This window comes from Hordeum vulgare, chromosome 5H (assembly GCF_904849725.1).
Source record: "Hordeum vulgare subsp. vulgare chromosome 5H, MorexV3_pseudomolecules_assembly, whole genome shotgun sequence".
In the NCBI taxonomy this organism is placed as follows: domain Eukaryota; kingdom Viridiplantae; phylum Streptophyta; class Magnoliopsida; order Poales; family Poaceae; genus Hordeum; species Hordeum vulgare.
In genome coordinates this window covers 437,645,295-437,717,383 of record NC_058522.1, presented here as the reverse complement: position 1 = coordinate 437,717,383, position 72,089 = coordinate 437,645,295, and the positions used below count along the sequence as shown (strand labels likewise).

Below are 72,089 nucleotides of genomic sequence, written 5' to 3'. Positions count from 1 at the left end.
ATCCCCTCTTTGTGATGTACCTTGTATATTTAGAGAGTAAAGGCATAATAATTGTATCATAATATGGAATGATGACCAAGAGTAGCATAAATATCAATAGTACATCATGATGCAAAATGAACGTATCAACTCCCCCAATCTTAGACCTCGCTTGTCCTCAAGTGAAAGTTGAACTCGATAATAATGATTACATAATTTGAGAGACACATGTCGATAAAAACATAATATGTACATGACACCATCATGAATATTGACATAGCAATAAGTTCTTCATCATATGTCTTCTCATAAGTAAGTAACAATAATCTATCCTAAATTATTTAAGTACGAAGCATAAACTTTATTGGGAATTAACAAACTATGTTTTTAGTCACTGAGACAATCTAAATTCAGCATATTTCAAAAAAGTGTGTATGTAAGAGCTTTGATTTTAGGAAGATGACATACTCAACTATCATTAAGTATTCTATGATTGTTGACACTCATTGCATATTTTTGGAGCTAATGCTTCCATCAGACACATAGGAAGATATGGGCTTTAATGTTTCCGCGTCCCAACTTATTTATCTCAAGGATAATGTCAACAATAAAGACTCATGATCACCTACATCCAATTGGATATATATATATATATATATATATATATATATATATATATATATATATATATATATATTCCCAACACATGATGCTTGCCAACTAGAGAATTAATATGATGGAATAGAGATAAACATTATTGACTCTTGCATGAAAGTAAATACATGAAAGTAAAAGGTAGGCCCTTCACAGAGGGAAGTAGAGGTTGTCATGCGCTTTTTAGTTTGGGATATGCAAACTCTTAATGTAAAGGAACGTCATTTTATATTGCCCTTTATGATAGCAACCTTTATTATGCAATATGTCCCTTTATTCCTTTGCCACCACAAGATCGTATGAAGCTTATTTTCCCTGGCAATAAAAGAGCATACATGTTTAGGAGAAATTTTTATTGCTTTCTGTACCGATGATAACTTAGTTAAAGGATCTTATTCAATACATAGGTTGGTATGGTGGACTCTCATGGAAAGAAACTGGGTTTAAGGGTTATGGATGCACAAGTAGTATCTCTACATAGTGTGAATTTTGGGGGTAGCAAAGGATTCTTAACAAGCACCACATATTAGAGGATCCATGACAATATAACTTCTTTGTGATTGTAAACAAGCATAACTCATTACGTTCTCTTCCTTGTCCAACATTAACACTTTTATCATTATAAAATATTTGGTGGGGCCTCACAATCATAAAAATGTCCAAGATACTATATGTGTATGTGAATCTCCTCTCCTCTTTCATATTTTTTCATGGGTTTTATCAATGACTAATGCTATGTTTGTTAAATCCCAACAACTTTCGTCAATCATTCTTTTTCTATTTGAAGTCATTACTTCCCATGGGATTAGTATATGATTTTCCAATTTTTTTCATTGCTATTGTTAACGCATGAGAGTAAAACAAGCAAACTCAAACTAATCTTTATTATATAACTCTCACAATCAATTACAAGGATAGATATATCTCAAAGCAAACACTCTAAGTAAGGAAATACTAAAATTGTATTTCTCTAAATCACGAAATAACTAAGGATCGAACTAAGGTAGATGATATTGGTGAAAGTGATGGTGATACAAGGAAACTTACCCCAAGCTTGCACTAGTAGGAAAAACCTTATTGGTAGGAGCCTAATAGTAGCGTTGGAATATGGACGTGTTGCTGCTACTTAGCAGTAGCACTGGATCTACCAAACGCTACTGGTCATGGCCTTAGCATTAGCGCTTGATATGTAAAAAGCGCTACTGTTAAACGTGGCCCAACGTGCCCACCAACGATAGCAGCAGTAGCAGCGCGCGCTTGGGAAAAGCACTGCTCCTAAGTAGAATAGCAGTAGTGCTCTTGGGGAATCAGCGTTACTGCTACGCGTGGTCCTGAGTCGGCTCCAAAATCCCCTTACTCTCCCTACACTACTTCCCTCTCCCCCTCTCTCCCGTGCACTCTTGTGTCACCGCTGCCGCCCGTCAGAGCCCTCCCTGCACGTCCCTACGCGCCTTCGACCCCCCCTCCCGTGCCGCTCCGGTATCTCACCCCCTCCTCGGCCCGCAACAGTGTGCCTCGTTCGCCCTAGCCACCGGTGTTTCACCTCCTGCCACCGGCCACACCGGCCCTATCTGTCGGCGCCGTGTGCCCAGCGTGCCCTGTCCGTGGCAGCCCCTGGCCCCTGGACACCCCCGAACCGAGCTGGTTAGTGGGTTGATTAACCTCCCCTACTAACCCTTTTTTGTATGTATGAGAATGACACAAGGGGCCCAGGAACCCCCTTCTATATATATATATATATATATATATATATATATATATATATATATATATTATATATTATATATATATATATATGTGTGTGTGTGTGTGTCTTAATCATAATAATAATATAGAAATAATTTTTTTAATAAATATTTTAATTAAATAATTAAATAATTAATTAGGTAATTATAATGATTATGAGTAATTATATTAATTAAGTAAATCTGTTAATATAAATAAGCATTTATCCTTTTAGAGTAGGACACGTGGGTCCCCCACTAAATTAGTCTGATTAATTAATAATTAACTTTAATTAAAATTTGTGTCAATGACACGTAGGACCCACTGGTCAGTTGACATGTCAACTGCTGATGTGAGCATGACATCATGTTGATGTCATAATAGCATTTAAATAAATGAATTAAATCTTTTTTAATTCCTAATTATTAAATAAAACTTTAGAAATTAATATAAAATAATCCGTAACTCAGATGAAAATATTTTCAGCATGAAAGTTGATCAGCACAGCGAGACGAACCCGGATACGTGGTCCATTCGTGTGTCACGCGTCCCTAGCATAGCAAACATGGAAGTTTTCCACCGTTTCGGTCTAACCGGTAGTAGCCACACACCCGGAAAATAGTGTTAGATATTCTTCCGACCCGTCTATGACGGATGTTACAGCGTTAGCTCATGCCTAGCCTGCATATTGCCATGTCATGCTTAGTATTGCAACTATTGTTATTATTTATTGTTTCTCCCCCCTCTTCTTGCCGGTAGACCCTAGACTAACGTTGCTGCCGGGTACATCTACGACCCTGCCGACCAGCCGTGGAGCAACAAGGAAACCAAACCCCCTTGATCATCCCTATATCGCCCATTCTTTCTTCCCCATGCTTGCATTAGAATTTTCCTACTGTTGTAGTTAGATCATATATCTGATGCATAGCCTAACTTTGATGAACTGCTACTTTTAGTACCGCACTCTTAAACTGTTTAGTATAGGTGGAGCAGTCATCCCCTCTGACCCCTTAGTCCAGTTGCCCCGCTTAATTGTCTAGTCTCGATCCCTGATCGACGAGCCAGAACCGACACAACACTTACACCTCCCTTAGTTGTGCGACGCTACAGAGATACTATTGGGTACCAAGGATGACACCTCGCGAAGTACTCCTGATGATATCGCTGTATTACAGCTAGTCGGTCGTGGTTATCGAGGGCGATTCCTCTTTCACCATTCCCGACGATGCCTCTGTCATGAAACCCCTCAAGTGTGGGACTCTCGAGGGTGATTCCTCTAGGTCCACCTTGATGGATACATCGTTCGGAATCCAACGAGGGTGATACCTTGGATTCCCCTTGATGTTTCTACCACACAGTTACTTGACCATGTTTCTGGGATCTTTGATGAGTAGATGTTAGGCGGGTGGATTCCCGTGTATTTGTGTCGATGACATAATTAAAATGATAATGGATTTGGGTATTTGATGTGGGTTGGTCGGAGACCTTTTCGCACTAACCGGCAATGCGGGAAGAATTATGGGTACTCAACGTCGCGGTATCAGCCGAAGCTCTTTAGACGTTAGCGATGGAGCGGCGCGTGCCCGAGTGGTCCCGAGATACATCGCTCTTATATTAAGGGGTGCTTGGACTGACATCGGCCGCCCACGCATCATGCAGGAGCGCGGAGGGCAAGTGGGCCGATGAACCCTTTGTGCTTAGTAGTTAGATCGGCGAGCTGGCCTCTCTGCTGAGCTTAGGTGGGGCTGTGATGTGTCGATATTCTGAGCCCGGGCATGACCCAGAAAAGTGTGTCTGGCCAGAGTGTTATCGAGCATGACGGGAAATTTGGTGCACCCCTGCAGTGATGAAAATTAACTATTCGAATAGACGTGTCCACGCTTACAGGACGACTTGGAGTTGGGCCCCGATCTTATACAACTACAATTGTTACTTAACTGGAATAGTTGCTCCGGGATTGCTTCCTCGCAGGGAGTCGAGGGAGGATCTCTGGGTGTGACCTCATATTGTTTTTGCTGCAACAATATGACTATTAATTGTGTTACCTTGTTCTACTCTCGTCTATTGCTGCAAGACCCTTGAAGATGCTACTCTTCGATAGGACTATACCTTCTCTCTCTATTCTCGCATTGCTGCAGTCAGTCCACATATAAACCCCTTCTTTGATACTGATGCATACTTAGCATAGTTCTGATATAAGTCTTGCGAGTACTTTGGATGAGTACAAACTCTTGCTTTTCTCCCCCTTTGCCCCCTTGATCCCTTGTTGTGACCAGATGTTGGAGCCCAGGAGATGGAGTTTCGTGCCGACGACTGCCATCCCGATGGTGACTTCTTCTTGGAGGCCGTTGAAGACCAGGAGTTGTTAGGAGGTTCCCAGGCAGGAGGCCTCATCTCGTTCGATCGTTTTATCTTTTGCGCTATCCTTCTCTAAGGCACCCCATGTTTATGTCTGAACTCAGATATTGTTGCTTCCGCAGACTCTTGTGTTTATCGAGTTTTTGTATTCTAGCCCTTGAGGCCCCCGGCTTGTAATATGAAGTTTGTATTGTTTTATTTGTGTCTAGAGTTGTGTTGTGATATCTTCCCGTGAGTCCTTGAGTTTGATCATATGCATTTGCGTGTATGATTAGTGTACGATTAAATCGATGGTGTCACAAGTTGGTATCAGAGCCGACTAACTGTAGGTAGCCCCCTTTCCAACTCCTCGGCCGAAGTTGAGTCTAGTGTTTGAAAAACCTTACTAACACCGATGTTGTGGCTTACGGGTCCACATCTCAATTGGTTCCTATTAGTATCTTTTACTCCTTTCCTATACTCTGGGTTCTACTCTCTCTTCTCTATCGGGTTAACGATTTTTTGCTAACTCTAACATTAGGTTCTCGTAAATATTTCCTCCCGGAGAACCCCACAATTCTAGACGATGGCTTGGTTTCTCACAAGACCCCGAAGATACTCTCTGTTGTTATCTCGAGAACTGATGCTCATCGCTATTGCGATTTCCCTTCCTCGGTCAACCCCTATGGACGACTACATATAAATGTCGTTCATACTTTCTTCATAGTTGCTCTTTTTTTAATGATATGCAACAAATTATCTTATTGGGGATCCGTTCATGGTCAGTTGTCATGGATTTTGAAAGCTCTTCGAATTACTGTTCGATCTTTCAGAATCCCCACTAGCCTATTGTTCATGACCTTTCTCACCTTCTTACATTACGGATAAATCCATATGTCTAAACGCATTCATTAAATTCCTTTGTGAATTTCCTGTGATCTTATTGATTCTACCTTTGTGTGAATGCGCACAATCATCTGTTGATACTCATAAATTATCTTTCCGGCTCAGACGTCCATTCAGGCGGAGCTGGTTCTCGGGAAATCAACTCTGATTGATTGTCCATCTAAGTTCATTCAACTGACTTGTATTTGATCGGAGCATCAAGTTATGATACACCCACCTAGGGATCCTAATTCCTTTGGTACTTAAGTATTGGTATTTTTCAGATGTTCTATAACCCGATGCATTGCATCCTATCTCCCTCTGATTGAGTACCGATACTCACGTCAGGTCCTTTATGGATTGCGAGACCCATTGCTAGGTTATTAGATGACGGCATACTTTACATTCAAAAATTCTTGTGACATTGTTCCCTTGATACATAATGCCATTGGTAAATTGTGTCTTCTCCTTCTGATAAGTTGTATCCTATGCCCTTGTCAACCATGATCTTCAAGCATGTGTTAAATACTCTTGAAGTTTGTGGTCTTTGTTCCTAAGATGCCCAGATGGGTTGAACATATGCCTTACTAAATCAATATGACCCGAAGAATTTTGACGAGTCTTACTCTTTTGGTGTTCACCCGGATATTATTTCAAAGCTACAACCTGATCAAAGGCGAGGAGTAAATGGCAAGTGATGCATTGATGAAGTGGGAGTCGCCCTTGAACTTTTTGTTCATGCCCATGGAAACGACGTTGATCCAATCATAGAAACCTCTCGTATCAATAATCATTCATTATGTGGTTTTATCTGGTATCTGTGGTTTGGTACTTTGCAACCATGGTTCCGACCATGTTGTCCTACCTTGATTTCTTTCTCAGACGAGTTAAAGTACTTATCTTCTTTAGATAAATAGATCGGTCCAAGCCTTAATGTTGATCTGCCTTCGAGTGTTGTCCATCGTATCCTGAGAATATCACGGAGCTACATAACTTCTTGTGAGCTCCTCATCAACTATGATATTTTCATTAATTCTAGTTTTCCTCGTGTTTGAGTTGTTGGACACGCATCTACATCAATAACTGAATCGAGTATGCATTGCGATTCAACAACTCTTAGTAAACTTCCTTGTTTACGAGTTTTTACTTGATCTTGTCATTCCAAGCTGTTAAGATACATCATCATCGTCATGTTGGAGCTCGACCATGCTATCTATACCCTTCATCCTTGGAACACAATTCCAACTGTGCGTTAAGGTTGCATCGAGATTTCCGCATCATGTTGGTTGTCCTGAAAGGCAATCTCAATTCTAAGCTAGCAGTCTTATCTGTGATTCCGACAACCTCTTGCTTCATTATTCTCTTACTTGATGTCATCGCTGAACGATTACATCTTCGTGAAGCTTCTAGACAAATGATTCGTGATCATCATTAGCATTCTGGGCTCTTGCAGGGTATCAACTGAATGCATGTTGAGGAATACCATCCTTGCCACTCGATGATTTCTGAAATCATCATCAACCTTATTGCCTTCCCTCCAACACAAACTTGCTCATGTTTTGTGTTGTCCCTTAAGTTCCTTGCTATCCAGCTTATGTTATCTTCTACCTTGGAGTATTACCATCTTTATGTCAAGAATGTTGTGAGCATCATTGCACCTCTTAAGAATTGTTGATATAGTAATACTTCTCGCCATCACCATTCATTTCTTGGTCCCATGTTATTTCAAACCGGAATACCAACAAGTGAACTCTGATGTGTGATCCCAATACTTCTGGCAACCCTATTGCCTTAAGGTTAACAACTGATTGTTTCATTCTTAGTATGTTGGGTGTTGACTCATCATTTTTGACATTGGTTGTGCTACTTCATCCATATTTCCGAGTGCACCCTTTTACCAATGTTTAATTGGTGTTGTTCCCTCGAGCATACGACATTATACCATTTGGTTTGACAAATGCTATCTCCTTGATATTATAATTTTAGAAATTCATCCTTGTCAAAATCTTGAGGGATTGTTGCTGAACCCATCGACCACACCCTCAACTTATTCATGGTTCGGCGATGAAGCTCTTGAAAGCATTATCCTTGTGCCTAGCTCATGAAGAATGTGCTTGATAACAGAAATGTTTCCCCAAGGTTCATGTGCATTCTTTCCACCGTGAATACGTGGAAGTTTTGTTTTGGTTCCTCCAGGATCTTCCCAAGTCCTTCACGCATGTGTGAAGTGTTATATGTTTTGAAGATTTGCTATCTTCACTCCATATAACTTCTCTTAGCACGTCAAGCCACTGACTGATTTGATCAAGGAAAAGGAGTTTCTTATAAGAGCTAATCGAGGCTTACACAAGGGCCTTGATATCCTCGATGATGGTCCTCAAATCACAACTCACTTGCATTTCGTTGTAAGAATTCCATGTGGGAATGAATGTCTTGACATGGTGTTCATGTGTCTTAGAATCCAAGTCGTGATCCAAGGATTGCTTGTGTACTTCGTATCCTGAGAATCCTGCATCATCATCTTTTCTTCTCAGGTATCTTGAGCCTGAGGTGTCCCGACACCAATCAGATCTGAATCTCGGGCAAATATGATGGTTGGAACATTTCCCAATAATTATAACTTTGGTCTTTAGGTTAATAAATACGGTGATGTCTTGCCTGACACACCGGGTCGAAGGACCTATTACTATAGCATCTTGTTCAACAAGATTCACCATTCTACCATGCGGAAAATATATGACTAATTTCATAAGTTGTTCCTCATGAATCCTCTTTTTGTACCCATTGGTCCGGCCCTTACCTGATGACCATGTCGATAATACCTTGAAGCACGGATGTGGTACTTCAAATTTCAACAGGAACATTGGAAGCGCAATGCTAAACTGTTCCTGATCAATTATCCAAACCGTATGGTATGGGTAGACATCATGATTCTCCTTGCCCCTTTATCAAGATGGTTAGGTACATGATGACCTACCACATATACCATACCCTATTTTTCTTCGGGAATGGTATACTTTAATACTTGCGTGTGTGAACACATTTTCCTTCCCATTTGTCTGTTTGACCTTTCTTCTGGCATAACTTATCTAAGCAGTGTTAATTCCCTGCTTAGGTAATACATCAGTATACAACTCTGTTAGTAAGACCCTGTTACTATTGTGGATAATATTTCGGTAGCCGCCGGTGGACGAGAACATTGCCTATTGGTACGCCTCGTTTCAGCGAGCAGGAAAATGGTTCTATTCGTCCCCCGCCCTTGGAACTGACGTTGTTGCCAACATAACTGACAGGTTATCCTCTGACGTGTCTTGTTACCAAGACCGTATAAGATGTCGTCGCTCTTCCTATTCTTGGCCCACGTGGTGGACCCATAACCCAAAGTTCCACGGGATTGAAACCTGACTCTACTGTACACCCTTGAGTCCAAGGTATCCTTTACACGTGGCTTTGTATGAGATTTCAGAACCACCGTTCAAAGTACCGATCACTCTTCGGTCCAGATGTTATCCAACATGCTGAAGATCAAATCTGCGTTGTTCTTGAGAATCTAAAGGCTGCCCAGTCTCGTCAGAAGAGTCAGTATGACCGTTATCATCAAGATATGGTCTATCAACCTGGCATAAAGGCTTATCTTCATGTCACACCAATGAGGGGTGCACACCCTTTTGGGATCAAGGGGAAGTTAGCTCCTCGCTATATTGATCCTTTCACTGTTCTCGAAAGGCGTGGAAAAGTGGCTTATCAATTGGAACTGTCGGCGAACCTTTGTCAAGTTCATGATGTCTTCCATGTGTCTCAGCTGCACCGCTGCTTCAAGGATCCTATTCGAGCAGTAGATCATGATATGCTTGAGCTGCAACAAGACCTCTCTTATAAGGAGCATCCAGTCCGCATTCTCGACCAGGCTGAACGTCAAACTCGTCGCAAAGTCACCAAGTTCCTTAAAGTGAAGTGGTCAAATCATTCTGAAGATGAGGCCACTTGGGAACGCGAGGATCATCTTTGTGATGAATACCCCGAGCTCTTTCCTTCTACCTCTTAATTCTCTGGACGAGAATTCTTATTAGTAGGGGAGAGTTGTGACATCCTCGGCTTTTGCTACAACAATGTATGTAATTAAGCTACACTGATCCCCGCTAATGATGCCACGTCATCATAATTTCTATCATTGATCACGTGTCAGTCGGAACCGAGTCAAATTCAAAATTTAAAAATAAGTCAAATGAGAAAAGTTTTCGAATGTTAAAATAAAAATGTCGGATGAGTTACATATATTCCTTAATAATTTATAGAATGGAATCGGGCATTTTTGAAATTGTTTAAAACCCCTATATATTTAAAACAGAAACTATATCAAAAAATAATAATAACAAAAAAGAAAACCAAAAGACCCCGGCCTAACTGGGCCAAGTGGCCCAGCCGGCCACACCCCGACCCAACTCGCGAGGGGTATAAAGCCCCCTGGGAAAACCCTAAGCGCCTCCCTCCCTCACTCTCTCCCCAACCAGCCGCCAGGGTCTGCCCATCCCGCTCGATCCCCACTTCCCGCTTGATCCCCACGCCCCCTCGCGAGCGCATGCCCCTCGTGGCTTTCCCCTGGTCCCGTCGCTACCCTCTCTCTCTCTCTCTCTCTCTACTGCCCCAGGATCCAGTCGCTACTGCACCCTTTCCCCTCGAGCGACAGCGCTCCCCCGCACAGGCTCCCCTCCCTAGCGCCTCCCTGCGCCAGCCACTCCTCCCCGTCGCCCCAGACTACCTCCCCACCGAGCTCCTCGCCCCCGTCACCCCATCCGGCCCCTGCCTCCGGACGTCAGCTGTGCTTCCCTGGCAATGGCTCCAGAAAAGGGATGATCCTGCAATCTTTGGCGTTAGTTAGACAAATGCTTATGACAACAAACCTTCCCCTGCAACGGCACCAGAAGAATGCTGAAAGCACTCCCCAGTAATGAGACTAGAAGAATGTTGTTGATGGCCCACCAGCGCGTGGGTTCGCAGCAGTTTTCGTGGGTAGAGTATTCGACCCAAATTTGTAGGTAAGCCGGTCAGGAGGTGAGAGTATACTCTCAAGTATTAGCAACTGAATTTGTCGGATTCAACCACACCTGAAAGATTAGTATCTGCAAGCACAATAGTAACAACAAAGTAGTATGATAACAACGGTGTCAGAAACGATCTGTTGATGACAGACTATTCCTAACAATTGTATCAATGGCGCCTCCGTTGCCGCGTCGACGGAAGTTGTCAATTCCTGTCAACGGTCTAGCGAATCAATAGTGTAGCAGGTAGTAGCAGTGTAACGAGCAATAGCAGTGGCAAGGAACAACAGTAGTGACAGCAGTAGCAAGCGACAGTAGTAGCAATAGTAGCAGAGCAAAACAAGTAACAACAGTAGCAACAGTAGTAGCAGCAGCAGAGCAAGACAAGTAACAGCAGTAGCAACAGTAGTAGCAGCAGCACAGCCAGACAAGTAACAGCAGTAGCAACAGTAGTAGCAGCAGCAGAGCAAGACAAGTAACAGCAGTAGCAACAGTAGTAGCAGCAGCAGAGCAAGACAAGTAACAGCAGTAGGACAAACTCGTAGGCAATGGGTCGGTGATTTGTTTGGATGATATTCATCATGCAACAGCTAGCTCCCATTCGTCAATGTGATGTAGGCATGCATTCCGTGTGTCGTCATACGTGCTTAGGGAAAAGAACTTGCATGACATCTATTGTCCATCTCTCCCGTGGCAGCGGGGTCCAAAAGGAAACTACGGGATATTAAGGTTCTCCTTTTAATAAAGAACCGGACCAACGCATTAGCACATGGTGAACACATGAACTCCTCAAACAATGGTCATCACCGGGAGTGGTTCCGGTTATTGTCACTCCGGGGTGGTCGGATCAGAACACATATTAGGTAACTACAACTTGCAAGATCGGATCTAAAACACACATATATTGGTGACAACATAATAATTTCAGATCTGAAATCATGGCACTCGGGCCCTAGTGACAAGCATTAAGCATGGCAAAGTAGTAGCAACATCAAATCTCAGAACATAGTGGATACTAGGGATCAATCCCCATCAAAACTAACTCGATTACATGATAGATCTCATCCTACTCATCACCGCCCAACGAGCCTACGAATAGATTACTCACGAACGACGAATAGCTTCATGGAATTGGATGGTTCATGTATGCATGTTTTAAGTGCAAGTTTGTATGCTCCTTTTAATGAATGAAAGTATAGTACATTATTGTTGTTCCTTGTCTATTGCTGTGTGAATTCAGCTCAACTGTTCTAATCTAATTTTCTTGGGTGTATGTAGGACATAGAGAATATTGAAAGACTAGAAATTACTGGTGTTGGTGGTCCATCTGGCCGTGGACTAGGATTTATACTGCCAAAGTACATACTACCAAATGGCGCAGAATATAAGCTGTCACATAATTTGCATATTCCAATTTGTATAGCACCAAATTTTCACTTTATGCAAGAACAAGTGATAAAACAGTGCCCAGTGCAAGTTATTATAAAGCTGAAGAAAACAATAAACATTAGCTGTGGGTGTTCACTTAGGGCTACAAGCCAAAGCTTCAGAACTTTTTCACTTAACAAACAGTGAAAATTCAATCCCATGTCTGAAGCTGGATACTACTACATGAGGATAGCTGACCTTGACGATGATGTCAGACTTGGCTTGCACCAAGGAATCCCTCAGGTTCTGGGCCTGCGCCGGACCGTGCAAAAACACCATGAGAAATCTCTGTTAGAGCTAGCGTACAGGCTTGCAGACTCCTCTGAACCCAAACAACACCAGAATAGAACAAATCTGTGTGAAATCGGTCGCTCCGTTTGACCGCATCGACTGATGTCTTCATCCAAGCACAGTCTCAAGTAGCGGTGGAGTAGACAGTCATGGTAAATTGAGAGAGAGAGAGGAGGGGAGGCAAAGGGGGAGGTGGAGAGTGGACCTGTGAGCCCCATCCGATGACCCCGATCTGCTTGACGCCCTTGAAGGCCTCCGGGAGCAGCGGGAAGAGGTTCCGCCGGTGGAGACGACGAGGAGAGGACGAGGAAGGTGCTGCACTGCAGGGGCGGAGGAAGGGGCGCCGCCGGTGGAGAGGACAAGGACGGCCTGGGTCTTGCAGGGGGACTTGAGGCGGCGGCCGAGGACGGTGAGGTCGGGGAGGTGGTGGCCCTCCGCGGCGGCGGAGCTAGGGTTCGGGGAGACTGCGGGCGCTGCTGGGCAGTGGAAAGGGGGTAGGGGGGAGGCCGCGCGCGGGAGAAGAGAGCAGGGCGCGAGGGCAGCCGGCTTAGGAATGGCGCACCCCGAGCGGTGCGCCATTAGAATGTTTTTATATAGTAATGGCGCATGTATATGAGGTGCGCCTTCTCTATGTTGTTAACCTCCGAAGTAGTAGCGCAGTGGTACGTGGGTTTTGCCTCCTAGCAGGAGGTGGCGGGTTCGAATCCTCTTCCCCCCTCCTTTTTTAGCCCTTTTTTTCTATGCATTGTTTTCTTGTGCTGGTTGCACCTTGGTTTGAGAAGTGCCTAGTATTTTTTTAGATGTTTGCAAGTAGATGCCTAGTATTTTTTTTTGATTTTTGCAATTAGATGCCTATGAATATCTAGTGCCTCCCAACAACACATCTAGTGCCTAATATTTTTTTTTGATGTTTGCAAGTAGATGCCTATGAATAGGAGTTGAATCTTGTGAATATGTGTTCTAGTGGTAAGTATGCCGACGGCGGCGACGGTGGAGCGGTGGAGGGTGTGGGTGTGCTCAGCGGCGAGGGGGATCTTGCGAGGGGTGAAAGCGATCGAGATGGAGGGGATCGAGATCGAGTGCCCTCATGAATATTCAATATTTTTTCATATTGAATATGAAAAAATATCATCAAAATTGAAAATGTCGAAATACAATCGAGAAATGAAGGCTACAATTTAAATACAATCGATCTTAGCTAGCTATGTGTTCACAATCTTCTTGCCCTTATTTTTCATAAATGGAGTTCTTCTCTTGAACGGACGTCCTTTAGGTAGGGTGGTCCTGCTTCTTCTTGTGGTGTATGCTGGTACTTCATCATCGTCGTCATGTTTTAAGTGCAAGTTTGTGTGGTGCGCCATTAGTATATAGTAGTGGCGCACTGCTTGTGTGGTGCGCCATTAGTATCTATATCATCTATAGCCCTTTTCCTAGTAGTGGGAAGAAGGTTGATGATGACGATGGCGACGATTTCCCTCTCCGGAGCGCAAGACGGACTCTAGATCTGCCCTCCAGATGAAGAACAGGTGGTGGCGGCGCCTCCGTATCGAAAACGCGACGAAAACTTCTCTTTTTATTCTGGGACGAAAGGCAACTTATAGAGCTGGAGTTGGGGGCGGCAGGTGCGTGTGGGCCCCACAAGCCTGCCCACGACCACCAGGGGGTGGTGGCGGAGCAGGGGCTTGTGGCCCACTGGCCCACCCCCTGAGGTGGAACTTGGCGCAGATATTTTTGATATTTTCCAAAACTTCTCCCCGTAAATTTTCACGACGTTTGGAGAACTTTCATTTCTGCACAAAAATAACACCAAGGCAATTCTGCTGAAAACAGCGTCAGTCCGGGTTAGTTCCATTCAAATCATGCAAATTATAGTCCAAAACAAGGGCAAAAGAGTTTCAAAAAGTAGATACGTTGGAGACGTATCAACTCCCCCAAGCTTAAAACCTTGCTTGTCCTCAAGCAACTCAGTTGACAAACTGAGAGAGAAAGAAAAACTTTGACAAACTCTGTTTGATCTTGTTGTTGCAACTATGTCTAACTCATAACCAAAATTTCAGCAAGATCACAAGTTAACCACATAAGCAAATGACACAAAGGTCTCACGGTAAACTAATATCAATGGCATAATCAGCTAACGAGCAAATAATAATGAGTTTCAAATACCAACACTTCAATCACAACAAGCATGAAGCAATATGAATAGGTGGTGTCTCGCTAGCTCTTTCTGAGACAGCAAAACATAAATGCAGAGCACTTTCAAAGATCAAGGGCTGACTAAACATTGTAATTCATAGCAAAGAAGATCCAGCCACAGTCATACTCAATATCAATCAAAAGCAAAGCATAAAAATGACAGAGGTGCTCTCTAATTGGTGCTTATAAAAGAGCAGGATGACTCGACAGGAAAATAAATAGGCAGGCCCTTCGCAGAGGGAAGCATTGATTTGCAGAGGTGCCAGAGCTCAAGCTTTGAAAACAGAGATAATAATTTTGGGTGGCATGCTTTCATTTTCAACGCAATGACCAAGAGTTCTCAATATCTTCCATTCTACTCATGCTATAGGCGGTTCCCAAACAGAAAAGTAAAGTTTTAAGTCCCCCACCACCAATCAATCACACTCCACGGCTAGCCGAATCCTCGAGTACCGTCCATACTAACATCAATCCGGGGGGAGTCTTGTTTTACAGTTATGTTTTCGATTTAAGCATGGAACTGGGCATCCCAAATATTGGCCCCTTTCTCATGAATGACTGTGAATAAACACATGTCAAGGATAACACTCCTAGCATGGAAGATACCAATAGCCCTCTGTCACCACATGAGCGGTTCGAGCATGCAAAACAGATTTATTTCTTGAAGGTTTAGAGAATAGCACATGCAAATTTACTTGGAACGGCAGGTAGATACCGCAAATAGGTAGGTATGGTGGACTCTCGTGGAAAAACTTTTGGGTTTATGGAAGTGGATGCACAAGCAGTATTCCCGCTTAGTACAAGTGAAGGCTGGCAAAAGACTGGGAAGCGACCAACTAGAGAGCGACAACAGTCATCAAGATGCAATGAGTTGACTAACATTGAATGCAAGAATGAACAGGATATAAATCACCATGAACACGAACATCATAGAGGCTATGTTGATTTTGATTCAACTACATGCATGAACATGTGCCAAGTCAAGCCACTTGAAACATTCAAAGGAGAATACCATCCTATCATACTACATCACAGTCATCTCAATATCTATGTTGGCAATCAAGACAAACCATTATAAGCTCTCAGCTAAGTAAGCATGGCATCAGAAACTATGATCTCTAAGTTGTCACTGCAAACATGGTTCTCTCACAACAAAGCTAAATCTGGGTCGACAAGCTAGTCATATTTACAAAAACAAAATAGATAGAGTTCATACCAGCTTTTCAGTCTCAGTCACTTCATCATGTACCATCATTGTTGCCTTTCATTTGCACGATTGAACGATGAAAACGATAATAAGCGCATTGGACTAAGCTGAATCTGCAGGCAAACACAAAGGAGAAGACAAAATAATATGGCTCTTTGAAAGCTAAACAGGTAAGCATGTAAGAACCACTAAACATTGTAACCAATATCTTCTACCTTGACACAAAGAAAAGGAAAGATATTTACACGGGAAAGCTCCCAACAAGCAAAAGAAGAAAGAAAAATCTTTTTGGGTTTTCTGAAAAGGACACAAAACAAGAAAACAAGAAAACAAGAAAACAAAAAGAAACTAGCATGGATAATACAGTGGCAAAGTGTAAACACCAGCTAATAGAGTGAAAGCATAAGCATGAATGTAAAGTCGGCGAGAACACGTACTCCCCCCAGCTTAGGCTTTTGGCCTAGCTTGGTCTACTCCCATGGATGATCCTGGCGAAACCCAAAGTCATAATGGGTGTTATATGGGAGTGCTGCAGCCACTGCCTGAATAGCTGCCCCACAAAGTCGAGCAGCAGTCGCCTCCCTCTCATACTCCTCTGGCTCTCCTATGGTTATGTAGTATCTTTGTTTAACCTGAAAGTCGAAGAAAGCAGGAGCAGGAAGGGTAATATGGAAAACACGCTGCCGGTTAAATATCAAGCGGTATAGGAGAGATGCATGATCTCTCTCAAGGAACTAGTAGTGTGTTAGAGCGACACGATCAAGGTAGGCTGTACGGAGAGGAGGGTCTTCTGGACGGATGGATACCCCAAGAAAATTTGCTAAGCGTGTAGCATAAACTCCACCAAATAAGTCCCCCTCACTGGCATTTTTATTCAGCCTCCTTGCTATAATAGCTCCCATATTGAAGCTCCTGTCACCTGTTGCTGCGCTCTTAAGGATACTAAGGTCGGAAGCGCATAAGTGACAATGTGCACCCTTGCCGTTAATGCACCTACCTATGAAGAGGGCAAGATAGTGCAAGGCAGGGAAATGGATGCTTCCTATGGTGGCTTGCGTGATATCTCTAGTTTCTCCCACAGTTATACTGGAGACAAAGTCTGTGACCGAAGACTTAGGAGGATCAATAACACTACCTCCATCGGGTATCTTGCAAATCCTATTGAAATCCTCGAGACCCACGGTATAGGACTTATCGTACAGATCAAACAGTATGGATGATTCATGGCCAGCTAAAATTTAAATCTGCGCACGAAAGAGGCAGTGAGCATAGCATACTGTTCACATTTATCTGAGAGGAATTATTCTAACCCGGCATTGCGGACAAGTGCATCAAACTCATCCTTGAAGCCTGCTTCGATCATGAACTCATCGGAAGGCCATTCACATGGTTGCACCGGTGCGTCCCTTAGTTGAAAAGGTTCGGGCTCCCAAAAAGAGAGACGAGGACCCTTCTTACTTGAGGAACCACCATGAATCTTCCTCCTGAACGTAATTTCCTTGTGCTGAAATTTTTGAAGTTCAAGAGAAAAGTGAATAAAGAGCCACCACACCTTGTAGCAACTACTTCTACTAGTGCCTAGAGACCGTATCACGCGCTAAAACTACTTGGAACCAGCTAAAATCAACATTTATAGCTCAAGAACAGGGTCACCAAGGTAGCAAGAATTCACGAAGGATAAAGCACTAGAGCAAAAACCAATTGGACCAATGGACGAGTCACTTACCAAGGAGTAATTTCCCCAAAACGGTTCGGAGAATGGTGCTTTGAGCAAGGAGATCGAAAATCAGAGCCAAATGAGCAAGAACACGAGTTTGAGCTGTGAAACTATTTTTTCTGGAGGTGGAAGAAGAGGCTGGGAGATGGAGTGAGTGGAGGGGGTGCCTGTGGGCCCCACAAGCTTGCACCCTGCCACCACGGGGGTAGGTGGCGGTGGGGGGGCTTGTGGCCCACTGGTCAGGCCCCCTGACCAGCTCTCAGGCCCAGAAATTTTCAAAAATTTCAGAAAAAATCATACTAAATTTTCAGGACCATCGGAGAACTTTTATTTTCGAGGTATTTTTCTCCGGGACGCTAAAACAGAAAACAGGAAAAGCTAACTAATTCTATCATTTTTCTTGTAAGCAACAGAAAAATAAAACTCAAAACAGAGGTATGTGACTCTTTGATTCATCCATCTCATGGTCATCGAAAGAAATCCGTCAATGGGGTTGATCAAGTCCTTATGACAAAACCTTCTTGAATCGCAAGAGAGAACGGAGAATTTTCGAATAGCCACTAAGTCACGTCAATGGGGATATGGATCTCCCCAACAAGCAAAACATACATCATCTTGACACGAGGAATAGGGCATTCAAAGCTCCCAATGAGAATCGATGAAGTCTTTTAGATAGCATTGATGCAATGTACTGGATATCGTTTCTTTGGAAAGTGCACTGTGTGCTCATTACCGTTGACATGGAAAGTGACATTGCTTTTTTTGCAATCTATAACAGCCCTCGCAGTGTTTAAAAGGGTCTTCCGAGGATGATAGCCATGGCATCGTCCTCGGGAATATCCAAGATAACAAAGTCTGTTAAGATAGTGGTATTAGCAACCACAACAGGCACATCCTCGCAAATGCCGATAAGGAAAGCAGTTGATTTGTCGGCCATTTCAGAGAAATTTCAGTGGGTGTCAACTTATCCAACTCATCAAGTCTACGATAAAGAGAGAGCAGCATAACACTAACACCGGCTCCAAGGTCACATAAGGCAGTTCTTACGTAGTTTCCTTTAATGGAGGAAGGTATAGTGGGCACTCCAGGATCACCAAGTTTCTTAGGAGTTCCACCTTTGAAAGTATAATTGGCAAGCATGATGGAGATCTCAAGATCTGGTATCTTCCGTTTATTAGTCACGATATCTTTCATGTACTTGGCATATGGAGACATCTTGAGCATATCAGTTAACCGCATCTGCAGAAAGACGGGTCTTATCATCTCAACGAAGCGCTCAAAATCCTCATCATCCTTTTTCTTGGATGGCTTAGGAGGAAAGGGCATAGGTCTCTGAACCATGGCTCTCTTTCTTTACCATGCTTCCTAGCAGTGAAGTCATTCTTGTCGTATCTCTTAGGTTGTGGATTATCAGGATTAACCGTAGGTTCAATCTCCACATCCTCGTCATGGCTAGGTTGAGTATTATTATGAACATCACTGTCCACATTGTCACCAGGTTCATGTTCATCACTTGATTGTGTTTCCTCATCAGACGCAGAAATATCATTAGGTTCTTCAGGTGTGATAGTATTTGGTGAATTGGCGTGCAGGTTTCTATCATCCTTCTTCTTCTCCTTAGGATGACTAGGTGTATCAGCATTGATTCCTTGAGAATCTTGATCAATTCTCTTAGGATGACCTTCAGGATACAAAGATTCCTGAGTCATTTTTCCTGCTCTAGTAATGACTCTGACAGAGTTGTCATTTAATTCATTGAGCAGGTCATTCTGAGCTTTAAGTACTTGTTCTGCCTGAGTAGTATTCATAGAGACATGTTTACTCAGAAGCTTCAGAGCATTGACATTTCTGTCTACACAAGCACTTAAATGGCTAAGCGTACGAGTACTTTGTTCCAAATGTCTGCTAACATAATCATTGAAACCTTGTTGTTTGGCAACAAAGTTGTCAAACTCATCAAAGCATAGGCTAGCAGGTTTATCAAAAGGAATATCACTCTCATCAAACCTACGCAGAGAATTCACTTCTACTACCTGTATCGGGTTATCGAGACCATGGATCTCTTCGATCGGTGGTAGATTTTGGGCATCTTCAGATCTAATGCCTTTCTCTTGCATAGATTTCTTGGCTTCTTGCATATCTTCAGGATTGAGGAATAGAATACCTCTTTTCTTAGGAGTTGGCTTAGGAGGTGGTTCGGGAATAGTCCAAGCATTATCGTTGATCAAGAGGTTATTCAGTAGGGTCTCAGCTTGCTCTACAGTTCGTTCCCTAAAAAGACAACCGGCACAACTATCTAGGTAGTCTCTAGAGGCATCGGTAAGTCCGTTATAGAGGATATCAAGTATCTCGTTCTTCTTAAGAGGGTGATCAGGCAAAGCATTATGTAGCTGGACGAGCCTCCCCCAAGCTTGTGGAAGACTCTCTTCTTGGAGTTGAGCAAAGTTGTATATTTCTTGCAAGGTAGCTTGCTTCTTATGGGCAGGGAAATATTTCTCACAGAAGTAATAGACCATCTCCTGGGGACTACGCACACATCCAGGAGTAAGAGAGGTGAACCAGGCTTTAGCGTCATCCTTTAGAGAGAAAGGAAACAACTTAAGGATATAGTAGTGGCGAATCTTCTCCTCATTAGTGAAAAGGTTGGCTATTTCGAATAGTTTGGCAAGATAGGCTATGACCGTCTCAGACTCATAACCGTGAAAAGGATCAGATTCGACTAGAGAGATTATCTCAGGGTCGACAGAGAATTCATAATCCTTATCGGTGACAAAGATAGGCTAAGTGGCAAACTTCGGATCATTTTTCATCCTAACTTCCCGAGATTTTTCCTTCCACTTGAGAATTAATTTTTCAGCGACATAGGCATCCTTACATGCCATAAAATACTCAGCTATTTATCCCTCCATAACGTAACCCTCAGCTATATCAGGAAATTCATATCTAGGAGAGCTAGATCTAACTGGAGCAAAAGTAGGTTCTATCTCAATAGTATCGATAGTTTCAGAAGCATCATGAGCATTGGCAGTAACTCTAGCAATATGAGCATCAAGGAACACTAATAATGGAACATCAGGCAAAGGAGTATCTCTAGCAGTATCAAGCATAGCATCATCACGCAAAATAGCATCTCTAGCATCATCAGGCAAAGAAGTATCAAGCATAGCATCTCTAGCAGTATCAGGCATAGTATCAAGCATAGCATCTCTAGCAGTATCAAGCATAGTATCATCAGACATAGTATCAAGCATAGCATCAAGCATAGCATCTCTAGCGGTAGTATCACAAGCATCATCAAGCACATGCGACATATCAAGATTTCTAGCAGGATGTGATGTCGCAAACTTACTCATAACTGAAGGTGAATCAAGTGCAGAGCTAGATGGCAATTCCTTACCTCCCCTCGTAGTTGAGGGCAAGACTTTGGTCTTCGGATCCTTCAGATTCTTCATAGTGATCAGCAGATATAAATCCCAAGTGACTCAGAGAATATAGCAATACCTCCCCAGCAACGGCGCCAGAAAAATGCTGACGTCAGCTGTGCTTCCCTGGCAATGGCTCCAGAAAAGGGCTGATACTGCAATCTCTGGCGCTAGCTAGACGAATGCTTATGACAACAAACCTTCCCCTAGAACAGCACCAGAAGAATGCTGAAAGCACTCCCTAGTAATGAGACTAGAAGAATGTTGTTGATGGCCCACCAGCACGTGGGTTCGCAGCAGTTTTCGAGGGTAGAGTATTCGACCCAAATTTGTAGGTAAGCCGGTCAGGAGGTCAGAGTATACTCTCAAGTATTAGCAGCTGAATTTTTCGGATTCAACCACACCTGAAAGATTAGTATCTGCAAGCACAGTAGTAACATCAAAGTAGTATGAGAAAAACGGTGTCAGAAACGATCTGTTGATGACAGACTATTCCTAACAATTGTATCAATGGCGCCTCCGTTGCCGCGTCGACGAAAGTTGTCAATTCACGTCAACAGTGTGGCGAATCAACAGTGTAGTAGGTAGTAGCAGTGTAACGAGCAATAGCAGTGGCATGGAACAGCAGTAGTGATAGCAGTAGCAAGTAGCAACAGTAGCAAGCGACAGTAGTAGCAACAGTAGCAACAGCAGGAGAGCAAAACAAGTAATAGCAGTAGCAACAGTAGTAGCAGTAGCAGAGCAAGACAAGTAACAGTAGTAGCAATAGTAGTAGCAGCAGCAGAGCAAGACAAGTAACAGCAGTAGCAACAGTAGTAGCAGCAGCAGAGCAAGACAAGTAACAAGAGTAGCAACAGTAGTAGCAGCAGCAGAGCAAGACAAGTAACAGTAGTAGGACAAACTCATAGGCAATGGGTCGGTAATTTGTTTGGATGATATTCATCATGCAACAGCTATAATACAGAGAGATATGTGGCTAGCTCCCGTTCGTCAATGTGATGTACGCATGCATTTCGTGTGTCGTCATACGTGCTTAGGGAAAAGAACTTGCATGACATCTATTGTCCATCCCTCTGGGGGCAGCGGGGTCCAAAAGGAAACTACGGGATATTAAGGTTCTCCTTTTAATAAAGAACCCGACCAACACATTAGCACTTGGTGAACACATGAACTCCTCAAACTATGGTCATCACCGGGAGTGGTTCCGGTTATTGTCACTCCGGGGTTGCCGGATCATAACACATAGTAGGTAACTACAACTTGCAAGATTGGATCTAAAACACACATATATTGGTGACAACATAATAATTTCAGATCTGAAATCATGGCACTCGGGCCCTAGTGACAAGCATTAAGCATGGCAAAGTAGCAGCAACATCAAATCTCAGAACATAGTGGATACTAGGGATCAATCCCCATCAAAACTAACTCGATTACATGATAGATCTCATCCAACTCATGACCGCCCAGCGAGCCTACGAATAGATTACTCACGAACGACAAAGAGCTTCATGGAATTGGAGAGGGAAGAAGGTTGATGATGACGATGGCGACGATTTCCCCTCTCCGGAGCCCAAGACGGACTCCAGATCTTCCCTCCAGATGAAGAACACGTGGTGGCGGCGCCTCCGTATCGAAAACGCGATGAAAACTTCTCTTTTTTTTCTGGGACGAAAGGCAACTTATAGAGCTGGAGTTGGGGGCGGCAGGTGCCTGTGGGCCCCACAAGCCTGGCCACCGCCACCAGGGGGGTGGTGGCGGAGCACGGGCTTGTGGCCCACTGGCCCACCCCCTGAGGTGGAACTTGGCGCAGATATTTTTGATATTTTCCAAAACTGCTCCTCGTAAATTTTCAGGATGTTTGGATAACTTTGATTTCTGCACAAAAATAACACCAAGGGAATTCTGCTGAAAACAGCGTCAGTCCATGTTAGTTCCATTCAAATCATGCAAATTATAGTCCAAAACAAGGGCAAAAGAGTTTGGAAAAGTAGATACGTTGGAGCCGTATCACCTCCCTCGAGGCTGATGCCGGCCGGCGACGGGTCCCCCTCGGCCGATCTACGCCACACCGGCCCACGCTGGGGCCGCACCGGATCCGGCCGCCAACTCCCGCGCCACGGACGGCCACCGCCCTGCCTCGCCGGTGCCCAGTGCGCTCGAGACTAGCGCTGGCCACCACCACCGCCGGCTCCCTCCCTCGTCCGTGCCTCTAGCACCGGCAACCAACCCCCGTCGTCACCGCGCCGCCTCCGTGCCGCCACCACCTCTCCGCCACCGGAACCGCATTGCCGGAACAGGACCTCATCGGCTCCATCACCGAATCGCTCCGTCGAGCCTCCCCCGAGCCGCTTTTGCACCTCACGCTCGATGTGAGCCCCCCTGTTTCTCGCCTTCTTGTCGCCGTTCCAGCGACCAAACGGCCGTTGCACCGCCCTCCTCGGCCCCCTGACCACGCACCACCACGCCTCTGGCCTCGCCTCAGCCCGCAACAGTTTGCCTCATTCGCCCCGTTCGCCCTGGACACCGGTGTCTCGCCCCCTCCCACCGGCCACACCGGCCCTGGCCGCCGGCGCCGTGTGCCCAGCGTGCCCTGTCCATGGCAGCCCCTGGCCCCCAGACACCCCCAACCGAGCTGGTTAGTGCGGCGGATTAACCTCCCCCACTAACCCCTTTTTTGTATGTATGAGAATGATAGAGGGGGCGAGGAACCCCCTTCTAAATATATATATACATATATATATATTATATGTGTTTTAGTCATAATAATAATATAATATAATTTATTTAATAAATAGTTTAACTAATTAATTAATTAATGAATGAATTAATTAGGTAATTACAATGATTACGAGTAATTATATTAATTAAGTAAATCTGTTAATATAAATAAGCATTTATCCTTTTAGAGTATGACACGTGGGTCCCTCACTAAATTAACCTGATTAATTAATACTCCCTCTGTAAACTAATATAAGAGCGTTTAGATTACTAAAATAGTGTTTTAAATGCTCTTATATTAGTTTACGGAGGGAGTAATTAACTTTAATTAAAAATTGTGTCAATAACACCTTGGACCCACTCGTGAGTTCACGAGTCAACTTGTGATGTCAGCATGACATCATGGTGATGTCATAATAGCATTTACATAAATTAATTAAATCTGTTTTTAATTCCTAATTAGTAAATAAAACTTCAAAAATTAATATAAAATAATCCGTAACTCGGATGAAAATATTTTCAACATGAAAGTTGATCAGCAAAGCGAGACGTACACGGATACGCGGTCCATTCGTTTGTCACGCGTCCCTAGCATAGCAAACATGGAACTTTTTCATCGTTTTTAGTCTGACCGTTAGTAGCCACGGACCCGGAAAATATCGTGAGATATTGTTCCGACCCGTCTATGACGGATGTTACTGCGTTAGCTCATGCCTAGCTTGCATATTGCCATGTCATGCTTAGTGTTGCACCTGTTGCTGTTATTTATTGTTTCTCCCCCTCTTCTTACCGGTAGACCCCGAGACTGACGCAGCTACCGGCTACATCTACGACCCTGCCGACCAGCCCTTTGCCGCGGAGCAACAAGCCAACCAAACCCCCTTGATCATCCCTATATCGCCCATTCTTTCTTCCTCATGCTTGCATTAGAATTTTCCTACTGTTGTAGTTAGCTCCTATATCTGATGCATAGCCTAACTTTGATGAACTGCTACTTTTAGTACCGCACTTTTAAACTGTTTAGTATAGGTGGAGCAGTCATCCCCTCTGACCCCTTAGTCCAGTTGCCCCACTTAATTGTCGAGTCTCGATCCCTGATCGACGACTAGAACCGAAACAACACTTACACCTCCCTTAGTTGTGCGACGCTACAGAGATACTATCGGGTACCGAGGGTGACACCTCGCGAAGTACTCCTGATGATATCTCTGTAGTACAGCTAGTCGGTCGGGGTTATCGAGGGTGATTCCTCTTCACCATTCCCGACGATGCCTCTGTAGTGCAACCCCTCAAGTGTGGCACCCTCGAGGGTGATTCCTCTAGGTCCACCTTGACGGATACATCGTTCGGAATCCAACGAGGGTGATACCTCAGATTTCCCCTGATGTTTCTACCACACAGTTACTTGACCACGTTACTGTGATCTTTGATGAATAGATGTTAGGTGGGTGGATTCCTGCGTATTTCTGTCGATGAAATAATTAAAATGATAATGGATTTGGGTATTTGATCTGGGTTGGTCGGAGACCTTTTCGCACTAACCGGCTACGCGGGAAGAATTATGGGTACTCGATGTCGCGGTATCAGCCGAAGCTCTTCAGACGTCAGCGACGGAGCGGCGCGCGCCCGAGTGGTCCCGTGATGCATCGCTCTTGTATTTAGGGGTGCTAGGACTGACATCGGTTGCTCACGCATCATGCAGGAGCGCGGAGGGCAAGTGGGCCCATGAACGCTTTGTGCTTAGGAGTTAGACCGGCGGGCTGGCCTCTCTGCTGAGCTTAGGTGGGGCTGCGACGTGTCGATATTCCGAGGCCGGGCATGACACAGAAAAGTGTGTCCTCCCAGAGTGTTATCGAGCGTGACGGGAATCATGGTGCACCCTTGCAGGGATGAAAATTAACTATTTGAATAGTTGTGTCCACGGTTACAGGACGACTTGGAGTTTTGCCCTAATCTTATACAACTACAATTGTTACTTAACTGGAATAGTTGCTCCAGGATTGCTTCCTCGCACGGAGTCGAGGGAGGATCTCTGGGCGTGACCTCATATTATTTTTACTGCAACAATATGACTATTAATTGTGTTACCTTGTTCTACTCTCGTCTATTGCTGCAAGACCCCTGAAGATGCTAGTCTTCGATAGGACTAGAGCTTCTCTCTCTATTGTCAGATTGCTGCAGTCAGTCCACATATAAACCCTTTCTTTGATACTGATGCATACTTAGCATAGTTCTGATATAAGTCTTGCAAGTACTTTGGATGAGTACTCACCGTTGCTTTGCTCCCCCTTTGCCCCCTTGATCTGTTGCTGCGACCACATGTTGGAGCCCAGGAGATGGAGTTTCCTGCCGACGACTACCATCCTGATGGTGACTTCTTCGTGGAGGCCGGTGAAGACTAGGAGTGGTTAGGAGGTTCCCAGGCAGGAGGCCTCGCCTCGTTCGATCGTTGTATCTTTTGTGCTAGTCTTCTCTAAGGCACCCCATGTTTATATGTGTACTCAGATAATGTTGCTTCCGCTGACTCGTGTGTTTATCGAGCTTCTGTATTCTAGCCCTCGTGGCCCCCGGCTTGTAATATGAAGCTTGCATTGTTTTATTTTTTTCTAGAGTTGTGTTGTGATATCTTCCCATGAGTCCTTGAGTTTGATCGTACAAAATTTGCATGTATGATTAGCGTACGATTAAATCGAGGGCGTCACACCTCCCCATGCCTCTGTCCCTTACGTCGGACGCCCCCACCCCCTCCTACTCATGTTGTGGTGTAGTTAGAGATTAGGAGAAGAGGAGGAGGAGAAGAAGAAGAGGAGGAGAAGAAAAGGAAGAAGAAGAGGAGGAGAAGAAGAAAAATATTTAGAATTTTTTTCATTTAATTGCTATTTTTATTAGGTTAGTGCTAGATTATTAGGGTTAGTAATATTTAGAATTAGGTTAGGGTTAGAAGAAGAAGAAATATGAACAAAAATAAGAAAATAAGAATAGGAAAAATGAAAATAAGAAGAGGAGGAGCAAAGAAGAAGAAGAAGAAGAATAAGAATAAGAAGAGGAGGAGAGGAGAAGAAGAGGAAAAATAGATGAAGAGGAGAAGTAGAAGAAGAGGAGAAGTAGAAGAAGAAGGGGAGAAGAAGAGAAGAAGAAGAAGCACAAGAAGAAGAAGAAGAAGAAGAAGAAGAAGAAAGAAGAAGAAGAAGAAGAAGAAGAAGAAGAAGAAGAAGAAGAAGAAGAAGAAGAAGAAGAAGAAGAAGAAGAAGAAGAAGAAGAAGAAGAAGAAGAAGAAGACGAGGAGGAAGAAGAAGAATAAGAGGAAGAAGAAGAAGAAGAGGAAGAGGAAGAAGAAGAGGAAGAAGAAGAAGAAGAGGAAGAATAAGAAGAAGAGGAAGAAGAAGAAGAATAAGAGGAAGAAGAAGAAGAAGAGGAAGAAGAAGAAGAGGAAGAAGAAGAAGAGGAAGAAGAAGAGGAGGAAGAAGAAGAGGAAGAAGAAGAAGAGGAAGAGGAAGAAGAGGAAGAAGAAGAAGAGGAAGAAGAATAAGAAGAAGAAGAAGAAGAAGAAGAAGAAGAAGAAGAAGAAGAAGAAGAAAAATGAAGAGGAAGAAGGAAGAATAAGAAGAAGAAGAAGAAGAAGAAGAAGAAGAAGAAGAAGAAGAAGAAGAAGAAGAATAAGAAGAAGAGGAAGAGGAATAAGAAGAAGAGGAAGAAGAGGAAGAGGAAGAAGAGGAAGAGGAATAAGAGGAAGAGGAAGAAGGAAGAATAAGAAGTGGAAGAGGAAGAGTAAGAAGAAGAAGAAGAAGAAGAAGAAGAAGAAGGAGAAGAAGGAGAAGAAGAAGAAGAAGAAGAAGAAGAAGAGGAAGAAGAAGAAGAGGAGGAAGAAGAAGAGGAGGAAGAAGAAGAAGATGAAGAAGAAGAAGAAGAAGAAGATGAAGAAGATGAAGAAGAAGAAGAAGATGAAGAAGAAGAAGAAGAAGAAGAAGAAGAAGAAGAAGAAGAAGAAAAAGAAAAAGAAGATGAAGAAGAAGAAGAAGAGGAAGAAGAAGAAGAGGAAGAAGAAGAAGATGAAGAATATGAAGAAGATGAATAATATGAAGAAGAAGAAGAGGAAGAAGAAGAAGGGGAAGAAGAGGAGGAAGAAGAAGAATAAGAAGAAGAATAAGAAGAAGAAGAAGAAGAAGAAGAATAAGAGGATGAAGAAGAAGAGGAAGAAGAGGAGGAGGAGAAGAAGAAATAGGTTAACTAGTGTGCTAGGTTAAATCTGTTTTTTGTCATTTGATTGCTATTGGTATTAATTTTTCTTGCTAAGTTTGTGTTAGTTCTTCACATATTGTTTTGTGTCAATTAAGTAGTACGTTCAGTAATGTTGGTCGTTTTGCCGGAATGTCTGAGTGGCCTATGTTTTACCTTAATGTTGATTCATTTCGTTCCGGCAAATTTCGGGCGCCCCGTATGTCCATTTTTTAGCAAAGGTCATGCCGAAAATTTCCGTGAATGTCGGCATGACTTGTGCTAGAAACTAGGACATATTGAGTGCCCGGGAATTGCCAGAAAGGGGAATGAATCAACATTCCGACCAAATATAGCCCCCCTTTTATTATTCATGATTTTGTTTATATATAGATGTTCAATTCTTTAGATATAGTGTCACTGTTGTTGTTTTTGAATTTAGAAACATGTTCCACGGATCATAAGTTAAATTACCACATTAAAATAGGAAATGTCTGACTATGATTATTGGGAGTGTGAATATTGTGGCGACTATCCGGGTTTGTGCGACAGGCCTCACTTACGAGACGATAGGTTCTTCAGTATCAAGCTTGACGAGACCTTCGAAGTTTCTATGGTACGCAATGATGACAAGTGTTTTTCATAATTAAACATGCATGACTTTTGTTTCTTTGCTTCAACGTGTAATTTCTATTTTATACAATTCGACTAGTTCCTCCCTTGCCATGCAAGAAGGTATGTGTTGGAGATGCTTGGTTTCGAAGACCATGAGAGTATGGAGACGAGAAGAGGTAACCTGATGACTATACATGGTCACACATTTGTGCTCAAAGTAATGAATGCAGTTTTAACACAGAAATAGGGTGCCCAAATTGGGAAGATCTTTGCAAGGCATATGGATTTCAGGAGGTTATGGAAATAACCTTCGATCTTCGTCCTGAAGATAATATGCCAGGTAACATCGATATTTGAGTGGATGTCGATATGCTTCCTGTTTTACCTCTATGTAAGTTTGTCAACCATATTTGTCAAGTAATTTGCATTCTATATTTACAAATAGTTGGTGTTCATCCATATACTAATTTTGTTAAATTATAATTTACATCTTATTTCGTTTCTTCGAGTGAATTACGGAAATTAATTGACACGAACAACTACACGTATGGATCACATATAACTTGGAAGGAGAAGGATGTTCTTCTCTACTTTCTTAATGGTGTCCTGGTTGGTAGGAAGAACTTCCCGTATAATTTGGGAACTGGCCCAAATTATACATTTTAAATGCCACTAGTGCATAGGTTGAGGACGGATGACATTCGCTGAAATATCTTGGTAAGAGTTTGATAATTAAGTACGTTCTACTATTACATAAATGGTGTTGGTGCTAACTAGGTTATTATTATGTTCTTCAACAGCAACTGCCAAATGATGTAGTGCCTCTGTTGATGCACCCAGAAGGTCATATGAAAATTAAAAGCCCGCTGAGGGCTGAGTTCGATGCTCCATACTTGACTGACTGCAAATAAAAAAGGCTCCAAATTAAAGCATGGAGAGAAATAAATAAGGATCGCAAGCCACAAGTTGGAGACGTTGGATCTCTCTGCTTCATCACGGAGACATAGGTGTTATTCTGTTTTATGACATTATACCTAGGAGCGAGGACTAGGTCTTATGACAGACAAGTTTTTCTGGTTTATATTAACTTGGCACGATCGATTAGGATGCATGCATATGATGACTATTATGATGGTTTTCTGTTTTATGACATTTTAACTTGGTATATGATTAAGATGATGATGACTTTTTAGATGAGTACATAAGATGATGATGAGTTATATGACATGATATTTGTGCCATGTCTTGTGTGTATCGCTATTTTCGAGATTTGATGATATTTGTGTTGGATAATGATAATGATGGTATAAATGACGAGACTACTTTATGTGTATGATATGATGAGAATAATGCATGTTTATTATGATATGATGAAACTACTGTTTAGAGCATGCACAAATACGTAGAGGGGGCATAAATACGACGGGAATTAATATAGAAAGTAGGAATATTAGTAGTAGTGCTCGAATATTAGCAGTAGCGTTGGCTTAGTAGTAGCGCTTTATTTATTCCAGCGCTACTGCTAACATAGGTACGAGTTGCGCTTCAATTCCAGCGCTACTACTAACAGATTAGTTGTAGCGTGTTATCAGTAGCGCTGGCCCCAGTGCTACTAGTAAGGATAAACCAGCGCTACTGGTAGCCTTTCTCCTACTAGTGTTGAAACAAGTGGAACATGAGATCTTCAAGTGCCAAGGGATGGTGGAGCGTGGACTCGGTGCTAATCACTCCATGATCATGGATTATATTCGTGAACATAAGATGGATAGCAACGAGATTGCAGAGACGATCTTCAAGCTCCACGACATGTTTCAAGATCTTCAGGACCAAATCTTTGATGTACAAAACCAAAACTATGAATATGAATCTTGTTTCAAGAGGATGAGTATAGCCGCAAGTTTCAGAATTCCAGAAGACAAGCTCTTCCTTCTTCAACGGGGAGCCTATGCCATGGAAGATGGAGGATAAGCCTACTAGCTCACCACCACGATCACCAAAGAAGGACGCCTCAGTACATGGGTATGGGTACCACCCTTAGTGGACGCTTGGTACACATGTGTGGGCCCATGTGGCTCCGTTGCACTGCCTCTCGCCATACCTATAATTGTCATCCGCTCCAAAAATTGTAAATATTGAGGAGTCTTTCTGTTTTCTCCACCTCCACCCTGTTTTGAAGCGATCCAATCTAGAGGTCTTTTCTAGTACTTTGCCGGAGGGAGAAACCATCTAGGTGGCCATATCCATCAACTTGAAGGGCACCATGGTTGGTCATGAGTCACTTCTTTTGGACAGACCATCACCAGTAGATAGTTCGTCTTCGTTCGCTTGCTTCTCAATATAAAGATCACATGAGCTGCCCTACATGGTTGTGGTCCATCTAATGTAATTTGTTGGTGTGTTTGTTTTGATGTGATGAATTGTCACTTTATGGTCCTATCCATGCATGAATTCTCTTGAGATCACTTTGGTTTCTTTGTTGGACAGTTCTTATGCATATGTGCTCTTTGATATATTTTTTTTTCTTTCGCCAAGTTTTATGGATGATCTCCAAGAGAGAATTGTGTATGTTAGTTGGGTCCTATCTTCCAAGAAATCTATCATGGTGACACAAAGTGGGCAATGCAAGTATTGTATTATTGCCACTGCGGATAAAAGGACAACTGTGTAGTTGTCCTTTGAATGCAGGGTGAATATAATATATCATCTACGGCATGGCATCATACTTCATGCAATACTCTATTTATTTATACTTAATACTTTGAGATGCATGTTGAATAGCAGTCTTGGGATGGAGTATTAGCTATAGATACAGTTTTATAACGATCCATATAGGTTTCGACCTGATGCTCATATGAAATTATGTCATGTATAATCGTACACATGAAAAATGTGATATGATCGATGTGCAACTGTAATTTCTTTACAACACCTTGCTATTTCTTTTGGATAGAAACAACTAATGAACCTATGGATCTCGGTCCATTCCTTTTCCCTTTGTTCCCAACCTCAATAAATGCTCTTTACAATTCTTTGCTTTTATTTCCTTGCAATCAATCTTTCTTACACACTTGTGTTTAATCCTTGTAGGTAGAAGTCTAGTCATGTTGATGGTCTTACTAGTTCTGTTTGGCGCCAAAATAATTTCGTACTAACTTTGTACTACATCAGTGACACGAATTTTGGGACGGAGGAAGTATTTGTACCTGCAGGTATTAATCTTTGGCTCTTTAGCAAACTCCTACTGGTTTGATAAACCTTAAGGCCATCTACTTCTAGAGAAAAAAATTGTTTGCTAGAAACCCTTCCATTTGAGCGTTCAATGCCTTCCTAGTTGAGAGTAAGAACATGCCGGCATTCACGCTTTCCCGATCGTTCTTGACCACGCGGAGAGAGAAGGTTTGACTTACATGGCAAACTATATTGGTGAGGACGAGGTATGTTTACTGGAACAACGCGGCTGATGGCGGGCACATGGACGGTGACGCTTAATAGAACTCGCGGTTGACGTTTGTGTTCAATGGGACTGAGGGAGGCATGGAGGACCGGTACATCATATGTATTCGGTGGACCCACATTTGTGGTGCTACCGGTGCACCGAATACCGTAGAATATTTCAAAAATTCTGAAAAACTATCAAACACATTGACACAACATTATTGTATGTTGTTACAAAATTCTGTATCAACATTTAAATATTTCTTCATATACAATAAAGACAAATTTGACATAAATGCAATAAATGGTCCAATTACAAAGCCTAGCGTACGTTATGTACTATTCATTGTTGAATTTGCCATTTGTAATTTTTGAGCTAGGTTGCAAATCTTGACTTGAAATTTGTGACAACCTATATTTATGTTGTGTCAATGTGCTATTTTCAGTATTTTTGAACATTTCAATATGAGCAACATGAGTTGGGTGCACCGGTAGCATCACAAACACCGATGCATCAGATATTCTCCCAGTGTCGTGGAAGCATGCTCGGGCAGAGAAATCTAGTGATGTGGGCTAACTCTTTAGATATAGAAGATGTAATCATAGCTCCACAAAGCTGCTACTTCTATGTCGAGCATAATAATCAATTATTTCTCGTTGTATTCTTAGGAAAGTATGCATTTGTCTTCTATCTTTATCTTGTGCATGCACTTGGTTTTCGCCCGTGGCGGAGCCACACCCGGCGACACCGGGCGGCTGCCCGGGCTGCTCCAAAAAATTAATCCTAAGCACTAGTGATAATCTACGGTTAGAACAATTATTTGTTTGGGCAGGTGGCAGCTCACACTGTCACATTTGAGTTTTGCCAGGGCTACATTCATGGGCTTGCTTGGCCACTGGTTTTCTCCGATTCCAGTTATGTAAGATTGAGTCTGAAAAGCATGATATAAACAAGTGTACTATTTCAAATGCAACTCCCTCCGTTCAATAATAACTGTCATGGTTTTAGCTACAATAACAACCCTAATAAACTACAGTACCAAATTTCAAATAATCTGGCACGGGTACATATTTTTGCCAATTGATATATTTTGATAAAGGGCACTTTTATTGACTCACAATGTAGCATCAAGGGGTACAATCATAATGAGTACCCATCCAACCTTTACATAACAAGGATGCACACAACCAATACGAACACACGCATAAAGATCACGCTAGCAAAAAAAAAACAACGTCATAGAAGACCAAGCTTTGCATAGGCGGATGAACAAAAGCAAAATGTGTTCCCAAAGCTTTACCAATTCATATTTAACTATAATCAATTAATGGGGCAAAAAGAGAATGTACCATTGTCGTCCTTAAAAGATCTGTCGCATGGCCTCGCAAAAAAGAAAAAGATTTGTCGCAGGGTCGGCGATGTGCTAATAATTCCACCATTCTGTGAAAGTCCGGTAGCCTTTCAAGTCTGATTGTTTTGTGCTTGTCTCTACAGCACTTATGTTCAGGCTAACTGTAAAGAAGTCATGGAGAGTGTATACTCTTTAGTGCCTGTGAGGGTGTGCTATCAATTTCATAGATGTGGATGCAACAAGATATGTATGTTCAATTTATTTATTGAAAGTATAGTAAGCCAAATAAACAAGTATTAAAAATTGGCTAAACAAAACTGATTACCATAATACAGTAATCATTTGATTATGATATATATTTATCCGCAACCAGAAGAGATGGATGTTTCGATGTGGACATCAACATACAGAAGAATTGGCTTTTCAAAAAAGACATACAGAAGAATTTATTGGGATTTTATTCCAAGCTGCCTTTTCCTCTTCCACAAGCTTTTCCCTTCTGCAACATCAGCACAACCACCTGTTAACCTCCCCATCACTTCAAATTATTACAGTTATTCAGTTGGTATCACTATCCCAATAACGACAGAGGAAGGTAATAAGTCACGTGTTTTATGCACGGTACAGAACAAGCAGCAGCAGCGACAGGGGGATCCTATCCTATTGGAAGGCCGACTGGACCACACACCTACAGAGAACCACCCACAGATTTGCTTTACAAGAATTATTGATGAGCCTTAGCTATCTGTAGGCTATGATGCTACGCCTGCAGCTGCTTCGCTGCATGGCTTGTACTGCATGTGTCCATGTCTCGCCTAGTAATATGCTATTTTCATCCTTGTAACAATTAGGCAGTAACTTTGTAACATACCGCATGCGGCCATTCTGCAGCAGTGCATCTCATCATAAATATTTGCCTTGCTCATGAGTACGTAGGAGTATATAGTAAATAGTAAATACTACTAAACCGTGACCCAGAAACAAAAAAAGCTAGCAAAAGAACACAAGGAAGAAGAAGCTCTATGCAAGGTTTAATTCTCGACACAAAATGAGAAAGACATCACACGAACTGAAGTAGGAATTAATAAGGCGAATCGACAATAAGTTTGCAGTGACAAGAACCTCTCGATCCAGTAATATCAGAGCTTGAGAGACAGATCGATCTCCTCGGTGATGAGGTCCCGGCGAGCTGTCTCCGGCGACGACGCCCTCCTGTGCGAAGAGCTCCCCGCGGCATTGCTGGTCGGGTCCTTCCCTCTCCTGCTGGCCTCCTCGCCAGCGCCGACCAGGCCCGCGTGGCCGTGGCGGCGCGCGGCGGCCAGCTCCCGCGTGCGTTTGGCGACGCTGCGCTCGAACTTGTGGGCGTTCTGGTGGCCGCCCAGCGCTTGGGAGGAGTAGAACTTCTTGTCGCAGTAGGTGCAGGTGAAGTAGCCAAGCGGCTCCGGTGACGATGCCCGATGCAGGGAGAGGTTGAGGTCGATGTCGCCCTCTCCCTCGCCGCCGTTGAACTCCATACGGCGACCGGCCGGCGGACGGTAAAGGCGCAAAGGTGGTGCAAACTAACTAGCTAGCTAGTTAGTTTGTGTACTCTGGTTGTCTGGGATAATTGATGTGTACAGCGGTGCCCCCAATTTGCCCACAACACAACCCTAGAAGGGAGTAGAGAGCAGGAGAGGAACTAGGTGTTCGAGAGTAGTATTGTACGCTTGTTCCAAGGAACACACGTACTGTGCAGGATCTATCAGGGTGAGAAAGAGGAAAACGATGAAAGGGACAAGAGATTTCATGTACCGACGGATCTGCCAGTAAACGGATAGGATTGCACGCCAGCAGATTGGGGTACTGCTGTCCGCTGGATATTGGACCGAAAGCTGTGGACCTATGACAGAGAAAGAACTGTTCACTGACTGGTCTGACCGTCACCATTTGCCCCGGAGCTCGCTCAAGTATCCGCAATATTCACGTGAGAGTTTTACCGCCACAAATCAATCAAATGGTTAGAAAGATTGCAAAAAAAAAGGTTGTTAATGTAAGAAATAAAACATTGAAAGCTTTTTTCCTCCTCCACAAGAGAAGACCTTAGGCATTCCTTCTCCTCCCATCGGCGACGCCACTGATCTGTACCATCTCTGATGGCCTTTGGGCCATGAAAGTGCGGAGGACGTCCTTATCCCATTAGCATGAGGGACTCCATTCTCGTCCTTGTTAGGTTCACAATTCAATTGGAACTTTGTGATGACGGCAATGTCCTTTGGTAGGCATAATGTCTCACATCTTCTATCTTCGTCTCGATGTTGCGCCTAGCATGGTCCAAGGACGAGTGGACTTCTGTCTCCGTCGGATCTCGTGGGATTTAGTCGGTGCTGGTCTTCGATGGGTCTATTTGGATCATGTCTTTTCTTAGGTGCATACAGGTTCGATCCTTCTAATCTACGATTTATTTCCCCGAGAATGGTTGTTCCTCTGGTCCACTAGCTCTATGGGGTTTTAGCACGACGACTTATCAATTGTCTATTATAATAAGGTTTGCCTGGGTCCAGTCAAGAGGTCAAGCGATGATGGCGGTGTGGCTTCCGCTCGCCTCACTGCGTGTAACCTCGCTAAATAGTGTTTTTTAACTACCATGCTTGATTTGAATAGGCCAGAAGTTTCTGCATATAAAGAGAAATAATGTTGAGGGTTTGTTTCAAAGAGAGTGGTTTTTGTGCACCCAAGCACATTGCACCCCCGTTCAAAAAACAAATGAAACTTGATGGATGTGATTATGACCAAATATTTTAGGTGCTTGCAAAATTTGGTGGCGAAATAACATCCAAGGAAATTTGTATAAAGAAACAATTTTTTTCTCAAAACATGTGAATAATATCATAGGCGCAGAGCATCATTTGTATTTCGTTCTGTATGGAGATCATTTGATGTTTTTGGTGACCAAACTTTGTAGGCTCCTAAAACATTTGCTCAATATCCCATCCACCAAGTTTCAGAATTTTTTATTTGTTTTCAATTTATTTTTTGAATTTACTGTTCACTATGTGGGTGCGTCGGAGGTGGGTGCAGCCACTACTTTCCCTTGTTTCTAATAAGTCTTGTCATCGCCGGTCTAACCATTGATAGCTAAGCATCCCTCTATTTTATTTCTTTTTCTTGGATGTTGGATACACAATGTAATTCCGAGACACTAGACGTACTTTTGATGCTAAAAATTGACACAATCATAAAAAGTAGCTTAAGCTATATCAATATTAATTCAAAGATTGGAAGTCACCATTAGATGGACCTCTTCGTGAAGATCAAGATACATATGAAGATGGCTCTAAACACAACTCGGATGCAAAATTTATGACAAATCCAGTGAAGTGTATGTTCACATCAGATTATGGAAGCAAGAAAACCCAATTAAGATGGCATCAAATGGAAAAGTGTTCAACATGGAAAAGTTCGGTATCATTTAAACAAACAATATTTGGATAATCTCAATCTGAGGCGGTATGCAACGTTTGGAGCCGAAATAAGGCCATGGACAAAAGTTGTAGTCACTTCAAACATATCGATTGGAATTGACTTTGTAGACCGAGGGATGTTAGATAATTTTCATAGAGCACCGAGTTCATTCTGTGAGACCGAACAAACCCCATTCGGAAATTCAGAATAGAATATGAAAGAATACATAGTGTTGGCAACATTCACTCGGTAGGACCGAATGAAACCATTGGGGCTTCGAATGGATCGGGAATGTTACACAAGATTCATGTCTGAATTACGTGCGGGTTTTTTATGCTGTGGACGAAATTTTCAGTCCTTCTATTATACGAAAAGTCCAGCCGTCTCAAAAGTAGACAAGAGGTGACAGTCAGTTGAACACACAATCGACAAGACAATCTATCATTACTTATGCTTTATCTTTTCTCTGTACCGCGGTTCTTCTTCTTCTCGTTCTTTGTTCATTATCCATTGCGGGGCGGCAATCCACGAGGCACTAGGAGTGATTAGGTAAGCCTAGGGAAGCCCATAGAAACAATGTGCCTTGATGGGGTCCCTTCCGGGCGTGTGGGGTCTCGGTATACAAATGCACCCACTAATTTGCTTGCGTACCGCGCTTCCTGTCGGGGCTCCTTCGGCGTAATCTGTGGCGCATCACCCTTGGCATGGAGGGTACACTGTGATGTGTTTGTGTGCGAACATATTTTTTAGCGACTCCACTGGTGATGAAGTCTCTAGGTCCATCACGATTGTTGTGGCCATGAAGAGATCGTCATCAAGAAGCTATGATCGACAAAGCTAACTCAACGCACATTTTCTCCCTTGGTGGTTTTGGTAATTCATGTCAACACACATATTGTTGGAATAATGTTTCTCCTGATTATATTTTTGGAAGAGTTCAACTTAGGGAAGTACATGGATGGAGATGTGCACCCTCAAGCTACAAAGGACATGTGTTGGCAAAGCTTCAAGTCTCTAAATTTTTGGTCAACTGATCCAAGATCACATTGAGTTCATAGGAAAGCCAATACTACTAAAAGGGGGTGAGGTTTTGATCATGGATTAACTACTCAAGTGCTTAGAGATATTTCTCCATGAAAGCACAATTTCTCCCTAAGGTGGTTAATTAATCACAACATATGTATCATTGAACTAATGATCTTATCCAAGTATATTTCAGAAAATTTCAAAGCTGCATTGGCTAAAGGATTGTGAGGAGAAACCCCCTGATGCAAGGAAAGGAATAGGATTGGCTCAAGCTTCAAGCAAGAGGACTCTACATTTTACATTTCTAGAAATCACTTTCCGAGTCCATAGGAAATCCAATACTATTAAAAGGGGGTGAGGTATTATGATGAATTGGTTTCTCAAGTGCATACAGATAGCCACCAAAAATATTCAGTCCTTTTCCCACAAATATCTCTGTCCCAAGCTAAAATAGCAAAACCAGTGCCACCAACATTTCCCACTCGGCCCTACCGGTTTTTCCGGTGGGAGATCCTTTGCCAAACCCTAATCTCTCGGTACCACCAAGTTTCATATCGGTGCCACCGAAAGCACGTGACCAACTTTCTATTGAGTAGATTTGAAGATTTAGAATTTCTGAGTTTGAAATCGCTCTCACCGAGATTCGGAAACTGCCCTAGGTCATAAAATCGGTATCACCGAGATTTATATATCAGCCTCACCGAGAATTCAAAAGATGCCACATTTAGTGCAACCCGGTACCATCGAGATTCATTTTGGTGTCGCCGAGTTGGGCAATAATGTTGTAACGGTTAGATTTTGGGGGATGCCTATATACACCCCTACAACTCCTCTCATTCGCAAAGGAAGCACTCAGAACACACACACACACTTGCCAGATCCATTTTTCTGAGAGAGAGCCACCTACTCATGTGTTGAGATCAGGATATTCCAATCCAACCATTTGAAACTTGATCTCTAGGCTCCCCAAATTTCTTTCCACAAAATCAATCTCTCCTACCCATGCCAAATCGGTGAGAGAGTGATTGAGGGTTGATGAGACTATCTTTTGAAGCACAATACCAAGGAATTCATCGTTCTACCGCATCTATTACCTTTTGGAGGGTGATGCCTCCTAGATTGGTTAGGTGTCGCTTGGGAGCCTCCTACTTCTCTTGGAAATATGCCCTAGAGGCAATAATAAATTAGTTATTATTATATTTCCTTGTTCATAATAATTGTTTATTATCCATGCTATAATTGTATTGATTGGAAACGCAAATACATGTGTGGATACATACACAAAACACTGTCCCTAGTAAGCCTCTAGTTGACTAGCTCGTTGATTAAAGATGGTTAAGGTTTCCTAACCATAGACAAGTGTTGTCACTTGATAACGGGATCACATCATTAGGAGAATGATGTGATGGACAAGACCCAAACTATAAACGTAGCGTATGATCGTGTCAGTTTATTGCTATTGTTTTCTGCATGTCAATGTATCAGTTCCTATGACCATGAGATCATGCAACTCCCGGACACCGGAGAAATACCTTGTGGGTTATCAAACATCGCAACGTAACTGGGTGACTGTAAAGGTGATCTACAGGTATTTCCAAAGGTGTTTGTTGGGTTGGCATGGATCAAGACTGGGATTTGTCATTCCGGGTAACCGAAAGATATCTCGGGGCCCACTCGGTAATACAACATCACAACAAGCCTTGCAAGAAATGTGACTAAGGAGTTAGTTACATGATCTTGTATTACGGAACGAGTAAAGAGACTTGTCGGTAACGAGATTGAACTTGGTATGGAGATACCGACAATCGAATCTCGAGCAAGTAACATACCGAAGGACAAAGGCAACAACATACGGGATTAACTGAATCCTTGACATAGAGGTTCAACCGATAGAGATCTTCATAGAATATGTGGGAGCCAATATGGACATCCAGGTCCTGTCGTGGGTATAAGCCTGACAGTAGATGTGTAGGGTACGAAAGGATGGGCAGAGCCTTAGCTACAGCGAGGTTGTATGAGTTCAGGCCCCTCTGCGGTGGAGGTAATAGCCCTACGTCTCAGTGCTCTGGGAGCTTGTTGTCGAGTGGAATATAGAATACAGTGAATTGCTAACCCTTGCACCAGTGGGAGAGGGTGGCTTATATAGAGTGCGCAGCCCTCCACAACGGTTCGGTGCACAGGGGTGGAGTAGTGGCGAATAAATGCCTACGTTACAGGTAACGTACGTCTTAAATGCTAATAAAGGCACATGGAAACGTATGACCGTTTCCCTCCAGGGGGCTTACGATGCACAGAGTGGAATCCAGTCGATTAGTTTGATAAACTCCGAATGCTAATCTCCGACTGGACGGTCGAGGATCTGTTACTGACTGGATGAAGGGAACTCCTCAGTTCAGTCGGAACTGACTAAGGGCCTTGTCCCTTATGAGGGGTAGTCCTTGGGTTGGACCTTCAGGGCAGGCCTATGACCCTACCCTAGGACTGTAACCCCATCATTAGTCCCCGAATGGATTGGGGTTGGAACGACGAAGCGATGCTTGAAGTTTGGATCCGACTGGAACGGATCTGACTTTGGCGTTGCTTGCCTCGATCCATTTTATCTTTTCTCACCAACGATCCGAGTGGAAGTATTGGTGGAACAAACTGTCGGAAACTGAATGCTTCCAGGGTATCTCCTGACGTGACCAGTCAAGTGACAGCGGCGGATTTTCCGGGATCCTCAAATTTCGGTTACCGCGCGCTCAGCAGGGATGACGACATCGCGCTCGAGTAGCGCTTGACGCCTCGATTCCCGCGCCTTCATATTCTCCACTGATATCACCGCGGTTGGTCAGGGGATAAGGTTTCGGGGCCACCTGCCAGTGACGCAGTCGAAACCTTACTTAAACCTCAGCGACGAGGGTTTTCTCGTTACGCTCGCCGGATCTCTTGCCTTTGATTGCTCCGCTCCTCTCGCCTCCTCCTGCGCACCCAAGCTCCTTCCTTTTCCTTCTCCTCCGCGGACTGGCAGCTTCCGCCATGACCAAGGGACAGACTAGCAAGCTGGAGGCGAAGAAGAAGAAGGGGAAGGCGGCGGCTCCTGCTCAACGGCGGCAGCGAGCGTTGCCGGCGGGGTGGATCCAGGGGGACTTCCTCCCCTCCACGGTGACGGAGGGGGGTCTGATGGAGCTGGTGGAGCACGGGATGATCGTGCACAAGTCGTGGAGGTTGCCGGCTGAGAATGAGATCGAGCCGGCGCCCCGGGAGGGGGAGCGTGTCCTGCTGCTCAGCCACGTATACCGAGGTTTCTCCCTGCCCCCGCATCCTTTTTCAAAGGCATAATGAACCACTTCGGGGCGCAACTTCACCACTTTCCCCCGAATGCCATTGCCCATCTCTCTGCTTTCGTAGTCTTGTGCGAGTGCTTCATCGGTTGTCCCCCCCATTGGGGGCTTTTCAAACATATTTTCTCTGCTAGATCCCAAACTATCAAACGACTTCACCAGTCGGATGATAAGACACACCTTCTCCAGCTCTGCGGATGCTTAGGTTTCCAGAAGAAGAGTAGAAGTAGTTATCCTGCTCTTCAGCTGAGTGAGTCAGTTAGGAACTGGCAGTCGACATGGTTCTACTGCTAGGACGTTGCTTGCCCGAATGCCACGATAGGGTTGCCTCCTTTTAGCTTAGATCGACCCGCTCCGCCTAAGCAGCTTGCGCTCACAAAGGCGGAGAAGATCGACATCCAGCCTCTGGTCAACGCACTCGTAGATGTCGTCAGGAGGGGAGTCACCGGCATAGATTTGCTGGAGGTTTTCCTCGGTCGGCGCATCCAACCACTGCAGGCTCGCGACCACGCCATGTGGCACTACACGGGGCCCGAAGACTCCACTCGGACCAACGTCTTGGGCGTGACCGAGGAGAAGGTGGCGTCGTGGGTGCTCCATATCACAAGCGCCTGCGAGAACCCCAGAGGGTCCCGGCGAGTGAGGGCTTTCTGCGCGGACAACCCTCCTCCGAACGAGGTGAGTACCACTTGTCGAGTGCACGTAATTGTCTTAGTTTTATCGCTTTCTTGAATCTCTGTCTGACGCCTGATGTCGCCGACTGTATTTTATGTAGAAGTGGACCAACTGGTTTTCCCCTGTCTCGAACGGGAACCCGGCCGAGGAGGAGGAGGAGGGCAGCCAGGAGGGCAGTGTGGAGAGCGTCGAGTACGTCTCCAACAGTGGGGAAACGGAGGAAGAGTCTAGTGAAGAGGAGGGGGAAGACGAAGAGCAGGACTCGCCACCCCCGCCGCCAGAGCATCGAACCAAGCGCCGACATGAACCTGCAGCTCTCTCGGCCCTTCCAGCATCCTCGAGTGCTCCGCCAACTGCTCCTACGGTTCCGAGTGCCCCGTCAACTTCTCCCGGGGGTCCGAGTGCCCGGAGCACCAAGAGGACCAGGGACGCTGCTACTGAACTTGCGGGTCAGCCTTCCAAGGTGGCCAAACTGACCGGATCTAAACCTCGGAAGGCTTTGCCGCGGATGAGGGTCACCGTTCCCGTCACCTCGACGTAAGTATATTGTTCTTCTAACTTCTTCTGATATTCGATTGGACTCCTGTTTATTGGTCGAATGAATTTCACTCGACAGGGTTGCTACCTCTGCCACCTCTCCGGCACGCCAGGGGGATGACCCCATGGACATGGACAATGTCGTCTCGTCCCAGCCAGGTGCGTCGTAGCGATTCCGAGAGTTTACATCATCGCATTACGAATTCTGTCTTCGGTCTTGCCCCTTTCTTTTTCTGAGATCTCACGCCGTTCGGTCTGGCTTCCCTCAGGGGTGATTTATGTGGATGAGGGTGACCAGGGGAGATCTGAGCAAGCTGCGGTGCCTGTCCTTGAGGTTGTTCCGCCAGTTACTGCTCTCGCTGCGGACGTGCCGCCGACTGAAGCGATGCCGTCGACTGAAGCAGCGCTGGTTGCTGCTGAACCGACTGGAGCAAGCCTTGGGATGCCCAAGGAGCCTCCAACGATGCCAGGCCCGTCGAATGTCAAGTGTAACGTCCAGCGCCTCCCAGAGGATCAGGTGGGAGCGGCCAAGGGGGCCATGGTGCAGGCGGAGCTGATGGCGGGAGAAGCCAAGAAGGTGTACGACTCCATCGCATCCCTGTACCAGCGGAGCTTGGAGCTGCGGGACGCTATCCGAGTAAGTGGGCTAGTAAGTATTTACTTTTCTCTTGTAACCCACTGGGTGTGCTCGGATACCGTATGATTTTTGCAATGGGTTCACTCTTAGTGAACCCAGTGGGTGTAGTCCCTCAGACTTCTGTCGAGTGCTTGCACCGGCAGTTGTCTTTATACATATTGTCTTTGACGTGATCAGATCCATAATTAATCTGGTCGAATGCTAACAGTTGGTGCACTCGGAGTGCACCTACTGTAAGAGTCCCCGAGAGTAATTTTACTCAGGTCGGGTAGTATTAGCCTCGTAGGCGTAGGTGTTGTCATGTAGCTCAATAGGGCGGACCTGTTTGAGTTTCAAGCCAGTGGGGTCACTCTCAGTGAACCCACTGGGTGTAGTCCCCGAGACCGCTGTCGACTGCTTGCATCGGCAGGGGTCTGAAGAACTTAGTCTTTTTATTGTCGGATTTGTCTGATTGTCTCTTGGCGCTGGCTGGTAGAAAACTTGCGAGATGGGGACAGCGTATGAGACTCTTAGGGCTGAAAAGGTTCAGTTTGCTGGTGAGCTGGATGCGGCACTGGTTGCAATGGCTGGTATGAAGGATGTTCTGGTGGAACGAGAGAAGTCTTTGGAGCAGGCCCGTGAAGCGAACAAGGCATTGTCTGCTAAAGTGGAGAAAATGAAGGCGCACAGGTCCGGGCTGATGGGACTGTTGGGGAACGTCGCATGGGAAACGAAAATTTTCCTACGTGCACGAAGACCTATCATGGTGATGCCCATCTATGAGAGGGGATGTGTGATCTACGTACCCTTGTAGACCGTACAGCAGAAGCGTTAGTGAACGCGGTTGATGTAGTGGAACGTCCTCACGTCCCTCGATCCGCCCCGCAATCAGTCCCACGATCTAGTGCCGAACGGACGGCACCTCCGCGTTCAGCACACGTACAGCTCGACGATGATCTCGGCCTTCTTGATCCAGCAAGAGAGACGGAGAGGTAGAAGAGTTCTCCGGCAGCGTGACGGCGCTCCGGAGGTTGGTGGTGATCTTATCTCAGCAGGGCTCCGCCCGAGCTCCGCAGAAACGCGATCTAGAGGAAAAACCGTGCAGGTATGTGGTCGGGCTGCCGTGGAAAAGTCGTCTCAAATCAGCCCTAAAACCTCCGTATATATAGGGGGAAGAGGGGGAGCCTTGCCTTGGGGTCCAAGGACCCTCAAGGGCTTCGGCCGAGCCAAGGGGGGCAACCCTCCCCTTCCAAACCGAGTCCAACTAGGTTTGGAAGGAGGAGTCCTTCCCCCTTTTCCCACCTCCTCTTTTTTTTCCTTTTCTCTTTGATTTTCTTCCTATGGCGCATAGGGCCTTCTTGGGCTGTACCACCAGCCCACTAAGGGCTGGTGCGCCACCCCAAGGCCTATGGGCTTCCCCGGGGTGGGTTGCCCCCCCCGGTGAACTCCCGGAACCCATTCGTCATTCCCGGTACATTCCCGGTAACTCCGAAAACCTTCCGGTAATCAAATGAGGTCATCCTATATATCAATCTTCATTTCCGGACCATTCCGGAAACCCTCGTGACGTCCGTGATCTCATCCGGGACTCCGAACAACATTCGGTAACCAACCATATAACTCAAATACGCATAAAACAACGTCGAACCTTAAGTGTGCAGACCGTGCGGGTTTGAGAACTATGTAGACATGACCCGAGAGACTCCTCGGTCAATATCCAATAGCGGGACCTAGATGCCCATATTGGATCCTACATATTCTACGAAGATCTTATCGTTTGAACCTCAGTGCCAAGGATTCATATAATCCCGTATGTCATTCCCTTTGTCCTTCGGTATGTTACTTGCCCGAGATTCGATCGTCAGTATCCGCATACCTATTTCAATCTCGTTTACCGGAAGTCTCTTTACTCGTTCCGTAATACAAGATCCCGCAACTTACACTAAGTCACATTCCTTGCAAGGCTTGTGTGTGATGTTGTATTACCGAGTGGGCCCCGAGATACCTCTCCGTCACACGGAGTGACAAATCCGAGTCTCGATCCATACTAACTCAATGAACACCTTCGGAGATACCTGTAGAGCATCTTTATAGTCACCCAGTTACGTTGCAATGTTTGATACACACAAAGTATTCCTCCGGTGTCAGTGAGTTATATGATCTCATGGTCATAGGAACAAATACTTGACACGCAGAAAACAGTAGCAACAAAATGACACGATCAACATGCTACGTCTATTAGTTTGGGTCTAGTCCATCACGTGATTCTCCTAATGACGTAATCCAGTTATCAAGCAACAACAACTTGTTTATAATCAGAAGACACTGACTATCTTTGATCAACTGGCTAACCAACTAGAGGCTTCCTAGGGACAGTGTTTTGTCTATGTATCTACACATGTATATAAGTCTTCATTCAATACAATTATAGCATGGATAATAAACGATTATCTTGATACAGGAATTATAATAATAACTATATTTATTATTGCCTCTAGGGCATAATTCCAACAGTCTCCCACTTGCACTAGAGTCAATAATCTAGCCCTCACATCATCATGCGAATTACATTGTAATAAATCTAACACCCATACAGTTCTGGTGTTGATCATGCTTTGCCCGTGGAAGAGGTTTAGTCAGCGGGTCTACTACATTCAGATCCCCTTCGACGTAGTCGCGGATGAGGTTGAAGCATCGTTTGATGTGTCTGGACTTCTTGTGAAACCGTGGTTCCTTTGCTAAGGCAATGGCACCCGTGTTGTCACAGAACAAGGTTATTGGATTCAGTTCACTTGGCACCACTCCAAGATCCATCATGAACTGCTTCATCCAGACACCCTCCTTAGCCGCCTCCGTGGCAGCCATGTACTCCGCTTCACATGTAGAATCTGCTATGACGTTTGCTTGGAACTGCACCAGCTTATCGCACCCCCATTAAGAATAAATACGTATCCGGTCTGCGACTTAGAGTCGTCTGGATCTGTGTCAAAGCTTGCATCGACGTAACCCTTTACGGCGAGCTCTTCGTCACCTCCATACACGAGAAACATCTCCTTAGTCCTTTTCAGGTACTTCAGGATATTCTTGACCGCCGTCCAGTGATCCACTCCCGGATTACTCTGGAACCTGCCTGCCATACTTATGGCCACGCTAACGTCCGGTCTAGTGCACAACATTGCATACATGATAGAACCTATGGCTGAAGCATAGGGGACGGTGCTCATATGCTCTCTATCCTCATCAGTTGCTGGGCACTGTGTCTTACTCAATCTCGTACCTTGTAAAACTGGCAAGAACCCTTTCTTGGACTGTTCCATTTTGAACCTCTTCAAAACTTTATCAAGGTATGTGCTTTGTGAAAGTCCTATCACGCGTTTTGATCTATCCCTATAGATCTTAATGCCTAGAATGTAAGCAGCTTCTCCTAGGTCCTTCATAGAGAAACTTTTATTCAAGTAATCCTTTATGCTCTCCAAAAACTCTACGTTGTTTCCAATCAGCAATATGTCATCCACATATAATATTAGAAACGCCACAGAGCTCCCACTCACTTTCTTGTAAATACAAGATTCTCCAACCACTTGTATAAACCCAAATGCTTTGATCACCTCATCAAAGCGTTTGTTCCAACTTCGAGATGCTTGCACCAGTCCATAAATGGAGCGCTGGAGCTTGCACACTTTGTTAGCATTCTTAGGATCGACAAAACCTTCGGGCTGCATCATATACAACTCTTCCTTAAGGAACGCCGTTTTGACATCCATCTGCCAGATTTCATAATCGAAAAATGCAGCTATTGCTAACATGATTCTGACGGACTTAAGCATCGCTACGGGTGAGAATGTCTCATCGTAGACAACTCCTTGAACTTGTGAAAAACCCTTTTCCACAAGTCGAGCTTTATAAATGGTCACATTGCCGTCAGCGTCCGTCTTCCTCTTAAAGATCCATTTGTTCTGAATAGCCTTGCGGCCCTCAGGTAGTACTTCCAAAGTCCACACTTTGTTCTCATACATGGATCCTATCTCGGACTTCATGGATTCTAGCCATTTGTTGGAATCTGAGCCCACCATTGCTTCTTCATAATTTGCAGGTTCATTGTTGTCTAACAACATGATTGACAAGACGGGATTACCGTACCACTCTGGAGCAGCACGTGGTCTCGTCGACCTGCGTGGTTCGACAGAAACTTGAACCAGAGTTTCATGATCATCATCATTAACTTCCTCCTCAACCGGCGTCGCAACGACAGAGGTTTGCCCTTGCCCTGCGCCACCATCCAGAGGGATGAGAGGTTCGACAACCTCATCAAGTTCTATCTTCCTCCCACTCAATTCTCTCGAGAGAAACTCCTTCTCGAGAAAAGCTCTATTTTTAGCAACAAACACTTCGCCCTCAGATTTGAGATAGAAGGTGTACCCAACTGTCTCTTTTGGGTAACCTATGAAGATGCACTTTTCCACTTTGGGTTCCAGCTTTTCAGGCTGAAGCTTTTTGACATAAGCATCACATCCCCAAACTTTAAGAAACGACAACTTTGGCCTTTTGCCATACCACAGTTCGTATGGTGTCGTCTCAACAGATTTTGATGGTGCCCTATTTAAAGTGAATGCAGCTGTTTCTAATGCATAACCCCAAAACGATAACGGCAAATCGGTAAGAGACATCATAGATCGCACCATCTCTAATAAAGTACGATTATGACGTTCAGACACACCATTACGCTGTGGTGTTCCAGGCGGTGTCAACTGTGAAACAATTCCACATTGTCTTAAGTGAGCACCAAACTCGAAACTTAGATATTCACCCCCACGATCAGACCGTAGGAACTTGATCTTCTTGTTACGATGATTTTCAACTTCACTCTGAAATTGCTTGAATTTTTCAAATGTTTCAGACTTGTGCTTCATTAAGTAGACATAACCATATCTACTCAAATCGTCACTGAAGGTGAGAAAATAACGATATCCGCCGCATGCCTCTACGCTCATCGGACCACACACATCGGTATGTATGATTTCCAACAAGTCACTTGCACGCTCCATTGTTCCAGAGAACGGAGTTTTAGTCATCTTGCCCATGAGGCATGGTTCGCACGTGTCAAGTGAATCAAAGTCAAGTGACTCCAAAAGTCCATCGGCATGGAGTTTCTTCATGCGCTTTACACCAATATGACCCAAGCGGCAGTGCCACAAAAATATGGCGCTATCATTGTTAACTCAAACTCTTTTGGTCTCAATGTTATGTATGTGTGTATCGCTATCAAGATTCAATATGAACAATCCTCTCACATTGGGTGCATGACCATAAATGATGTTACTCATAGAAATAGAACAACCATTATTCTCTGACTTAAAAGAGTAACCGTCTCGCAATAAACAAGATCCAGATATAATGTTCATGCTCAACGCAGGCACTAAATAACAATGATTCAAGTTCATAACTAATCCTGATGGTAACTGAAGTGAAAGTGTGCCGACGGCGATTGCATCAACCTTGGAACCATTTCCTACGCGCATCGTCACTTCATCTTTCGCCAGCCTTCGTCTATTCCGCAGTTCCTGTTTCGAGTTGCAAATATGAGCAACAGAATCGGTATCGAATACCCAGGCACTACTACGAGAGCCGGTTAAGTACACATCAATAACATGTATATCAAATATACATGATTTTTCTTTGGCCACCTTCTTATCAGCTAGATACTTGGGGCAATTGCGCTTCCAGTGACCCATACCCTTGCAATAGTAACACTCTGTTTCAGGCTTAGGTCCAGCTTTGGGTTTCTTCGTTGGAATGGAAACAGGCTTGCCGCTCTTCTTTGAATTACCCTTCTTGCCTTTGCCGTTTCTCTTGAAACTAGTGATCTTATTCACCATCAACACTTGATGCTCTTTACGGAGTTCAGACTCTGCGACTTTCAGCATCGCAAAGAACTCGCCGGGAGACTTGTTCATCCCTTGCATGTTGTAGTTCAACACAAAGCCTTTATAGCTTGGCGGCAGTGATTGAAGGATTCTGTCAGTGATAGCTTCTTGCGGGAGTTCAATCCCCAACTCAGCTAGACGGTTTGAGTACCCAGACATTTTGAGCACATGTTCACTGACAGACGAGTTCTCCTCCATCTTGCAAGCATAGAATTTATCGGAGGTCTCATACCTCTCGATCCGGGCGTTCTTCTGAAAGATAAACTTCAACTCCTGGAACATCTCAAATGCTCCATGACGCTCAAAGCGACGTTGAAGTCCCGGCTCTAAGCCATACAAGACTACACATTGAACTACTGAGTAGTCCTCCTTACGTGCTAACCAAGCGTTCTTAACATCCTGATCAGCCGTAGCGGGTGGTTCATCTCCTAGCGCAGCATTAAGGACATAATCCTTCTTCCCAGCTTGTAAGATTAGCTTAAGATTACGAGCCCAGTCTACAAAGTTGCTTCCATCATCTTTCAACTTAGCTTTCTCTAGGAACGTATTAAAATTCAGGGTGACTGTTGCGTGAGCCATGATCTACAACACAAATATATTCAAAGTGGACTTAGACTATGTTCAAGATAATTAGAGTTTAAATTCATCAAATTACTCGTTAAACTCCCACTCAAAAAGTACATCTCTCTAGTCATTTGAGTGGTTCATGATCCACTTACACTAGCTCAAGTCCGATCATCACGTGAGTTGAGCATAGTTTCAGTGGTAAGCATCCCTATGCTAATCATATCATCTATATGATTCATGATCGACCTTTCGGTCTCATGTGTTCCGAGGCCAGGTCTGAACATGCTAGGCTCATCAAGCTTAACCCGAGTGTTCCGCGTGCGCAACTGTTTTGCACCCGTTGTATGTAAACGTTGAGTCTATCACACCCGATCATCACGTGGTGTCTCGAAACGACGAACTGTAGCAACGGTGCACAGTCGGGAAGAACACAATTTCGTCTTGAAATTTTAGTGAGAGATCACCTCATAATGCTACCGTCGTTCTAAGCAAAATAAGGTGCATAAAAGGATTAACATCACATGCAATTCATAAGTGACATGATATGGCCATCATCACGTGCTCCTTGATCTCCATCACCAAAGCACCGGCACGATCTTCTTGTCACCGGCGCCACACCATGATCTAAATCAACGTGTCGCCATCGGGGTTGTCGTGCTACTCATGCTATTACTACTAAAGCTACATCCTAGCAAAATAGTAAACGCATCTGCGGGCACAAACATTAGTATAAAGACAACCCTATGGCTCCTGCCGGTTGCCGTACCATCGACGTGCAAGTCGATATTATCTATTACAACATGATCATCTCATACATCCAATATATCACATCACATCGTTGGCCATATCACATCACAAGCATACCCTGTGAAAACAAGTTAGACGTCCTCTAATTTTGTTGTTGCATGTTTTACGTGGTGACCATGGGTATCTAGTAGGATCGCATCTTACTTACGCAAACACCACAACGGAGATATATGAGTTTCTATTTAACCTCATCCAAGGACCTCCTCGGTCAAATCCGATTCAACTAAAGTGGGAGAAACTGACACCCGCCAGTCATCTTTGAGCAACGGAGTTACTCGTGGCGATGAAACTAGTCTCTCGTAAGCGTACGAGTAATGTCGGTCCGAGCCGCTTCGATCCAACAATACCGCGGAATCAAGAAAAGACTAAGGAGGGCAGCAAAACGCACATCACCACCCACACAAACTTTTTTGTTCTACTCGAGAAGACATCTACGCATGAACCTAGCTCTGATACCACTGTTGGGGAACGTCGCATGGGAAACAAAAATTTTCCTACGCGCACAAAGACCTATCAGGGTGATGTCCATCTACGAGAGGGGATGTGTGATCTACGTACCCTTGTAGACCGTACAGCAGAAGCGTTAGTGAACACGGTTGATGTAGTGGAACGTCCTCACGTCCCTCGATCCGCCCCGCGAATCGTCCCGCGATCAGTCCCACGATCTAGTGCCGAACGGACGGCACCTCCGCGTTCAGCACACGTACAGCTCGACGATGATCTCGGCCTTCTTGATCCAGCAAGAGAGACGGAGAGGTAGAAGAGTTCTCCGGCAGCATGACGGTGCTCCGGAGGTTGGTGGTGATCTTATCTCTGCAGGGCTCCGCCCGAGCTACGTAGAAACGCGATCTAGAGGAAAAACCGTGGAGGTATGTGGTCGGGCTGCTGTGGAAAAGTTGTCTCAAATCAGCCCTAGAACCTCCGTATATATAGGCGGAAGAGGGGGAGCCTTGCCTTGGGGTCCAAGGACCCTCAAGGGCTTCGGCCGAGCCAAGGGGGGCAACCCTCCCCTTCCAAACCGAGTCCAACTAGGTTTGGAAGGAGGAGACCTTCCCCCTTTTCCCACCTCCTCTTTTTTTTCCTTTTCTCTTTGATTTTATTCCTATGGCGCATAGGGCCTTCTTGGGCTGTCCCACCAGCCCACTAAGGGCTGGCGCGCCACCCCCAAGGCCTATGGGCTTCCCCGGGGTGGGTTGCCCCCCCCCCCCGGTGAACTCCCGGAACCCATTCGTCATTCCCGGTACATTCCCGGTAACTCCGAAAACCTTCTGGTAATCAAATGAGGTCATCCTATATATCAATCTTCGTTTCCGGACCATTCCAGAAACCCTCGTGATGTCCGTGATCTCCTCCGGGACTCCGAACAACATTCGGTAACCAACCATATAACTCAAATACGCATAAAACAACGTCGAACCTTAAGTGTGCAGACCCTGCGGGTTCGAGAACCATGTAGACATGACCCGAGAGACTCCTCGGTCAATATCCAATAGCGGGACCTGGATGCCCATATTGGATCCTACATATTCTACGAAGATCTTATCGTTTGAACCTCAGTGCCAAGGATTCATATAATCCCGTATGTCATTCCCTTTGTCCGTCGGTATGTTACTTGCCCGAGATTCGATCGTCAGTATCCGCATACCTATTTCAATCTTGTTTACCGGCAAGTCTCTTTACTCGTTCCGTAATACAAGATCCCGCAACTTACACTAAGTCACATTGCTTGCAAGGCTTGTGTGTGATGTTGTATTACCGAGTGGGCCCCGAGACACCTCTTCGTCACACAGAGTGACAAATCCCAGTCTCGATCCATACTAACTCAACGAACACCTTCGGAGATACCTATAGAGCATCTTTATAGTCACCCAGTTACATTGCGATGTTTGATACACACAAAGTATTCCTCCGGTGTCAGTGAGTTATATGATCTCATGGTCATAGGAACAAATACTTGACACGCAGAAAACAGTAGCAACAAAATGACACGATCAACATGCTACGTCTATTAGTTTGGGTCTAGTCCATCATGCGATTCTCCTAATGACGTGATCTAGTTATCAAGAAACAACACCTTGTTTATAATTAGAAGACACTGACTATCTTTGATCAACTGGCTAGCCAACTAGAGGCTTGCTAGGGACAGTGTTTTGTCTATGTATCCACACATGTATATAAGTCTTCATTCAATACAATTATAGCATGGATAATAAACGATTATCTTGATACAGGAATTATAATAATAACTATATTTATTATTGCCTCTAGGGCATAATTCCAACAGGGACAAATGGATGTGCTGAAGAAGCGGTGTATAGCGCAGGAAAAATACGTCAGTGACTGGGCCCGGCAGATGATAATGCGTCTGGGTGGTAAGTCCTGTTTTTCCGAGTGCCTCTGGTCTGAGATTTTCACTCGGCGCTTATTATTTGCTCGTCCTGTGTTTGCAGATTTTTGCATGGACGCTGAGGCTGAAGCAGCTGACGTGGAGCGGTCGATGCGTGAGAACATTCCACTCGGGAGGACGCCAATCGAGATCTTCTCCGAGCGCACATTCTCCTGGGCAAAGTTGGGCCTTTCATCGGTCGACTGAGAGTAGTCGCCGGTCGGATTGACAAGGAGCTTTGGCCTGAGGACGAGTCTCGGCATGAGATGGAAGGCTTGATGACTCGGCTGGAGGAGGTCCCAAACCAAGTGCAGTCATGGATGAAATCTGCGGCTCGCTGTGGCACGGACGTTGCTCTGTCTCTTGTCCGAGTGCATTGCAAGGAGGTGCGCGAAGAGAAGCTGAAAGCGTTGTAGGTCGCCAACACGAAGAAACTTCGGTTCGAAGACTTCATGGAAACCTTCTTTGAGAGCGCCACTCGCATCGCCGACGGGATCGACCTGGACACATTCGTAGAGCGTGCCAGTCCCGGCGCCAGTCCTGACGTTGTTTGAGAAAACTTTATCCTCGGTATGCCGAGTGTTGATTTGTAAGAAACTTTGGCCACTGCTGTTGGCCATCAAGTTCTTGGTTCGGTGTGGGTAAGCTTGATCCACACCGAGCCAACTATCTTTATGTGAACTTGGAATTTGAATCGAATCTTTTGCTCTTCTTTTGCCAAAGAGTTGTTGAGACGATTTTGGCTCGAGTTTTTGTTTGGCGTTTCTTGGTGAAGCCAAAGGCAAACATGCGGAGTATGTCAGTTGTCTTGACATCTGCATGAGCCTCACTGAGGGTCTTGAAGAATCTCCGAGTGGATCTGTAGGATCACCGAGTGGATCTGTAGGACACACTCGAAGGTCATAGAGTACTTGGGCGATACAGGATCACAGCTAAGTTGTCGAGTGCGACTATCAGGTCGCACTCGGGGCGAGTTGTTACTCATGTAGTTGTCAGTTGTTTTGACATCCACATGAGCATCAATGAGGTTCTGCTACTCATGTAATTGTCAGTTGTTTTGACATCCACATGAGCCTCAGTGAGTACTTAGGCGATTCGTTATCGCGGCTAAGTCTCCGAGTGTGACGTTAAGTGCACACTCGGAGAAAATTGATACTTAGGCGATTTTGGATCGCAGCTAAGTCACCGAGTGTGATGTTAAGTGCACACTCGAAGAAAGTTAATACTTAGGCAATTCTGGATCACACCTAAGTCCCCGAGTGTGACATTAAGTGCACACTCGGAGAAAGGTAATACTTAGGCAATTCTGGATCGCAGCTAAGTCCTCGAGTGTGACGTTAAGTGCGCACTCGGAGAAAGTTAATACTTAGGCGATTCTGGATCGTAGCTAAGTCCCCGAGTGTGACGTTAAGTGCGCACTCGGAGAAAGTTAATTCTTAGGCGATTCTGGATCGCAGCTAAGTCCCCGAGTGTGACGTTAAGTGCACACTCAGAGAAAGTTAATACTTAGGCGATTCTGGATCGCAACTAAGTCTCCGAGTGTGACGTTAAGTGCACACTCGGAGAAAGGTAGTACTTAGGCGATTCTGGATCGCAGCTAAGTCCTCGAGTGTGACGTTAAGTGCGCACTCGGAGAAAGGTAATAGTTAGGCGATTATGGATCGCAGCTAAGTCCCCCAGTGTGCCGTTAAGTCCTCACTCGGAGAAAGTTAGTTCTTAGGCGATTCTGGATCGCAGCTAAGTCCCCGAGTGTGACATTAAGTGCACACTCGGAGAAAGGTAATACTTAGGCGATTCTGGATTGCAGCTAAGTCCCCGAGTGTGACGTTAAGTGCACACTCACAGAAAGTTAATACTTAGGCGATTCTGGATCGCAGCTAAGTCTCCGAGTGTGGCGTTAAGTGCACACTCGGAGAAAGGTAATACTTAGGCGATTCTGGATCGCAGCTAAGTCCTCGAGTGTGACGTTAAGTGCGCACTCGGAGAAAGGTACTACTTAGGCGATTCTGGATCGCAGCTAAGTCCCCGAGTTTGACGTTAAGTGCGCACTCGGAGAAAGTTAGTTGTTAGGCGATTTTGGATCGCAGCTAAGTCCCGGAGTGTGACGTTAAATGCACACTCGGAGAAAGGTAATACTTAGGCGATTCTGGATCGCAGCTAAGTCCTCGAGTGTGACGTTAAGTGCGCACTCGGAGAAAGTTAATACTTAGGCGATTCTGGATCGCAGCTAAGTCCCCGAGTGTGACGTTAAGTGCGCACTCGGAAAAAGTGAATTCTTAGGCGATTCTGGATCGCAGCTAAGTCCCCGAGTGTGACGTTAAGTGCACACTCAGAGAAAGTTAATACTTAGGCGATTTTGGATCGCAGCTAAGTACCCGAGTGTGACGGGTGCGCACTCGAAGAAAGGTAATACTTAGGCGATTCTGGATCGCAGCTAAGTCCTCGAGTGTGACGTTAAGTGCGCACTCAAAGAAAGTTAATACTTAGGCGATTCTGGATCGCAGCTAAGTCCCCGAGTGTGACGTTAAGTGCACACTTGGAGAAAGGTAATACTTAGGCGATTCTGGATCGCAGCTAAGTCCTCGAGTGTGACGTTAAGTGCGCACTCGGAGAAAGTTAATACTTAGGCGATTCTGCATCGCAGCTAAGTCCCCGAGTGTGACGTTAAGTGCGCACTCAGAGAAAGTTAATTCTTAGGCGATTCTGGATCGCAGCTAAGTCCCCGAGTGTGACGTTAACTGCACACTCAGAGAAAGTTAATACTTAGGCGATTCTGGATCGCAGCTAAGTCTCCGAGTGTGGCGTTAAGCGCACACTCGGAGAAAGGTAATACTTAGGCGATTCTGGATTGCAGCTAAGTCCTCGAGTGTGACGTTAAGTGCGCACTCGGAGAAAGGTAATACTTAGGCGATTCTGGATCGCAGCTAAGTCCCCGAGTTTGACGTTACGTGCGCACTCGGAGAAAGTTAGTTGTTAGGCGATTTTGGATCGCAGCTAAGTCCCTGAGTGTGACGTTAAGTGCACACTCGGAGAAAGGTAATACTTAGGCGATTCTGGATCGCAACTAAGTCCTCGAGTGTGACGTTAAGTGCGCACTCGGAGAAAGTTAATACTTAGGCGATTCTGGATCGCTGCTAAGTCCCCGAGTGTGACGTTAAGTGCGCACTCGGAAAAAGTGAATTCTTAGGCGATTCTGGATCGCAGCTAAGTCCCCGAGTGTGACGTTAAGTGCACACTCAGAGAAAGTTAATACTTAGGCGATTTTGGATCACGGCTAAGTCCCCGAGTGTGACGTTAAGTGCGCACTCGGAGAAAGTTAATTCTTTGGCGATTCTGGATCGCAACTAAGTCCCCGAGTGTGACGTTAAGTGCACACTCAAAGAAAGTTAATACTTAGGCGATTCTGGATCGCAGCTAAGTCCCCGAGTGTGACGTTAAGTGCACACTTGGAGAAAGGTAATACTTAGGCGATTCTGGATCGCAGCTAAGTCCTCGAGTGTGACGTTAAGTGCGCACTCGGAGAAAGGTAATACTTAGGCGATTCTAGATCGCAGCTAAGTCCCTGAGTGTGACGTTAAGTGCGCACTCGGAGAAAGTTAATTCTTAGGCGATTCTGGATCGCAGCTAAGTCCCCGAGTGTGATGTTAAGTGCACACTCGGAGAAAGGTAATACTTAGGCGATTCTGGATCGCAGCTAAGTCCTCCAGTGTGACGTTAAGTGCGCACTCGGAGAAAGTTAATACTTAGACGATTCTGGATCGCAGCTAAGTCCCCGAGTGTGACGTTAAGTGCGCACTCGGAAAAAGTTAATTCTTAGGCGATTCTGGATCGCAGCTAAGTCCCCGAGTGTGACGTTAAGTGCACACTCAGAGAAAGTTAATACTTAGGTGATTCTGGATCGCAGCTAAGTCCCCGAGTGTGATGTTAAGTGCGCACTCGTAGAAAGTTAATTCTTAGGCGATTCTGGATCGCAGCTAAGTCCCCGAGTGTGACGTTAAGTGCACACTCAGAGAAATTTAATACTTAGGCGATTCTGGGTCGCAGCTAAGTCCCCGAGTGTGACGTTAAGTGCACACTCGGAGAAAGGTAATACTTAGGCGATTCTGGATCACAGCTAAGTCCTCGAGTGTGACATTAAGTGCGCACTCGGAGAAAGGTAATACTTAGGCGATTCTGGATCGCAGCTAAGTCCCTGAGTGTGACGTTAAGTGCGCACTCGGAGAAAGTTAATTCTTAGGCGATTCTGGATCGCAGCTAAGTGCCCGAGTGTGACGTTAAGTGCGCACTCGGAGAAAGTTAATTCTTAGGCGATTCTGGATCGCAGCTAAGTCCCTGAGTGTGACGTTAAGTGCACACTCGGAGAAAGTTAATACTTCGGCGATTCTAGATCGCAGCTAAGTTTATTATTATTATTTTTGTTGAGACCGGAGTCTGCGACCATGGAAGAACTTTGGATCTGCGAAAGCTTAATCTGCTTTATATTATTTCACCAATACTTGTTCTTTACATTGCTTCAGTCAACGGTCACGTGTAGAAGCGCTTCAGGAGATCTCCGTTCCATGCTCGCGGCTCGTCTGTCTCCCTGTCGATGTTGTAGAGTCTGTATGCTCCGTTGTTCAGCACCTTGGAGATGATGAAGGGTCCTTTCAGGCAGGAGCCAACTTGTGAGGTCTTTGCTGATCCACTCTGAGCACCAGGTCGCCTGCTTGGAACGTGCGACTCCTGTCGTGTCGTGCGTGAAAACGCGGTAGATCTTGTTGATAAATGGTTGAGCGAGTCAGTGCCATCTCGCGCTCCTCCTCTAGAAGGTCCACTCCTTCTTGCCTTGCTTGTTGTGCTTCAGCTTCGGAGAAGAGTTCGACTCGTGGAGCATTGTGAAGCAAGTCAGTCGGAAGGACTGCTTCTGCTCCGTGAACGAGGAAGAACGGTGATCGCGCTGTAGATCTGTTCGGGGTTGTGCGAAGACCCCAAAGCACTGAAGGTAGCTTGGTGACCCATGCGCCAGCGGCATGTCCCACCTCTCGCAGGAGTCGGGGCTTCAAACCTTGCAGAATAAGTCCATTCGCCTGCTCTGCATGCCCATTGGATTGAGGATGCGCCACGGATGCCAAATCCACTCGGATACCTTGGCCTGCACACAAACCTTTGAATCTGTCCGAGTCAAAGTTTGTCCCGTTGTCCATGATGATGCTGTGAGGTACACCGAATCTGGAGATGATGTCCGTGACAAACTTGATGGCTGTTAGGGCGTCGAGCTTCTTGATGGGCTTGGCTTCAATCCATTTTGTGAACTTGTCGACTGCCACCAACAAATGTGTGTATCCTCCTTGGCCTGTCCTGAATGGACCGACTGTATCTAATCCCCGTACTGCAACCGGCCACACAAGAGGGATTGTCTTCAACGCAGACGTTGGCTTGTGGGACTTGTTGGAGTAGAACTGACAGCCTTCACATCGGTCGACCATATCTTTAGCCATTTCGTTTGCCTGCAACCAGAAGAAACCAGCTCTGAATCCTTTGGCGACGATCGCTCTCAAAGAGGCGAGATGACCGCAGGTTCCCGAGTGAATATCTTCCAGGATTAACTGTCCCTCCTCTGGGGAGATGCATCGTTGAAGAACGCCTGAAACGCTTTCCTTGTACAACTGGCCATCAATGACAGTGAACGACTTCGACCTGCGGACTATCTGCCTGGCCTGGACTTCGTCTTCTGGTAATTCCTGCCTCAGGATATATGCAATGATCGGCACAGTCCAATCGGGGATGACAGCAAGAATCTCCATGACCAGATCAACCATAGCAGGTACGTCGGCTTTAGTCGGATCTGTCGAACTCTTTGGTTGTACTGGTTCCTCTGTGAAAGGATCTTCTTTGACTGAGGGAAGGTGGAGGTGCTCGAGGCAGACGTCACTCGGGACTAGTTTCCGAGTGGATCCAAGGTTTGCCAACTCATCACCTGCTTGGTTCTTCAGTCGTGGAACATGGTGGAGTTCTAGACCTTCAAACTTCTTCTCGAGCTTCCTCACTGCATTGCAGTATGTGGTCATGGTGGGGTTCCTGATGTCCCACTCTTTCATCACTTGATTAACCACCAAATCCGAATCGCCATAGACCATCAGGCGACGGACGCCGAGTGCGATGGCCATACGCAGTCCATAAAGGAGAGCTTCATACTCTGCCTCATTGTTGGAGGAATCAAAGTGTATCTGCAGCACATATTTGAGTTTGTCGCCCTTTGGCGATACGATCACAACGCGAGCGCCGGAGCAATTCAACATCTTGGACCCATCGAAGAACATTGTCCAATGAGCCGAGTAGATGTGGGTCGGTTGCTGTTGTTCTACCCATTCTGCTATGAAGTCAGCCAGGGCTTGAGACTTCATAGCTTTCTTGGCCTCGAACTTGATATCGCAGTACAACATCTCCATTGCCCACTTCGCCACTCGGCCTGATGCATCCCGATTGTGGAGGATTTCCGCCAACGGAGCATCAGAAACGACAGACACCGAGTGGTCTTGGAAATAATGGGCTACCTTCTTCGCAGTCATGTAAATCCCGTAGATAAGTTTTTGATAGTGGGGATACCTCTGCTTGGAAGGAGTTAGGACTTCGGAGACGTAATACACTGGCCGCTGAACTTTGTATGCTTTGCCTTGTTCTTCTCGTTCGACTGTAAGAACAGTGCTGACGACTTGATTTGTAGCCGCGATATACAGAAGAAGGGGCTCTTTACTGAGCGGAGCAGTAAGAACCGGATGGGTGGAAAGTAGGACTTTGGGGTCGTCGAATGCGACTTGGGCTTTGTCTGTCCACTCGAAAGTATCTGATTTCTTCATGAGTCGGTACAGAGGAAGTGCTTTCTCGCCGAGTCGACTCATGAACCTGCTCAAAGCCGCTAGGCAACCTGTGAGCCGTTGAACATCGTGTATTCTGACCGGCCTCTCCATTCGGACGATGGTCCCGATCTTTTCGGGGTTGACATCGATCCCTCGTTCGGAAACGAAGAAACCGAGTAACTTTCCACTGGGAACGCCGAATGAACATTTGGCGGGGTTGAGCTTGATATCGTACCTACGAAGGTTGGCAAATGTTTCTGCCAAGTCAGTTAGCAGGTCGGAACCTTTGCGTGACTTGACTACGATATCATCCATATACGCCTCCACATTCCGACCGATCTGGTCGAGGAGGCATTTTTGGATCATGCTCATAAAGGTAGCTCCTACATTCTTCAAACCGAATGGCATAGTGATGTAGCAGAAGCACCCGAATGGGGTGATGAAGGCTGTTTTTAATTCATCGGGGCCATACAGACGGATCTGATGATAGCCCGAGTAGGCATCAAGAAATGACAAACGCTCGCAACCCGCAGCCGAATCAACAATTTGATCGATGCGCGGGAGCGGAAAATGGTCTTTCGGGCAGACCTTATTGAGGTGCTTGAAGTCGATGCATATTCGAAGCGACTTGTCCTTCTTGGGAACCATGACAACATTGGCGAGCCACTCAGAGTGGTGAACCTCGCGAATGAAGTTGGCTGCCAAAAGCTTGGCTACCTCTTCTCCGATTAACTTCCTATTATGCGCGGCGGACCGACGCAGGCGTTCTCGGACAGGCCGAGCGGTGGGATCCACATGCAGTCGGTGCTCAGCCAACTCCCTGGGTACACCTCGCATGTCAGAGGGTTTCCATGCGAAGATGTCCCAGTTCTCATGGAAGAATTGGGTGAGCTCGGCTTCCTATTTAGGATCGAGGGTGGTGGAGGTGTTCGTCGGGGCAGCAGTGTCGTCCGTCAGGTGGATGCTGACTTTCTTCATCTCTCCCGCCGACTGGAATGCAGACTCCGAAGCTGGCTTCTTCGAACGCATCAAGTCAGCGGGGTCGACTGTTTTCTTGTACTCGTCAAGCTCGAGGACGGCCATCTGCTGGTCGGCGATTCTTGATCCCTGCTGCAGACACTCTTCAGCCCGCTGTCGATTGCCCGTGGTGGTGATCACACCTTTCGGGCCTGGCATCTTCAGCTTCAGGTATACGTAACACGGACGGGCCATGGAACGCGCATACGCTGGGCGGCCCAGAATTGCATGGTAAGCGCTCTGGAAGACCACCACTTCGAACGTCAGCTTTTCCATGCGGAAGTTCTTGTCGGAGCCGAAAACGACGTCCAACGCGATCTGGCCGAGTGACTTGGTTATTGGTTATTGACCAGAGAGTGTCTCAGGTCATGTTTGCATAGTTCTCGAACCCGCAGGGTGTGCACACTTAAGGTTCGGTGACGTTTCAGTATAGTTGAGTTATATGTGTTGGTGACCGAAGTTTCGTTCGGAGTCTCGGATGAGATCCTGGACGTCACGAGGAGTTCCGAAATGGTCCAGAAACGAAAATTGATATTTAGGAAGTTGGTATTTGGATTCCGGAAAGTTTCCACGCATTGTCGGCACTGTACCTGGAGTGACGAATGGGTTCCGGGGGCCCACTAGGTGGGCCCACCATGCCCCAAGGGGTCCATGTGGGCTTATTGGATGCACAATAAGGTATAATGGGCTGACAAAGTCATCCAAGGAAAGCCCATGAGGAAAAAGTGGAAAATCCAAAAGAGGTGGGAAAATAAGGAAGGAGTCCTAATCCAAGTGGGATTGGAGAAGGACTCCTCCCTCCCACTTCGGCCGACCCAAGGATGGACTCTTTGGCCGGTGCCCTAAGGGCTTGCCCCACCCCTTGGCTCCTCCTATATATACTTGTGGTTTTAGGGCTTTTGAGACACAACATTGCCACGTGCAACTCAAACCTACACCTCGTAGTTCTTCCTCTAGATTAGATTTCTGCGGAGCTCGGGCGGAGCCCTGGAGGAATAGATCATCACCAACACCGGCGCGTCGTCACGCGGCCGGAGAACTCATCTACTTCTCTGTCTCTCTTGCTGGATCAAGAAGGCCGAGATTGTCATCGAGCTGTATGTGTGTTGAACATGGAGGTGCCGTCCGTTCGGCGCTAGATCAGAACGGATCGTGGAACGACGGTGATTTGAATCATGAAGCTGTACCACTACATCAACCGCATTTCTTAACACTTCCCGCTGAGCGATCTACAAGGGTATGTGGATCAAATCTCCCTCTCATAGATGAACATCACCATGATAGGTCTTCGTGTGCATAGGAAAATTTTTGTTTCCCATGCAACGTTCCGCAACAACATCGTGTTGTGGAGTTGAACCAAGAAGTTTGTAAGGGCAAGGAGATCACCTACTTCGTGAAGATCTACCGTGAGTGAGGCCAGTCCTCTATGGACGTAAGCCATAGTGGAATAGACAAGCCCGCTTCTTCGTAGACCCCTTGTGGGTTGAGCCCTCCGTGGACTCTCGCAGCCGTTACACTCTGTGGGTTGAAGTCTCCACTAACGTGGACGTACGATAGCATCACCTATCGGAACCACGCCTAAAATCGCCATGTCAACCTTTGCGTTTCATCTTCCTTCCCTGCCCTCTACATTACATTTGCATGCCTTTACTTTTCGTTGTCATACTTTTAAATATGCATGTGTAGGGTGAACTTGACTAGTTACAATTGCTAAAACTGGCCCCCAACTAAAATTGGGAAAAGGCTAAGTTTTTATTTGGTCAAGTAGTCTAATCACGCCCCCCCTTACACTTCGCCTACTTCATGAAGATCTACCATGAGAGATGCTTAGTCTCGCTGATGCGTTGGTTTCCCTCCAAGCTTAAAGCGTGATGTAGCACACCAACGGGAAGCATTTCCCTGAATTAAGAATCCAAGGTATCAATCCAGTAGGAAGATCCACAATACTATGTAAGTAGCACCTGCACACAAATAGCAAATCCTCACAACCCAACGCGTGGAGGGGTTGTCAATTCCTCGTGGGTAAAGTAGGGATAGATTGTTAGATGCAAATAAGAGTGATAGAAAATAGAACGCAGCAAGGTATTTTTGGGATTTTTGATAATATAGATCTGAAAACAAAATAGCAAATAAAGTAGAAACACAAATAGCAAACTAGAGATTGCAAATAGATGATGTGAAGTAGACCCGGGGGTCGTTGGTTTCACTAGTGGCTTCTGTCAAGAATTAGCAAACGGTGGGTAGACAAATTACTGTTGGGAAATTGATAGAAGAGCAAATAATGATGATGATATTTAAAACAATTATCATGTATATAGGCATGACGTCCAAGATAAGTACACCGACTTCTGCATACATCTACTTCTATTACTCCACACATTGACCGCTATCCAGCATGCACCTAGTGTATTGAGTTCATGGAGAAATGAAGTAATGCCTTAAGAACGATGACATGATATAGACAAGTTCTATTCATGTAGGAATAGACCCCATCATTTTATCCTTGATAGCAATGATACATGTGTGTCATGTATCTTTATTTCACTAAGATTGAGAGCCGCAAGATCGAACCCATCACAAAGCACTTATTCCTTGGAAGATAAAAGATCAAGTTAGCGAGACAAAAACCAAATATCGGAGAAGATATAAGAGGCTATAATAATGAAGCATGGATATGTTTTCATAGATCTGATCATAAACTCACAATTCATCGAATCCCAACAAACACACCGCAAAAGAACAAGTTACATCATATGGATCTCCAAGAGACCATAAAAACGAGAGAGAAATGTTGGAAATATGCCCTAGAGGCAATGATAAAATAGTTATTATTGTATTTCCTGTTTCAAGATAATCGTTTATTATCCATGCTATAATTGTACTGAATGAAAGCATATATACATGTGTGGATATATAGATAAAACAATGTCCCTAGTAAGCCTCTAGTTGGCTAGCCAGTTGATCAAGGATGGTTAAGGTTTTCTAACCATATGCAAGTGTTGTCACTTGATAACTGGATCACATCATTAGGAGAATGATATGATGGACAAGACCCAAACTATGAACGTAGCATGTGATCGTGTCATTTTGTTGATATTGTTTTCTGCGTGTCAAGTATTCATTCCTATGACCATGAGATCATGTAATTCATTGACACCGGAGGAATACCTTGTGTGTATCAAACGTCACAATGTTACTAGGTGACTATAAAGGTGCTCTACAGGTATCTCCGAAGGTGTCCGTTGAGTTAGCATGGATCAAGACTGGGATTTGTCACTCCGTATGACGGAGAGGTATCTCGGTGAGAAACATGTAGTCCCCCAAGCTTACGCTTTTGGCCTAAGTTGGTCTACTCCCACGGAGGGAAATAACCGTCTCCGGGGTACTCCCGAGTGTACTGAGGGTGCCACTGCTGGGTGAGCTCCTCTGACTCCCACTGATAAACTGGCGTCTGGTACTCGACTGGTAGCTCGGGCACGGGCGCCTGTGGTGGCGCTATGCCCCAATATGCGTAGATGTCCGAGGGCATAATAATGTACCTGCCTAGATGAAGATTGAACAAAGAAGGAGCAAACAAAGTAATAGTCTCACGAGTACCCTAGCTAAACACCAAGTTATAAATCATCCTCTTATTATTATCTCTATCAAGAAAGTCATGGCGAATCATGCTATCATATTCTAGATATCTCTCAGGAAGAAGCATCTCTTCTTCCTCGTGCAGTCTAATAGGTATCTCAAAATGTTTAGCTAGACAGGTAGCATAGATACCTCCATAAACAACGCCTTTAGTACGGTTCGTGTTCAACTGTTGAGCCACTATAGCGACCAAGCTATAAGTTTTATCATTATAAAGAGGTTCGCGCAAAACCGCAAGATCTGGGGAGCTAAGAGCCCCAGCTTTCCCACGGCCAATCAAACATTTTCCCACAAATAATGAAAGATACCGAAACACGGGAAAATGTATGCTAGCAACTCTAGCGCAAGACACTCCTCTCTCCTCTCCTAGAGCAATAGTATCAATGAAAGACTCCAAGTCCCATGGACGAGGTTCATAAATATCCCCAACGTAAGGTAATTTGCAAACATTGCAAAAATCCTGAAGTGACATGTGCTGGGGGATATCATATAACTTGAACTCAACCATAGGAGGATCCTTCCTAGGATAGAAATTAAAGCTTTGCACGAAAATATTAGTGAGGAGGAGGTATTGTGGACACTTATGTTCAACAAATGCGGTAAGGCCAGCGTTCTCCACCAAGTAATAAAAATCCTCATAAAGACCGGTGGCATGTAAGAACACATCGCTTGGCCACTCGCACGCTCGAACTTCTGCAACTCGGGGGATCAGATACTTGGGTTTCTTCTTCTCATTTTCATCTTCCTTGGGGTTACGGCTTGAAGAGCCTCTTAGGAACCTCCTCATCTTTTCCTTTTTCTTTCTGTGACAATATCTGAAACTTTTACTGACTCAAGAGAAAAGTGAACGAGGCTCAACAAAAACTCATACCACTACTCCTGCAAGTGCCTAGAGGCAATATCATGCATCAAAAATACTTGGACCAACTAAAATGAACATGCAAAGCTCAAGAACAGGGTCACCAAGGCAGCAAAAATACGCAACGAATAAAGCACTAAAGCAAAAACCAATTGGACCAATGGAGGAGTCACATACCAAGGAACAATTTCCCCAAAACAGTTTAGTGAATGGGGCTTTGCACAAGGAGATCGAAAAATGCAGCAAGAGGAGCAAGAACACGGGTTTGAGTTATGGAATAAATTTTTCTAGAGGTAGGAGAAGGAGATGGGAGCTGGAATAAGTGGAGGGGGCCACGTGGAGCCCACAAGCCTGCCAGGCCCGGCCAGGGGGGTGGCCGGGCCTCCTGGGCTTGTGGCCCACTGGCGCATCCCCCTGACTAGCTCTCTGCTACTGCAACAAAAGACCTTCCAATGGCGCCAGAAATAGTCGTGTTGACGGCACCAGGAATCCTTCTGCTACGGCTACACCTTAAGGGACTTCCTGGGAGAATATGCAAAGGATTTCCCCTGTGCCCTTGGAGCCTTGCGTTGGTGTTCCCTCGAAGCGGAAAGGGTGATGTAGCACAGCGGTGGTAAGTATTTCCCTCAGTTTGAGAACCAAGGTATCGATCCACTGAAGGAGTATCTCAAGTCCTTGCACAAATACAAAAGGCTTGCTCCCAACGCTATGAAGGGGTTGTAAATCCCTTATAGATTGTTCGCCAAGTGAGAACTGAAAGCAAGAAAGTAACAAAGCAAAGTAAAAGCGAAAGTGGAAACGATAGGTGTGAATAGACCCGGGGGCCGTAGTGTTTACTAGTGGCTTCTCTCATGAAAGCAAGTAGACGGTGGGTGAACAAATTACTGTCGAGCAATTGATAGAACCGCGCAAAGTCGTGATGTCATCTATGGCAATGATTATATCTATAGGCATCACGTCCAAAACAAGTAGACCGATACTTTCTTCATCTACTACTATTACTCCACACTTCGACCGCTATCCAGCATGCATCTAGTGTATTAAGTTCAAAAGAACAGAGTAACGCCTTAAGAAAGATGACATGATGTAGATGGACAATCTCATATCTACGACAGAGCCCACCTTGGTACCCTTGATGGCAACTACACGATGTGTGCCTTGCTGCCCCTACTGTCACTAGGAAAGGTCACCTTTAATGGAGCAAGGTATAGTGGGCACTCCGGGACCACCTAGTTTCTTAGGAGTTCCACCCTTGAAGGCGTAGTTGGCAAGTATGGTGGAAATCTCAACCTCGGGTATCTTCCTTTTATCGGTCACAATACCTTTCATGTACTTAGCATAAGGAGATATTTTGAACACATTTGCAAAAAGACATGTCTAATCATTTCAACAAAGCGCTCAAAATCCTCATCATCCTTTTTCTTGGATGGTTTGGGAGGAAAGGGCATGGGTTTCTGAACCCATGGTTCTCTTTCTTTCCCATGCTTCCTAGCAATGAAGTCGTTCTTACCATATATCTTGTTCTTAGGTTGTGGGTTATCAAGATCAACACTAGGTTCAATCTCCACAACCTTATCATCACTAGGTTGCGCATCATCATGAACACCGCTATCGATATTATCACTAGGCTCATGTTCATCACCAGATCGTGTTTCGGCATTAGAAACAGAGATATCGTTTGGATTCTCAGGTGTAACAGCAGCAGGTTTGCTAGCATGACAGTTCCTATCATCTTTCTTTTTCTTCCTATCACTAGGATGACTAGATGCATCAGTGCTAACTCCTTGAGAATCTTGTTCAATTCTCTTAGGATGGCCCTTAGGATACAAAGGTTCCTGAGTCATTCTACCACCTCTAGTGACGACTCTAACAGAATTGCCATTCAACTCATTGAGCAAGTCATTTTGAGCCTTAGGTGCTTGTTCTACTTGAGTAGTGACCATAGAGGCATGTATACTCAAAAGCTTAAGATCATTGACATTTCTATACACACAAGCACTTAAATGACTAAGCATACGAGCATTTTGTTCCAATTGTGTGCTAACATAATCATTGAAACTTTGTTGTTTGGCAACGAAGTTATCAAATTCATCTAAGCATAAGCTAGCAGGTTTATCAAAAGGAATATCACTCTCATTGAATCTACGAAGAGAATTTACCTCTACTACCCGTGTCGGGTTATCAAGACCATGTATTTCTTTGATGGGTGGTAGATTCTTAACATCTTCAGATTTAATACCTTTATCTTGCATAGATTTCTTGGCTTCTTGCATATCTTCAGGACTGAGGAATAGAATACCTCTTTTCTTCGGAGTTAGCTTCGGAGGTGGTTCGGGAATAGTCCAAGCATTATCATTGCTCAAGATATTATTCAATAGAATCTCAGCTTGTTCCACAGTTCGTTCCCTGAAAACACAACTAATACAACTATCCAGGTGGTCCCTAGAAGCATCGGTCAGTCCATTATAAAAGATATCAGGTATTTCATTCTTCTCAAGAGGGTGATCAGGCAAAGCATTCAGTAACTGGACAAGCCTCCCCCAAGCTTGTGGAAAACTCTCTTCTTCAACTTGCACAAAGTTATATATATCCTGCAAGGCAGCTTATTTCTTATGAGCAGGAAAATATTTCTCAGAGAAGTAGTATATCATATCCTGGGGACTACGCACACAACCAGGAGCAAGAGAAGTGAACCAAGTCTTAGCATCATCCTTTAGCGAGAAAGGAAACAACTTAAGGATATAGTAATGGTGAATCTTTTCCTCACTCGTGAATAGGGTGGCTATATCATTCAGCTTGGTAAGATGTGCTACAACCGTTTCAGACTCATAACCATGAAAAGGATCACATTCGACCAAAGTGATTAACTCAGGGTCGACAGAGAATTCATAATCCTTATCAGTCACAAAGATGGCTGAAGTAGCAAACTTAGGATCGTATTTCATTCTAGCATTCAGAGATTTTTCCTTCCACTTGCGCAGTAAATTCTCAAGATCATAGCTATCCTTACAAGGAAGAAAGTCCCCAGCTACCTCTCCCTCCATCACATAACCCTCAGGTATATCAGGCAATTCATATCTAGGAGAGCTAGTTCTAAGAGGTGAAACAATAGGTTCTACTTCAAAATTTTCAACAGTTTCAGAAGTATCATCACATTCAGCAGCAACTCTAGCAATTTGTCCATCAAGAAATGCACCTAGGGGCAAAGCAGTATCAAGCAAAGCATCATGGATAGCAGAAGTAGCATCATCAAGAACAGGTGACATATTAGAATTTCTAGTAGGTGGTGGTGTCGCAAACTTACTCATAACTGAAGGTGAATCAAGTGCAGAGCTAGATGGCAGTTCCTTACCTGTCCTCGTAGTTGAGGGCAAGACTTTAGTTTTCGGATCTCTCGGATTCCTCATAGTGATCAACAGACGTAAATCCCAACTGACTCGGAGAATAGAGCTAGGCTTCCCCGACAACGGCGCCAGAAAATAGTCTTGATAACCCACAAGTATAGGGGTTCGCAACAGTTTTCGAGGATAGAGTATTCAACCCAAATTTGTTGATTCGACACAAGGGGAAGCAAAAGAATATTCTCGAGTATTAGTATTTGAGTTGTCAATTCAACCACACCTGAAAGACTTAGTATCTGCAGCAAAGTTTCAGAAGCAAAGTACTATGATAGCAACGGTAGCAACGATAACAGTAGCAACAGTGACAGCAGTAGCAGTAACAGTAGCAGCAGTGACAGCAGTAGCGGCAAAGTAACGTAGCAAGGACCAGTAGGAAAAGCTCGTAGGCATTGGATCGGTGATGGATAACTATGCCGGATGACATTCATCATGTAACAGTTATAACATGGGTAGATATGTAACTAGCTCCAGTTCGTTAATGTAATGTAGGCATGCATTCCGTATATAGTCATACTTGCTTATGGAAAAGAACTTGCATGACATCTATTGTCCATCCCTCCCGTGGCAGCGGGGTCCTAATGGAAACTAAGGGATATTAAGGTTCTCATTTTAATAGAGATCCAGAACAAAGCATTAGCACATAGTGAATACATGAACTCCTCATACTATGGTCATCTCCGGGAGTGGTTCCGGCTATTGTCACTCCGGGGTTGCCGGGTCATAACTCATAGTAGGTGACTACAACTTGCAAGATAGGATCAAGAAGACACATATATTGATGAAAACATAATAGGTTCAGATCTGAAATCATGGCAGTCGGGCCCTAGTGACAAGAATTAAGCATAGCAAAGTTGTAGCAACATCAATCTCAGAACATAGTGGATACTAGGGATCAATCCCATCAAAACTAACTCGATTACATGATAGATCTCATCTAACCCATCACCTTCCAGCAAGCCTACGATGAGATTACTCATGAACGGTGAAGAGGATCATGGAATTAGCGATGAAGGATGGTCGGTGATGATGAAGGCGTCGATTCCCTCTCTCCGGAGCCCAGAACGGACTCCAGATCTGCCCTCCAGAAGAAGAACAGGTGGTGGCGGCGGTTCCGTATCATAAAACATGATGAACTCTTCTCCCTGATTTTTTTTCGGTCGAAGGAGAATATATAGAGCTGGAATTGGAGGGGGTGGAGCCACGAGGGGCTCACAAGCCTGCTAGGCCCGGCCAGGGGGGCGGGCCTGGTGGGATTGTGAGCTCCTGGCTCTGTCCCTCCAGGTGATTCTTGCGCCAGTATTTTTATATATTCCACAAAAAATCCTTGTAAATTTCTAGGTCATTCCGAGAACTTTTATTTCTGCGCAAAAACAACACCATGGCAATTCTGCTGAAAACAACATCAGTCTGGGTTAGTTCCATTCAAATCATGCAAATTAGAGACCAAAACAAGGGCAAAAGAGTTTGGAAAAGTAGATACGATGGAGACGTATCACCCTGCAGGAATAGATCATCACCATCACCGGCACGCTGTCACGCTACCGGAGAACTCATCTAGTTCCCCGTCTCTCTTGCTGGATCAAGAAGGCGGAGATCGTCATCGAGCTGTACGTGTGCTGAACGCGGAGGTGTCATCCGTTCGGTGCTAGATCGGGATGGGTCGTTGGACGGATCATGGGACGTCGGTGATTTGAATCACGAAGTTGTACCACTACATCAACCGCGTTTCTTTACACTTCCCGCTTAGCGATCTACAAGGGTATGTGGATCCGATCTCCCTCTCATAGATGAACATCACGATGATAGGTCTTCATGTGCGTAGGAAAATTTTTGTTTCCCATGCAACGTTCCCCAACATGAAAGCTACCTACCTACTACCTACAGACTCGTAGGTATGATAATTACTACTCATGCATAATCGGAGGAGTGCCGATGAGGATGGTGAACCCATCTATGATTGTGTTCCTCTCCGAAATAGGCTCTAGATTGGACTTCGTGGCTCTGGAACTTGCGGCGGCTGAAACGATTTTTTGACAACTCCTCTAGGCTTTTTTGAATATTGGGGTATTTACAGAGCTCAGAGGAGGTCGAGGAGGTGCCCGAGGTCCCCACTAGACATTAGGCCGCGCCCTAATGTCTAGTGGCCCCCTGGGCCTCATTTGCTACTCATTCTTCGTTCCCAAGTTTCCTTCTGGTCCAAAAAATCTTCATAAAGTTTCATGGCAATTGGACCTCATCTAATATAGATTTTCTGCAAAGGAAAAAAAAGGAAAAAAGAACAACTCACATGAGGCACTATGTCAATAGGTTAGTTCCAAAAATGATATAAAGTTTCTATAAAATGATCATAAAACATCCAAGAATGATAATATAACAGCATGAAATAATCAAAAAATATAGGTATGATGGAGACGTATCAGCATCCCCAAGCTTAATTCTTGCTCGTCCTCGAGTGGTTAAATGATAAAAACCGAATTTTTGATGTGGAATGTTGCCTCACATATGGATCATATTGTTTTTCTTTCAGCATGGACATATGGATTTGTAGATGAAGCAAAGCAATAGTCTATAATTTGACATGAAAATTTCAATACTCAAGCATATCAAATAGCAACCAAGTTATTCAAAATATCAAAGCTAAAGAACATTATCCCTAGCCCATCATGCTCTATCATTGATCCATTCATGCAACACACTCAAGTATTAACTACATTCAATGCTCAAGTATGATAATAGTGTTCCTTAGTTGGTCCTTCATGAGAGAAGATGGAGACTCAAATTGCAAAATAAAAATGGCATAAAGTAAATAGATAGGCCTATCACAGAGGGAAGCACTGATTTGTAGAGGTGCGAGAGCACAAAGTGAAAAACTTAGAGATAAAAAAATTAGGTGGCATGTTTTTCCTGTCAACGAGAACTACTTAGATTTTCCAATATCCTCCATGCTAAACAAATTATAGGCGGTTTCCAAACTGAAAATAAAGATTATTCCTTTTTCCACCATTCTTTCACATTCCACAACTAGTCGTATCCACACTTCCCAAGGAATTTATTATTTGACAACATTAAATAATAATTTTGTTTTATTTTTTGGACTCGACATCCCTATTACCGCCATGCTCTCGTGAAATGATAAGTGAATAAACACTCATCTTGATAATAACCTATTTAACCTGAAAGATACTGGCCACCCTTCGCCGCTTCATGAGCGGTACAAGCAGACAAAACAGAATTTTGGTTTGAACATTATAGTTGGAACTTGTAAATTTCTTTCGAACGGCGTTGAAATGACGCGTATAGGTAGGTATGGTGGACTCATTTGGCACAACTTTGGCTCTAGGATTTGGATGCACAAGCAGTATTCCCGCTTAGTACAAGTGAAGGCTAGCAAATAGATTGAGAAGCGCCCAACCAAGGAAAAAAATCATCATAAGTGAACATTAAACATACCTAACACCGAATAATGCAACACAAGTAGGATGTAAATTTATAGCATAATTATTGACTTCATGTGCATGCATAGGGAATCACAAACCTTAACACAAATATTCTTACTAGAGCATAATTACTTACCAACATAACTCACATAGTACTATCTTTATATCACAAAACTATTGCAAAGAATCAAGTTTAATATCCAATAATCTTCATAAAAGATTTTATTACATCTTTCCTGTACATTCATCACTTTGGAACAAATTTTCATTTAAAGTGAATTGCTATTGCAGATAACAATCTCTCAAACAAATACAAGTGAAGGACCAGATGTCAGAGCCCTGGAATAATTGTTTGTGATTAGCTGCATCATCATCATGCATCATGG

At 44.7% G+C, this 72,089-nt stretch overlaps 2 protein-coding genes across 2 annotated transcripts; both read right to left on the bottom strand.

The window, feature by feature from the left end:
* Positions 1–26,829: 26,829 nt before the first annotated feature.
* Positions 26,830–27,708, bottom strand: LOC123398120 (uncharacterized protein DDB_G0271670-like; the record flags this gene model as incomplete). The annotated part of the gene is made up of 2 exons (XM_045092625.1): positions 26,830–27,175; positions 27,356–27,708. Coding segments are annotated over 2 exons (699 nt in total), but the record flags the coding sequence as incomplete, so codon positions are not given.
* Positions 27,709–33,582: 5,874 nt separating this feature from the next.
* On the bottom strand, positions 33,583–34,944 carry LOC123398119 (zinc finger protein 2-like). Its single transcript, XM_045092624.1, has 2 exons — positions 34,338–34,944; positions 33,583–33,714 (listed from the first exon to the last, which is right to left on the bottom strand). The coding sequence occupies exon 1, from the start codon at positions 34,727–34,729 to the stop codon at positions 34,355–34,357; it is 375 nt and encodes a 124-aa protein (XP_044948559.1). The 5' UTR covers positions 34,730–34,944; the 3' UTR covers positions 33,583–33,714; positions 34,338–34,354.
* Positions 34,945–72,089: the final 37,145 nt, after the last annotated feature.

Excerpts from the sequence above, each read along its gene's own strand:
- LOC123398119 (XM_045092624.1), bottom strand. The coding sequence starts at position 34,729 with ATGGAGTTCAACGGCGGCGAGGGAGAGGGCGACATCGACCTCAACCTC.